General features: G+C 45.7%; 1 protein-coding gene across 2 annotated transcripts; it reads right to left on the reverse strand.

Annotated features, from left to right (window-relative positions):
* Positions 1-549: 549 nt before the first annotated feature.
* On the reverse strand, positions 550-28,835 carry SV2B (synaptic vesicle glycoprotein 2B). Of its 2 annotated transcripts, XM_086471530.1 has the most exons (12): positions 28,319-28,835; positions 16,663-16,843; positions 15,889-16,040; positions 13,914-14,047; positions 12,161-12,250; positions 9,861-9,971; positions 8,655-8,743; positions 7,750-7,914; positions 5,001-5,134; positions 4,116-4,316; positions 1,669-1,828; positions 550-733 (listed from the first exon to the last, which is right to left on the reverse strand). In XM_086471530.1, the coding sequence occupies exons 1-12, from the start codon at positions 28,833-28,835 to the stop codon at positions 550-552; spliced, it is 2,118 nt and encodes a 705-aa protein (XP_086327656.1). The 2 variants fall into 2 exon arrangements, with proteins under 2 accessions (XP_086327656.1, XP_086327657.1); XM_086471531.1 differs by lacking the exon at positions 4,116-4,316.
* Between the last annotated feature and the right edge of the window lie 43,043 nt (positions 28,836-71,878).

Raw genomic sequence — 71,878 nt, forward strand, 5'->3', positions numbered from 1 at the left:
CAAGACAGCTAGGGTCACTAGTCACACATGTAGCTCTTGTCCCTGTTGCTGGATCTCACCTACAGTAGGTTTGTACCCGCCTCCCCTCCGGATGCCTCTCGTGTCTGAGCACAGCGGATACGAATTGCCAAGGAGTGCTGGGCGAGGCAGGCGGTATCTCACAGCTTGGCAAAGGCGTAAGGGGGTCGGGATTTGTTCTCCCATCGGACACGCTCACACCCACGCAGGCACACACATGCACGAAGCCGCTGTTCGCGTCCTGTGTCATTACACTGGGATGGAGAGGGAAAGGGTGGACTCCCAGTGTAGGGAAGGTTGAACCCAAGCTCTGCAAGGGGTGTGTGGTAGCTGCATGCACCAGTCGTGGCTGTAAAAGGGTGAGAAACTAGGGGCTTCATTTGATCCCTTTGGGGTCTTCTTTCCCTCTGCCCTCTTTCTTTGAGGTATCGACAGAACAGTATCGAAATGGACATTTTGTTTTTCCCAAACATGGCTCTTTTTTGTTCTCCTTCCAGCGCTGCCCCCCGCCAACACTCTGGCCTACGTTGCTCACATCAGGACCTGTTCTCGAGTCTCTGGCAGGCGCAAAGCAAGCAGGCCACCTCCAACCAGAGCAGAGGAAGCCAGAAGGATGGGAACCACCTTCGTTATCCCTACAAAGGAGGCAAAGATTGAGTTCCCCAGGATGGCACCAAACTTGCAAAGCCCATTGAGGATGCCAAAGGCTGTTGCCCTGCAGGGAAGAAGAGCAGAAAGCAGTGGTTAGGAGGGAGGTTCTCAGCATAACTACAGAAGATTTAGATGCGTAATCTTGTGAATGCTCTTGTGTTGCCCAGGCTACACTTCTAGCAAGTAAAGCCAGGCAGAATAAATAAATAGGCAAATAGATGTTGGTGTTTTGCATGTCTGTGTGAATGAGGAGAATGTCTGTGTGCACTCATTTCTCCTTTTCATCTCAGCTTCTTCCTAGCCCTAGAGTGGCCCACCATGACAGCCTTTGCCCCTCCAAAGACAGCAGGACATAACCTGCTCTAGAACTTCTCAAAGCCCTTCCAAGCACTGGCTGGAGTGGGTTGTCACCAGAGAAACAACCTGGGCTCTCCTCCAAATTCTGCTTCACCCAGCAGCTAAAAGCAGACTGCCTTTAAAGCAGAGTCCTTCTCCTTCCCTTCTGGCTTACCTCAACAGCCTGAAAAAGGCAAAAAAGGTTTATAATGATGTCACAAGGAAAGATTTCACCTGCCGCACATTCTCCCAGTTTCCTGTGCTGCCAAATCATTCTGTGCATGTGGCTGTCTCCAGGTTGTGGTGGAGGGAAGGCTGTCACGGTGATCAGCTACGACAAGAGGCTGGGGGATACAGTCTGAAAGGCCAGCCCTCCAAGTACATCCACGGAAATGACAGACTCCGTATTTAATCTGCCTGTAATTTCCATACCCCCACGCAACTCCCTGCGTAAATACCACTGTGCATGCAGAATTATGTGTGCAAATGTCTGTGCTGATCCAATATAGCTGCAGCACTACCCAACCCTTAAGGACCGGTGAAAATCAAAAAAATACACCTCCCTCATCTACATGTTTCTAGGGTAAGCATTAAGTTTTTCCATCAGGGACTGAGAGGCCAAAGGTAGAGGGTGGAGACTAAAAGGAGAAATATTCTGAGCACCTTTTGTCAGTGGGGTAGAGCTCCACAGTGATCACGTCCAGGGCGTTCCAGGCGGCAATGCTGGCCCCACAGAAGAGGCACTGCCAGCCGATCATTGCTGACTCACTGTTGCCAAAAAAGAGGAAGAAGCAGCACACTGCTGAGATCAACATTGAGCCACCTACGGTGGGGGGAAACCAAGAGAAAAATGTTGGCACCAGTTTCCCCTGTCCACAGTTGAGCAAACACATTTGTTGATAAAGATGGCTTTCAAGTGACAATGTTTCACCCCAAAACAAATTAAATCTTCAAGAATCCAAAAATACCTTGATGTTGCCTATCTGTCATTCTCTGATGCTGGAAACCAGCCTGAAAATGTTCTCAATGACCATCTGATCTTGCTGATATTCCTGCTCTACGGAGTCTCCAAAGACAGGCTTTTCCAGGCAGGTTTCCAGGATCTCAGACTTCCAGATGGACCCAGGAAGAGCAGAGGCAAGTAAACATGAAAGTCAATGAGGAGGAAGAATCATTGTGAAGGTTTTCCAGCTTGAGTTTTGAGTGAAGCGCTGGTGCATTTCATATTGTATTGAAATCACTTGACACATTTATAGTCTCAATTAGGATAATTTACAGTCAATTGTATGAAGCACTTGAGGTCTCTTTTAATTATAAGAACATCATTAGATTTCATGGCACATTTGCACAGGAGCCATAATTTTATGAACACCACCAAGGGAGAAAGTGAGAATGTTCATGCTCAGTTAGGCATAGTTCAGATTCAGAAATATTAATGTCTACATCACTGCCTTCTACCCCGTTGGGAATTTTCACCTGAAAAATGCAAATTTTTGCAAAATCAAAGTGTCTTTCACCAGAAAGTTCTGCTGTTGCAGAAATATCTCCATTTACTACCAGGAAACCAAACAATTTGTTTGTTTGGGGTTTTTTGAATCAATCTGATGCCGTCCAAAATAATTTGGATGCTGAACTGGAACTAAAATGCTTCATTTTGGACATTATGTTGCATTTTGCCACCAAAGTGCCCTGCCTATGCAGAACTCCATATCCACTTCTCTTCCATGGTACCTGGCCAAACTACATCCCATCCCCCACTGTGCAGTGTGGATATTGCCTCTGCTGAAGAGGTACAGTGCAGCACTAGGGTCAGCGTGTGTGCACCAAGAGATTTGACATTTGGCACAGGAGAGCTTTTAGCAGAACGTGGTAAAACTGAACTGAAGTCCCAGCGAGGCACGTAACGCAAAGTGAAATTCAGTTTTCCTGTTAAGCTGACCAGAAATAATATGTTCAACAGAGTGATATGGATGGAATGCCAGGAGGCTGTTCCAATTGAAAATTCCATAGTGAAACGTTTCAGTGTGTCGTTACTAATTTTTGTCCTGTACTTTTCATCCTGCAGAAGAAATAAGCGTTTAGGATTCCAGCTGTCATCTCAATTCCAGATGAAAATGATGAAAGGCTGACATGTTGCAGGGTGGACAATCTGATTCTTATTCAGCTTTAGTTAATTTCTTTACCACAGACCCGTCAGTTTATTTAGGTCCTTTCCAAATTCACTACATGAATGCTTATTTTCCCACCAGCGTACATTCCTGACACACCTGTGGGGTCATCTTGCTTACCCTAACCCGCCTGACGGTGAGGCTAAGCTAACTAAACTTCTGTTCTCAGAAGAGAGACATACGTGAGCTCAAGGGAGTGAGTCACCCCTTACCCCTGAGGCACATCCCTGATTTTATTAAACTCATTTGGGTGTCCCTTGAGGCATGATTCCCACAGTACCTGGAGAGCAAGGCGTGAACCCTGAAGTAAGCAACACCAGAATTTCCCAAAGTAATCATAAAGCTGGTAAGGCAATAACTTATTCCCATAATGCTAAAGGGTGGCATCTGGCTTGGCTGTGACATGGTCAGTTATTCTACCATATGCTTTCTGAAGCTGTCTGTAAAATAATTTGAAAATCAGAAGACCAAAAGAGGGAACTCCTGGGCTGCCAAGCAGCCACATCAAATAACCTTTGTAAACATTCATTGCTACAAGCAAAGTGTTTATTTATTTATACAAAGTGCTACAGACATCAGCATCAACTCAACAGCACCAAGAGGTCCTGCTTCAGCTCCAACCCTGTTGTGCTGAGCACCGGACAAACAGACAGGCTTTGACATAAAAGTCAAAATAAAAAAAGAAGGGTGTCACACAGAAAAGCAGGGTGGGGAGGCGCGGAGCAGGTAACTTGCCCACAGCCACAGAGTAGACCACTTGCCTCGCCCTTGATTTTTTTACCCTTCTGCTCCATTTGATATGGGAACGACTCATCCCCACCCGAGCCAGCTGGGCTTACATTGGTGTGTGCAGGCGCAGTGGGACCTTCAGACTGACCTTGGCTCTTTGCAAAGCCGTGCAAAGCCCATGACCCGTGCCATGCACCCATCAGCCCCACTCACCGATCATCTTTATCCTCCCTATTTTGTCCATGAGTAACGCAGAGATGATGTTGCCTGGCAGCACCGACAGACTGCCCAGGAAGCTGACCAGGTAGATCAGGAAATCATTGTCCTCCTCGAAGTCCAGGTGACAGCCTTCCTTCTCGTTCATAAACGTGTTGTTTATGAGCCTGCAGTTGATGAATTTGTGTTTGTAGAGATCTGCAAGGGAAAGAGGAAAAGTCTTGATCCTGCTTGGCTTGTGTCCCTTCATAGAGCCTCAACAAGAGTCACGATCAAAACCAAATCAAAGATCTGAGAGGTGCTCCTCACCAGAGAGCCAGCGAGTTTTTATTTTAGTGGCAAACTCTAGAGACATGCTTGGCACATGGTGGGTGTAAGCTCATGCACTCCTTCTATTAATGGAGTCACCTGGACCAGCATCCCTGTGCCACAAGGACAGGCAATGCAGGCTCTGGCTTTCATGGCATTACGGTTTGTACTCAGTTAGAGTAGGAGTGAAAAGATTTTCAGGATAAATTAATGAATATTTTTTCTGCTTACGATCATCAACCACAGGCTGGTTAAAACTATATTTTAAGCCAAATTTGTTGAATTGAACTGTTAAACTGCCAGGCATTTTGCCATTACTTTAACCTGCCAAGGTCTGAGCACAGGCTTCTGCATTTCCCGTGCAGCAGCCAATGACACCAGAAGCCAGGGGGTTAAAAACACTAATGGAACAAGCTGAAGCCTCCTTCCAAATGCATCACCCTCTTTTTTTCTATATTCACTCTCATTAGACAGCACACACACAAACACACAGATCAGTATCATCCTTTCTCCCAGAATCTGGTAAAATAGTTCCTAATTACAGAGATGAGACCATAGCAGGAATCCCATTACCAGTGTTATAAAAGACAGTAGAAATGATGGTGCAGTTTTCGAAGAAGGTCTCGCTGGATGTCACATCTTCAAAGTAGCATTCCTCAAACAATGAATCCTCAAATCTCACTTCTTTGAATTTCATGCCAATAAATCTGTGGAGTAGGAAACAGAACTTCACTCAGTACTTTAAGGTATTTTCTACACTACATGGCATGTTGTGGCTGTTTCAAGACACAGAGCAATAATGGCAATTTCTAGGGTCATTTACAGAAAAGGTGTTGCTCGAATGCATAACTGTCCTTCCAACTCCATCCGTATGTATTTTGTATTTTAGTAGGAGAGATGGGTTAGAAGAGGGTTTTTTTAAAGAGAGACGGACCTTTTAGAATTTCTGGCAGTTTTTCTGTTCCTCACAATAGTCACATCTAAGAAAATGTGCTTCTGAGGCTGAGTGGACACAAATCCTCAGTACTGGTCCATCTGAAGAAGACATAATTTCACTCAGTGCATGGCATTTTCTTTGTGCACTGACCTTGCTGCCTTGCTTATTCTGGCCTTTCCTCCAGCATAAATAAAACCAGATATTATCAAGAGCCCATTGAGCCATTTGGTGAAAGGCTTCTGACAGTTGTTTAAACTTCACTGTGCTTTTTAAGCAAAAAAATGCAGTATGTTTTCTAGAGAGTGGGGAGATTATCTGAGTTCTGCTTGTAACCATCTCTGTTTGAGGACTATTGCTTATCATGTAATAAAAACAGATTACATTAAAAACAATCAACAGCGCCAGGTGATTGATTTCTTCTCTGATGGGAAGCTTGACATGTCTGACCTGCCTGCCTGAAGGATGACACAATATTGATTTACCTGTGAAATTTTGCAGGGACACTGAGAAGATGTATTAGTTAATGCACAGGCATGTTTGGAAGATGTAAGGAGCTATTAAGGGCAAGCATTATTGCTCTAGTTAAGGAGGCCACCACTGTCACCAAATAAAAAGCCTTCTAACATGTACCCAGAAACTTAATTGAATTGAGCACTTACAACACGGTGTAGCATGATGGCTGTTCACATCATTAAATGAGCACTGCAGGGCTTCTTCACTGAAGCTACTAACAGACATTATTAATGCGCAAAATACCACAGGAAGACTATTCAAGTCTTTTGCTCCACGCAGAAGGTCTCGCAGGTTACAGCAAAACTTGAGCAGGTCTGCATTTGCTCAGTAAAGGCCTGTGATGCATTTACTCCCAAAGGCTGTTAGAAGCCCTTTCCTGCAGTTTGCTTTCTTAACATCCATCTTTAAAAGAGTCGTATAGCAATGCACGGGTGTTCAATGGAGCTTTACTCACAGCCAAGGGCTGGAGGGAAAACACAGCTATAAATCATACTGAGATATGCTTTGGGCATTACTGAAATGTAGCTTGATCAGGTTTTGAGGTTTTGAATCAGAGAGAACCAAGGCAGGAGAATAGTGATGTACGTCACAGTTTTAGGTCTTCAGCCTGCAAGGTGCTGAGCATCCTCAGTTCTCAATGAAGTTAGTGAAAACTGATCATCTCCTCTGGGCATAAGGTAAGGGCCTCAAATCCCTAAATTTGATCACTATCCACTTCTCACAAGATTTTGTTTGGCTGCTCGAAAGGCAGGGGAATGGGAATTATGGGGCTAGGTTTACACCATCAAGCACAGCTCCTTGCTGTAAGGAAAGTCTCCAGAAAGACATGGGGACACATGCTGGTGCCCCCCACCAATGTCTATCAGATATACATGAAGGAAATGGAGACAAATAGTTTCTGAGGCGAGAGGAAAACCTGGCTGGGCAATGAAGTATGGTTTCACCTGTGAAGATTAAAACAATGAGTGTTTTGTGTAACACTGAGCATCCAGTGGGAATTCCCCACATAGTGCAAGGCAGCTGGAGCAACACCCTGTCTAGTCTATTTGGTGCAATGAGCTCTCCATAAAATTTATACAGGGGTATTTTCCTACCAATTTTACTGAGATTTAGAAAAGTATTAATGGCCTGCTACAAATCTCTAGGATTTATGTTGCTGTGGAACACAGAGTGATCAGGGTCCAGCGTGGATGTGGAAGAAAAACCACCAGGCCCAGCCCAAATAGGAGAAGAAAGGCAGGAAAGCAATGATGTTCTGCTAGAGTTAACTTCACTGGCTTCAAAGCACTAAAAGAGAAGACAACACACTCATTCTGTGGGCAGATGCCGTCCGGTGTGGGAGAAGCACAGCAGTACAACTGGCCATGACACAGCTCGCACTAATGGGCTGCAGGATGGAGACCGGGGCAAATCATATCGAGGACTTCAAGGGAAAGCAGCTTTTTGTTCTGGAAATGCAGCACCAGAGCAGTTTCACTACAAGTGATGGGCTCTGCTGCCCAAGACCAGTAGATGTCAGTGCGTGCTAAGGAAACAGAAGTCATCTCTGCATCCAGAGCTGTGCAGCACAGCCAGGTGGGCACCCGCTGCCCTGCTCCCAACGAGGGGCTGCTGGAAGCAGGACTCTTCACAGGCGTCCCCTTGGGTCTGGAGATGCGAGCAGCTGAGACAGAGTGGGTGAAAAACAGGATAAAAAGGATATTTGGTGTGTGGAAAACTACCTTTGGGATTTGAGAGATATAGTCTGAGTGTCCAAAAAAACAACAGAGATTTTCAAGTCGGTGGAAAAAGAAAAAAAAAAAAAAAAAAAAAAAGAGCTTTCTAGAAATGTATTTTGGTTCACATTCATCGAACCAAGTTCTGTTCACTTACTTATCATTTTTGTATTCTCCATTTCTATGGATTTGGTTTTCCAGGGTGAAATTAAAGGTGAAGTGTGACACTTCTTCCTCATCAAAGATCTTCACTCGGGATTCATATGCCTCTTCTTGGAGATACCGGATCATATCAGGGAACCAGACGATAAGGCCGTAGTAACTATAGCAGACAGGAGAAACATATTAGGGATGCAAGATCCTGGCACTGCAAATATCACAGTGCATTTCCAACGATCTACTTCACCATAACTTTGAAACGTGTTCCATTCCTAACGCAAATGCATTTCTGATACAAATTCTTGCTCAGCTCTGACACAGGACTGAGCAAAGTCTCTCCCTACTCTAAACACCCAGCTTCCCTCAGAAGCACATTGGTCCTTTTTTGTTCACGTAAAGCAGGACAATTCATTTAAGTTTTAGTGACATTGACTCCTTGGCTGAGAAATACAGCAATGTGCTATCCTTGCTGTCCAAGAGACCAGCAGAGCAGCAAGAAATTTGGAAACTCCCCCAGAAGGCAGATTTGTGCAAGTGAGAGTTAGAAAAAGTTTACCTGCAATTAACATTTAGGCTCACCTGAGTATTTTTTATCTAGACTAAGAAACAGCTGAGAATCAGGCAGTGTTGTGGACAAGGACAAATGAAAGATCTAGAGGTGAGAAAGTTGACATACTACTGCCCTATTGACCAGTTCTCAAGTCCTGGTTTGTTCAAAACATCTTGTACCCTATATAAGCAATCAGATTGATCAATAGTTTGTAGGAGAGCAAGGCTTAGCACAGAAAGATTCTTTAAAATAAGACAAGGATTAATTTTGGAATAGTTTATTGAAATGTGCAAATAATTATTCAAACTCTGAGGGCCCTCTGTTTTCCTGAAAAAGTCAAAGAAGTACTGTACCTTAAGGCCATTGTAAACCAAACCACAGCCAGCATCAGTGTGTTCATCCTGTACTGCGCTGTTAAACAATATAGCACGTTGTCCCAGACCTACAAATCCACAAGAAGGAATTAGCTGCAAGGGCACCCTAGCAGACAGTTGACACATTAATTTCTGAGTGCATCGTAAATCTAGTATCAGTAAAAAGGGCTCATTGGGGAAGGTCAGATGTGTGGCTTCTATTCAGTGTTTGTTCAAAATTATATTTATTGAGACAAATGGCTTACAAAAAGATCATTTATTCAGCTGTGTGCCAGGGTATTTGATCTGAACTCTGTAATGAGTTGGAGTGCATGACTGGGGCTGGGATGATACAGTGTCTCTCTCAGGTTCTATCAGTAAATGTGAATATGAGCCTGTTCTCAGACCCTCTGACAATTTTGTCTTTTCAAATATATGTGTGGTCTCAGGAGCGCTTTCAAACCAAGCTCCAAAGTTCACTGAAGAGCAAAACCACACAGCTGGCACTTTAGAAGGGGTAAGATGAACTCAGGTAGGGATGAAGCCAAGCAGAGCAGGGGGCAGACCCAGATCTGCTCTTCTTGACCTGTGGCAGAAAATATTGCCAGGAACATGAGGGGATGTATCTCCTTATGCTCTTAACTTGCCACATAAATACAGTAATAGTATAGCCCCTGCATTGCTATTAATTAAGAACGATTCTCTTTTACTTTAAGCTCACCCTCCTAGACTAGAAGATCTAGCAAAAGTTTCCACAAAGGTCTGCATGGGCATAGGTAAGGAGCATAGCGTGCATGAAAGGTTAAATTAGCCAAAGAGGCAATAAAACATTGTTAGAAACTCAGTCTCAGCAGGAACAAGGAGCAAACACTCTTCCGAATCCACTGTGGGTGGTAAATTCCCTTAGGCTTGGGGGAGAGGGAGCCAATATTTATGTGCTCAGGAGAGCCAAGTGCTTGGGGCTGTGGCTCATCCTGGAAGCTCTGCCCAGCTGGACTACTTGGTGCTCACAGGGGCTTTTTGGGGCCTGGCTGGCAGTGTGGCAGTTTGCAGATGCACACCTCTGCGTAGGAAGTGCAATCGGATTACAGGCCTTTGCAAACAGATGGTTTTGAGTGAGAGTCAGGGATTCAAGACACCTGAAGCAACGAGGCACTGGAGCCTGAAGTTCAAAAGCCCCTGTGGGATGTTTGTTCTTCTCTTTACCTGTTTGAAAGTAGTCGTGATTCTGACCAGCCACCGCTGGTACCAGGTCCCTGTTGAGCTCTGGATTTCAATGAATTCGTCTACTTGCTTTGGAGTTTTGATATAGGAAACCTGGGGGAAATTTTTTTTTAAAAAAAAAAAAAAAAAGAAGAGAAAAAAATGGGACTGAAGTTTCTAGAATTGATCTTGGGTGGATTTTAAATTTCACTGTCTTCTGGGCAATGTTTCCACCTGATACCACTTACTGTCTTTTCCTTGAATGTTATCACTAACAATTGAGCTAACTGATTTAATTACAGCAAGAGATTTTATTATAGAAATAAGCCTGCCCTCCTTCTTTCCTTCCATCTATCCCTCTAACCTTTCTCTCTCTCTCTCTCTCTCTCTCTCTCTCTCTCTCTCTCTCTCTCTCTTTCCATGAAATATTCTAAGTGCATCATATCCATTTCAATCTTTCTTTTATTGGGTAATGTGCCTGTCTACTACCTTATTTCTCTATCCCTTAGACTCTCATTAAAAATTAGGACTAGGCAATTATAGTAAAAATTATCTCCCAGATCAGCCACTTGTATCTGCATCGAGCTGTGCCCTCAAGATCTCTTTCTTCAAAGACAACTGGCAGGAATATTTCTCATTTAGCACCTTTTAAGTACCACTGGCAGAACTTCTATGATACATGAATGTGCAGACGGGAATCTTTGCATCTGAAAATGCATCCTGTCATCAAGTGAGCCCCCACCACACAATCAATTTGCTTCACCAAAATGATCTGAATTTTTGACACTGAACACCTGAACTGGACTGCTCAAGAAACCTTACAAATGGGTCCCAGAAAATATTTGCTCAGTAACTTTAAATAAAGGACATATTCAAGGAAACCAGATCTGTTTGTAAACACGACAAGGAGGTGAAAATTTACTGAATACATTTCTGAGTATGAATGAGCGCCTTGGCTCAGCTGTGGAGTCTCTGTGTTCCTCTTGCTGGCACCGTTTAAATGTCAGATCTGGGAACCGTCCCGGCACCAGCTGACTCACCACAAACTGGCAACTTCTGGCCTATCAGAAAAACACAAAATCTGACAGTTTGTGCTACACCAGCCGCACTGATCATCTGCCTATGCCAACGGCTGTCAGTAAATCTTGATTCAGCCGGCACGCCATACTTCAAGGTGCAATACTGAGATCAGCTCATGCTGTAGCAGTCATGACACCGTTGGATGGAGTAATGAGCACTAATGGGTGCTGTACAGCTGCTCCTTCATTTTCCTACTCAGCTCAGCCTCTCACAGTGGCCTACTTTGATATATATATGTATTTTATATATATTTTTAATATAGATATAGATATATATTTGAATTTCAGTCCTCTTTTCCTTCTGCCACATGGCAGGACTAGCCGCCCTAGCTTGACATTACAGCAAAGGCAGGTAGGGATTTGTTGGTAGCCTGAAAATAATACATGCTCATTAAGTTCCTACCTGAACCTGCACACAATTGCCATGCACAGATATTAAACATTAATTTTCTTGAAGGATCACTCCTGAAGGGCCCTGTTTCATGACAACCCCTCTGAACACAGAGTCTTAGTCTCCTTCTGTTTCAAAAAGACGTGTTTGACATGCAAATGTATCTCCTTTTCTCCATCCTTTAAAAGCATGTGTCCTCTCATCTTTAAAAGCATAAATCAAGAGCTGTAGCCTGGCTGGCTCACCAGAAGTTTACAACTGAATTACAGTGATTTGCAACTAACCCCAGCATACACATTTTGCCTGATTTTACTATTAACAAAATCTACTGGTGTGACCTTTTCACAGCAAACAGCAGACTAATGAGTAATAGCCACTCATCCCGCTTTCCCTTGCAGAGACTAAAGATTGGGTATGAGGCAGTCGGAGTTTGGGAAGCTCATTCAAGGTACGTGAAGTTTAATAAGAGTTTGATTAGAAGCCAGAATGGAGAAAGGAGTGATTCAGATCTCCCACATGACTAATATATCTTTTATTTGGTTTTAGTTTCTTAAAGCAGACCAATTAAGCGTGTGCGCAACTGGAAAAATCACTGGTCTATAGACATCAGGAATGAAAAGTACTCACTGCCATTCACAGGATCAACTAATTCTTGAAAAAATAGACTGGCATCTTACTTTAAATGCACAACAGGTATCCAAGAGTCCTTGTTCTGATTGCTGGGGGAGATTACATTGAAAGAGTCCCAGGGAGGAATAAACTGGTGCTGTGCTGCACCAAGGAAGGTATGTCCAGTTTTTCTTTTTACACACTGATGGCTTTGTTAAACTCACCGTAAACACCCTCTCTGGCTCGCCCTTGGCCCGCATGTTGGTGTCATGAACTTGCTTGAGGATCATCCAGGCTTCATCATGTTTACCTATCTGAAAACACCAAAGAAAACCAAAACACATGCTGGAGTTCCCAGATCTGTAACTTATCAATGCATAGAGAGAAACCAGTTCTAGAGGTCCTATTAGTGGAGAAGCACACATGCAGCACTGGCTGCATTAAACACAACAAGCTGAAAGCACAGTTTGTATTCACAGAGTGCAGCATCTCTGTGCTGAAGAAAGGAGCTACCCTAAAACTGTCTGAGGCAGGAGAGGAGTCGGGAAAAAACAGATGAAAGACAAGGAGATGGGTGAGGAGACCTGGGCTCTAAGCACTTGCAGCGTTAACTTGAACTAGATATTGACAAGTTTCACATCTGTGAAATGGGAATAAAGATTACTTGCTTGAGATTTCTGAGGTTTATGAATTTTGCTCAGGAAAATGTACTCTATCCATTGCTTTTTCACCAGAATTCAGTAGTTACATGCCCAAACGCTGTGAGGTGTTTTCAAAACGCCTTTGTTGGACTTCTAAAATTCCTAGCCCTCACCACCTTCTTTCTGTATCACATTTGGCTGTGAAACCCTAACCATCATTGATTGACCCCATAGTCTGGAATCTGTGGGGTTTAAGCAATCTGTGGAGCTAGTGTAGATATGTAGGAGTGATTTGGCCTCTGAGCTTGTGCTATACGTGTCCGACGGGACAAAGAAAGACAGACTGTGTTGGGTTTGTGTCTGGTGGGGTTTTGGTAGCAGGGAGGGGGCTACAGAGATGGCTCCTGTAAGAGGCTTCTAGAAGCTCCCCCGGCTCAAACTCAGACCTGCCTCTGGGCAAGGCCAGGCCAACAGGCCCCTCTGTCAATAACTCTGTTTAAGAGGAGAAAACCTGTGGGGCAAGCTCTTTGTTTGTGAGTGTTTGCTTGTGAGCGGAGGAGAGGTGGGTGAAGGGAGAGGAACAGCCCTGCGGACACCCCGGTCAGTGGGGAAGGAGAGGGGGAGCTGTGCCGGAGCAGGGGCTCCCCTGCGGCCCGCGGGGGGGTGGCGGCCGAGCCCCTGCAGCCCCTGGAGCCCAGCGGCGGCCCAGAGGTCGCCCTGCCCCCGCGGAGGGCCCCGGGCCGGAGGGGCAGGGCCCGGGCCCGCAGCAGCCGCGGCTCCGAGGCAGCCCGCGCTGGAGCCGCCCGTCGGTGGGAGGGCGGCAGCCCCGGGAGGGACCCCGCGGTGGGGCAGGGGAGGGCTGCGAGGGCCCCTCGCCCTGCGGGGGAAGGAGCAGCGGAGACCCCTTGTGATGGAGGGCGGTAACCCCCGTTCCCTGCCCCTGCGCTGCTGCGGGGAGGAGGGAGCAGGGCTGAGCCCGGGAAGAAGGGAGGGGGCGGGGGAAGGTGTTTTTAAGACCTGGTTGTATTTCTTATTATTCTGGATGGTGGTGGTTGTTCAAACTAAATTGATGTTGTTTTCCCCAAGTCGGGTCTGTCTCTTGCCCGTGACCATAACTGGTGAGTGAGCCCTCCCTGTCCTTTGCCTCAACCCTTGAGCCTTTTGGTTGTATTTTCTCCTCCCTATCCAGCCGAGGAGGGGGTAGGGGTGAGTGAGCGGCTTCATGGGGCTTTGTGGCCGGCCGGGTGGGCTCAAACCACGACACAGATGGTGACACATTAGGGACCAGCTATCCTCTGCTCATATCAGACTGCAACGTTCAGGCGAATCATCTTACCTCCAGCAAAAACCGCGGGCTTTCAGGCATGAATTTCAGTGCCACCAGGGAGGCGATACAGGGCAGAGAGCAGACAAGTACAAAGACTCTCCAGCTGTGGAAGTGGTACTTGGTTCCCATACTGAACCCCCAGCCTGGAAACAGCAAGAGCCAAAAAGTAAAAACACTGACCAGGCATTCTGAGTTTTTCTCTCCTAAAGCAGCTCTGAACATTCCAGCTCTGTATGACATGGGGACAGGTTGAAAGTTTGCTATTCTTAGTAAAGACCGCTCTTAGAGGCTGAACAGCATGCTCGGTAGATAATAGCGAGTTCATGTTCGTTACAGAAAATGGAACATTCTTACTCAGGCTCTGCCTTTTAAAAACCTTCTTTTATCTTTGAGTTTAGAAATCATGTAGTGATAAGAATAGCTCCACACAGCTGTAGGCAGGTAACGCTGGGTAAGGGCAGAGGAATCAGGGCCATAATTTATTGCTGCTTGGTGATGTTACGAAGGGTTTACAAAGGTTAAATCTTCTCTGATCTGAGAGGCACATTAGAGATGGTTCCTTCCATCTTGTACATCACACATGTATTCCACATTTTATGGAAGCAAGGTAGGAAAGCATGCTTGGTTTTTTCCAGACCTACAAAACCTGATCTGGGATTCAAACTCATAAGAAACAAGATCCTTCTCCTGCATTTAAGACTCCCACTCTCCTGCATTTTTCCTGATGTCTGACCAGGTCAGGTATTCCCCTCGCTAAAAAGTACAGCATTGTTCTTACATTGCTCCATTTACTTTCCCTAGGCTTAAATCTCAGAAGGAATGTTTAATTCAATTTTTTTTTCTATAAACATTTTTATTCATGTAATAATCATCAAGCAATGGTTTTTCTAGATGTCTCATCTGAGTCAGTCATGCTATTCTACTCATCTCATGAAGTTCCAAAATATAGGTGGAACATGGGAAATCAAAACCAGAAGTTCTAAAAACACAGCATCAAAAAGCTGTATAAATGTAATGGAAATACATAAGGGTTTTTGAAAGCAAATATAGTTGCAGATAACAGAATTATTTCAACCTGACCCTACTATACAGTAAGTTCTCCTATGTTTTCCAACAGTTTCTGTCATATCGATCAAAAGCATATACTGAGTGTACTTTCAATGTGGTAAAAATGGATTGATAGATAGGTAAATGTTAGTGGTTTTCTTCAAGGTCTTTGTGGTTTGTCCTACTTTCCTCAAATAGGATTTCGCAAACAGCTGGTGTCACTGAATACTGAGGGAATTAATCTTTTCCAGTAGATATTTGTTTGTGATGTTTTCCTAGGATATGCACGAGTTACGAGGAATACCATGTGACAGGCAGATTTTTGGTCCCCAGAGCACGAATATGTTTCAGAGTACGCTCATCTACTTTTCCCCTCCCACTTCCAGCTCTGGGCAGGGAACTCATTCCACTCCTGAACCCGTTTAGGTGAAGTCAGGTGTGACTCCAGCCTATCACATGTTGAAGAAATGTGTCAGCAGATACACAGCCCTGAGAGTGTTGGCACTTGGAGAAGGAAAAGAACATGTGCTATCCTCACTGCTGTCATTCATAGCACCCAGTAATTCCCTGATTAAAATTACTTTTTTTTGATAACTGAATCAATTTTTGCAATATAGTCCCAGTCCAGTTTTCCCTGAATGCACTGCATTTAGATTAAGAACTCAGGCTCTGGCAGTATAATATAACAAGGTGTGTATTTGAAGCTTTTGATGCAAAGCAGCCCTTGTCAGTCCTATTTACAGCCTTAGTATCAGTCAATCAATCACACAGTCAATTTATCAGACCTTTTTATGTGCACCTCAGGTATTTATTATTTTCAGTTGTTTATGTTGGGATGTGTAAGGACTGACTAATGCTACCTGTGTGGGATTTTGGGGTAGTGTAGTGATGCAGAAACATGGTGGTTGTCGAAAGTCAAAAAGTACAAACAAATTACCGTAATGTGGGATGATGCTCCAAGCCATTGCTGAAGCAAAAATGCCACCAATCATCCAGAACATGCAAAGCCAGCTCAGGTGTTCTCCCCTCTTCTCACGAGATAGGAATTCAGAGAAATAGGCAAACACGATGGGGAGGGATCCCCCGATACTGAGGAGAAAAAACAGCACATGGGAAGAATAAGTGTCTTCAACATTCTTGTAGTTAGGATTGCACGTGTAAAGAGGGAAAGTCACATTCACAGATGCGCTGCGCAAAAGTGAGACTTGTAGGAAAAATGCAAATCTCTTTCTGGCCGGACTGGTCTTAGGTATCAAAGATAAACAAGATTCTTCTCAGGCTCTGAAAGCTGAATTTCCTGTGCAGTTTATATAAAGCCAGTGTAATGCCCTGCTCTTGACCCAGACATCTTCTCTGTTGTTATTTTGTGATCACTCATTATAGGGAGGCAAAATACAGGCAGGCGATGGGAGACTGAGGGTCTCACTGGAGGCCCTGGCAGTCAGGATTGTAAACCGAGGTGGGCATTTATCAGTCTCACTCACCTTTCTGCACAATTTGGGCAGTACCAGAAGAATGTCAAGAACCAAACTTTCCTACCGCTAGTGCTTTCAGGGTCGAGTGTGGTAATGCAATCACACATGCTAAACAGCAGTGCCATCCCAGCTCGGTACCAGAGGTGCATCTCGTGAGCAGCCTTCCTTCTCCCACCCCGCACACCCCCTGTGATGGGACATCTCCAGGACATGGGATGGATTCACCAGTTACCCACCCGAGGCCTGAGATAAGGCGGCAGAAGAGGAAGAATCCATATCCCTGGACAAAGGAGGAGAGGAACGCGAAGGCAGCATTGATTGCAAGTGATATGATGAGGCATTTCTTTCTTCCCAGTTTATCAGCGAGGCCACCTAGCATGACAGCCCCCACCATCATTCCTAAGTAGACTATCAAGCCTAGAAGTAAGAGAGAGAGACAGTGAGTTTGGTAACCGGGTGGAAATAGTATGTCAGCTGATGTTGACCTGGCTTACCATGCAATAGACATACCCCCATCCTCCCCAAATGAACCGTCTCAGGTGTCAGAAATTCTTACCTGTTGGTGGAACCTAATTTTCCCATCTTGTGCCCATGAACTTGCATCATGCAATATAGACATACCCTCGTTTGACCAGACCCACATCTTTCTTTCCCAACCTCGCTGCTCACACATCCCCTGCACGTAAGCAATGGCCAGGCATAAGCAGCTTAGGATGCACGTGTCCCAGCTATGTGCCACCAACAATACAACAGAAGTCTGATGTCTTAACTCCACTAACCCCCCTGAGCGCAATGGGACTGAGGATGTGTAGGGAGGATGCTGTCTCTGGCTGCTGTTTATGCACAGATAGCTGTGAGAGCAGAGAGACTGCTAAAGCATGGCTAAATCTCTTTGCAGGTGCTTCCTTTGCACTCTTCCCTTTCACTCTCTGCTTTTCCTAGCTTTATCTGAAAGGATCAGTCTGCTACCGAGACTCACCTTGTGTAGCAAAGATGCTTCCTTCATTACTGAGTCAAGATCTGGCATCTAACCAAAGGACAACTTACAGAAAAGAGTGCAGTCTTAGTCTGAAAATTTCAAGAGAAGGAGAATGTACTGCTTGTCTTGACAGTTTGTTCTATAGAGTTGTCCCTCTGACATTGTTAAGAAAAATGGATTCTTCTTCTTAACTTTACTTCGTTAGATCTTCTGCTATGGGCTCCTCAAAAGACAGTTTCAGTGACTACATTTAGTGCCAGGCTGAATAGGAGAGAATGGTTTTCTTCTCCAAATAGCCTCCCTGTACCCATCTCACGATGTGCTTGCAACTCTGGCCTAGAAAACACAGCAGTTGTCCTTGGCTCGTCTACTGATACTGCTACCAGAAGGGCCCGCACTCTATTGCCTTTTGCTTTATGTGGGTACCAGTGTAAATAGCACTAATTAATAATGCCTGAAGGTCCAGGAATATTTGTGGTTTTATTTATTTTATCTACTTTCCAGATGTAGAGACTTCGGCGAGCAATAGCCCTAGGAGGAACCACAAGCTATTGTCCTTTTGCTGGCAAAACTCCTGTTGAAGCCTGCAGGAGTTATGATGTGAAAGGACAGCAGTATCAGATATTAAGCACTTAAAATCTAATAGAAATCACTGCTGGAGGGTTGGAAACATCGATCAGCTACAGTGGAATGATTTGCACTGCTATTAAGGAATAACATCTGGGAGTTGATCTGTCCAGCAGCACATGGACCAGGTCCTTGAAGGCTCTATTGGCCACTAGGCTTCAAGTTTTTGTTTTAGGCTTATCTGTGAACAAATCTCTGTTCATTCCTTTGAGCCAGGAAAGACATAAGGATGGAAGGGATCAGGCAGAAGCATATGTCCCCAAGAGTTCTCTGAAAAAGCCCAGATGAGGCAAGACCACAAGGAAACAGACTATCAGCAAGTGGATCAATGCTACTGAAGTTATTCTGAGTTTCACAGTGCAGAAGACAAAGCCTTTCATGCTTTGTCCACTTGCTGTGTGTGGCTGCGGCTGCCTCTGCCTTAGCACGACAGGACCAAAACCCTTGGTGACCAGGTGACTTTACTGCATGCTCTGATGGCTCTGCCAGCTGCTGACATGGAAGTGTTTGGGGCAAGCACACTGGCACTGCATTGGCAGCTCCTTGGCTACTAAGCTGCATATGTCTCAGAGCTGTCTGCTGCAGGCTAGTGGTCCACAGAGTAGGAGCAGTGTCACCATTTCAGAAGAAAGTGATAGCAACCTCTGTGTTTCCTGGGGAGCACAGAGGTGCAAGAGGCTGTTCCCAGAATACCTCCTATATCATCTCAGGCACCGCTGGCAGGATTATAGTCAATGACTATAGGCTGCACAGTCCTACAGTGGACATCCTGATGGGGCCTGATCATGGCTGGATATGATCCAGAGGAGCTGAACTATGTCAGCACGGAGGAATATCTGCTTGCGAGAAAGCACAACTTGCAGTGCAGGGAGTTCTTGAAGGAAAAAATGATGCTTGGAGATGTTTGGAGACTGGGGGCATGTCAGATTCAAGACCCAGCCAAGTGGGGGTTGAAGGAAACATCATAACTCAAGAAAAGAAGCAGTGTTTCCTGCATCTCTGGCCCCGAGTGAAGACAAAGATGCTGAGGAAGTAAATACACTGCCTTAATAGGAAACATTCCTATTCACTGACTGAATAAATGCAGCTAGAAGGAACATTTTTCAGGCATGGTTGAAGAGCATCTTTTTGGAGGGTCATTTGTTAGCTTGAACCAAGTGTTGACTTCTCTTGAGAGCCAACATCTTCCCCAGGACCTGTTCTGTCAAACACATCACTTGGAAAAAAAAATGATGATGATTTTTTTTGCAGTTCGTTAGTGTTTAAACAAGAGGATCAGTCCGACGGCTGAAGGCTGTTCTGTGCCATCCAGCAAAGCTAGCTGAAGACTAATGCAGAGCATTATTTGGCAGCTGATTCTGCCTTTCTTTCAATTGAAAATGCCTGCACTTGATTTGAAATGCATTACTAAATTAAAACCTATGCAGCAGAGTCCACTGCAGCTTTGGAAGGATACTTGTCTCACATTGATCAGAAGTGGAAAAGTTCAGAGTTCTGAAATCTCCCCTATTCCACAGCAGGGTGGTGGGGTCACCTCTCTGTGAACAGTTCTGCTTGCTCTTCTATCCACACAATGTCTAATGGGCAATCAGGATTTTGTGTGTCAACAGCAAGAAATCTGTTCTTGCCCCTTAACAGCCTTTGTACCAGAACCATAGCACAGGATTTTGCCAGCACAATTGTACCTCCACCATAAGCATGTGGGTCTGTGTGATCAACACACACACCCCCTTCCCTACCCTCCTGAGCTGAGCTGTCCTGGTGAAGTGGTCTGAAGGTGTGTAAAGGTTTCAGATACTGATCTGCAGCAGTCCGAGAAGATAAGTACACATCTGAGAATCTGGGATCTCTTTCTCTGTTAACTTTGGCATCCAGCTTGTTTGCTGAAGTGCAAATTACAAGGGAGAGATGAGGCAAAAAACTGTTTCAGTCCAAAATCCGAAGGAAGAATCTTAACATAGTGCTGTGAGGCTTATGCTTTTACTCTGGCTCCTGAGCAGCTCTGATCGCAGAGAGTAGACGAAGTGATGATGCACCCTGTATCTACTCACTGGTGCATCGCAGCCACCATCTGACAGTGAGCCCTGCCAGCACTGTGCAAGCAGCTCACAGCACAGCTCAGCCCACATTGCTGGACCCCAATGAGGAAGAAAAAAGTATCTGCTGAGGTTTTTTGTTTGTTTGTTTGTTGGGGGTTTTTTGTGGTTTTTTGTTTGGGGTTGTTTGGTTTTTTTTTTTTCTTTTCATAGAAAATCCCTGGATGGCAGATGTTCATCCAAATCCTCTTAGTAACAGAAAATGTCTCAGGTCAGGAGGAGGTGGAGGAGTTTGTTACTGCCTTCTAGCTGGTGATTTATGGCAGACAAGCACCTTGCAACAGAGCTGTTAATGTCACAAACTCTCTTAGAAGATGTGACTTTAATTGGTTATTGTATGTAATAAAGCAATGGATGCATTGTTCCCTAGAAATTTAAAACAATGAAAAGCTGTAGTAAAGGAAACCTCAAGGATGACCACAGACTGTCCACTTGGCCGGTTTCTGAGGGGAAGAATCCTGGTTGCAGAAATGTGTACGTCAGGGCTGAAGCCTCAGTAGGACATTTTATTATGATGGAGAGGTCTCTTTTGTGAAGACTGCATGTTCTGGTCAATATCATTAAAACTTTTGGGACAGCTGCTATAAAACACTCTTCCTGTCAGCTGATGGACCCGAGGTGCAGAACAACATCAGACTTTGAAGATTGTGTCCTGGATTAACAAGAAGGTGGCAGGGACCCAGGGAGAAGCGGAATAGTTACTCATACAGTCTCCATGCAGGACAGTCTTCTGGAGAACAGAGTGATGCTTATTACCTTTGAAAGAGATCCAGCTCATATCGAGGAAACTCAAATTTTAAGGAGAATTAGAGCAAGGAAAGTGATTACTAAATGGTATTTCTTTTGCTCTGTTACTTCTGTCCACCAAATATGCTACGGAATTACAACGGTCTGTGCCAGAAGCTTGACTTCAAATCTCAGCTTCAAACCACGCAGACCTAGACTGTGGTAGGAGGGCTCAGCTTCCAAATTAACACATGCGGTGGTTAGGTGAGATGTTAAGAGCAACTCTGAATAAGCCATTATTTGCAAACTATTCCACAAGTAATGGAGTATAATGAATGCCTGTGGGAAAGTTTGCAGTAACCTCCCATAAAATTGATGGAAAACCAAAGAGCAGAAATTCTAAGAATAAATTTCAGGTTATGACTCATCCAATGCTGAAGTTATGAGGAAAATATGTGACCACTGACTGGGCTTATTCCCACTAGAAGAGAGGTAACATATACAGCACATTCACATTAAGAAATTTATTAGCCTTTATTGAAGTTATGTGCTCCGTATTAGACAGGAATTGTGGACTTAAAGCTGAAGATCTAGGAATAAGGAAAGGTGCATACTGTATACAGCTATGTGTGTGCTAAATTCTATTTTTACTATTTCGATATAATTAAAAGTAGACTCCTAAGTGTTTCAGAAAGAAAAGAAAAAATTCAAGGTTTACCTAAATCTCTGTCACAAGCATGAATTTCTTTCATTGACAGTTAATAGGATTAAAGTTCTTAAAAATGAGGCATCTGAAAATACTCTCTTTCAAGTCAGGACAAGGACTTGTGGAATAAATGGAAAATTTGAGCAGGAAAAAACCCCAGCTCACTGGGAAGAATTAGTCCCAGAGTCTTTGGTGCGGTCAGGAAGGTGAGGAGGCTGCCTGGGTCTGGGTGCAGGGTTGTCTTGCTTCTGCTAACAGGTCTGCATGGAGCTTGCAACCACAGGAACATGGAAGCTCCTACCTGCCTTCAAAACCCAGGTCACTACCAGTACAGCCCTACAGTAAAAAAAAAAAGGCTTTCAAAGAGGGAAAGGATTTGGACAACAGAAAAGGATTAGGACATTATGTATCTTGGAATTCAAACCGTAATAAAAATGAAATCCAAGCACTCTTACTGGTGTAGCATCCGTTATACATGGGTTCAGTTTATGGACACAAACAAAGTTTTGTGAGTCAGTTCTGCACAATTTGGGAGATGGATGAAGCAAGGCACGGGATCCGGTTGTGCATAAGTAATTTAAAGAGAGGAATACACCAGCGGTAGTCCTAACTACCCTGTGCTCTAGTGAAGGCCGGTGTGTCCCAGAACAGGGGATGGTCTCAGCAGAGGATGAGCTGAGGGCTGAGTGGGCTTTTTCCCCTTTCTTCCTGAAATTTCTCGTCTGCTTTTCCTGGTAGATTTATTAGTGCTTTCCCCAAGAATCTACTTGACCTTGTAAATGGAAATCAAATGAAAGGGCAGTCTCATTGCACTTGCCTTGTTGATTAAGCACGAGCAGAGACACTTCATCTACAGCTAATGGCTCAGCCACTGAGAAATGCATCGCCCATGTGAAAGGCAGCTTTCTGTTTTCGGATATCTGGGGGTGGATATCAGGAGAATCTGAGATCGAGGGGATTCTGCACATTAAAGCCAAAGGTGGGTGCGTGAAACTGTGAGCGCTGTGACGCAGCACCGGCGAGGCAACGCACGCTGAATGCTTCAGCTGCCAGCAGGGCGTGGGTGGCTGTTTACACTCAGCCGGCTTCACAGCCCCCCCATGGGACTTGTCCATCACTACAATATTCATGGGACCATCTGGTTCCCCCCACCCAACCCCTCTGCTAAAGCAAAGTTTTCAACAGAGGAAGCCAAACAAATCCTTTGCTGTTAAATGAAATCCTGTTCATGCTGGATCTCATCAGATGAAATTCCCACTGTGTTTATAAATGGGGACGCAGCCATCCCCATATCAGACCTGCACAAGGGTGAGGTGTTCCCAACTCACAACACCACCTTTTTCCCCCCTAACATGTCCCTACCACTCAGGGTGATGATGCTTCTTGGGCTGTGGGACCATTTCTGCCCAAGAGCAAATTAGCAGCCAGAAATTCGTGCCCGATGCTCGGGACATGGACATGGGCAGGTCTTGTCAGGGTTTAGCTGGCTGCTGTGCTGGGGGTCCACAGCCGTGGAGGTACAAAACAGGCAGCCACAAGCCATGGCAGAGCCAAGGAGCCATGGCTGGGCTTGTCTGTGCTTATCCAGAACAAAAAAAAAAAAAAAAAAAAAAAGAAGTGGAGAAAAGCCACCAAGCTCTGCAGAGGGGATTAGGATTTACTGTCATATCAGGTGAATTCAGGTCAATGAGAAGCTGAGGCCAGATTTTATCTCAGCTGATAATAAAACATCCTCTTCACACAAGTAAAAGCAGGGGTAGTTACACATCCTATTTAACCTGACTCACACAGCCAAGCTTGAATTGCTGCATAACTGCATAATTACTAATAGGATCTTTTTTCTATTTTTTTTATCTAGCATTGTGAGGTTAAGAGTCTGTAAGATGATATTCTCCTTAAAATATTATTATTAAATCGTAAAAAGGAAAAGGGAGCTCTGTGCCTGAAAACCGAATTTTATTCTCAGCATTGATGTGGCCGTTCAGTGGTTATGGGCAAAGCTCTTAAAGATTTTCTTGTCTCAGTTTACTGAACTGTGAAATGCTGATAACACAACTGCAGCTCTGGGGATCTGGGAAGTCTGATGCTTTAACTGCCTGGAGTTTTTCATACACAGGATGTGAAAAAGTTTAAAATATGACTATGGCACCATCTTTTATACTTGCTCTGTACTTACTGCTCTACACTTACAAATATGATATTTAGTCCTCTGCAAGTTGATTAAAAGCACTTGAAGATATACATTTATATGATATCTATCCAAAAAATGATGCTGTGTGCCTTTCAGCAAAGAAGTAGATACAAAATTTATAACTCTTCATATGACTGTTCTTAGCAAATAAAAAAAATTCTGTTTCTGACAGGATGTATTGTATTGAAAAGGAATATTCTGTTTCGGCAAATTTAATAAATTAATTATTATTATGACTACTGCTGGTGAAAGCTCAGCAAAGCAGATTTATCAAATGAATATGTAAAAATAATGTTATTACAAGTTACTGAATTTATTCTTAACAGCTAGTGTTAAAAATTGATGAAATCAAACTGCTAAAATACATACAGTCGTTGTTGCTTTTTTTGTTGGTTTTTTTTTTCAGTATCGCTGCAATCATGTTCAAAACAGCATTTCGCATAACAGAAAACCTCCAAATATGTGTTTTGTCCCACTAGGGATATTTAGGGCTAAAATAGCTGTTAATTTGCACCTGATGGTGAGATGTTTATTTTCAGAACAAAACGTAAACGTTTTCTAAGATGTGTCATACTCATTTCACACATTTCATGAAACACTGTGGGCATCTGTTTATTTGTAATTTTTGCATAATTTGGCCATAATTTGCTTGATATTTTTCCATGCTTGCTTTCCGAGGGAGGAAGAATATGCAACATACAGAGTATTTAATGCAAAATATCCTTTTAGCAGAAGCTGAACTTCACTAAATTGGTCTTTAGAGGGCATCTACTTCAGCTCTCATATTTGTCTTTTCCTATTTCTGCTAGAGTTTGACTACTTACCTGACTTATTTCCCATTTTTTCCCTCCTGGCCTCTCTTGTTATGGCTGAGACCTTCTCATGTGTTTAAATATTAGCAGCTGCCTGGAAGCAACCTTAACTCCACGTGGGACAATCTGATTATGTTTCCTTAGCAAAAGTGTGTTGAGACGAACGGTTGCTTGGGAATAAACACGAGCTCATCTGTAGACATCTATTGGTACATGGGGATAACGGAAGGGGCAGTAACTCATGTATGGATAATAACCCTGCTTCCCTGAAACCGCATTGATAATCTGAGGGAAAGCTGTGCCTTCTCTCATCAACCTGCTGTTCATTCTGTGCAGACACACTCTTGCAAGATCGTCACTATGCATTAGGCAGAAAATGAGGTGAAGCGCTCTTTGATTGCCACCAAGCCAACCTGTAAATGTCATTGAACCCTGAGTATTAGCAAGATCGATTTGCAACAGCACAACCCATAGACCATTGAGGAAATGGAAACACCAAGGGAAATGAGCATGTGTTGGAGGCTCTGAGCTGTGTTAGGAGATAACTTTTTTCTAGTTGCAGGTAGATGAGTGCTGAAGCTAAACCAGGAAAGGTTTTGAGGAAGATTGCATTCTTATCATAGAATCATGGAATCATTAGGTTGGAATAGACCTTTGAGATCATCAAGTCCAACCATTGACCTAATACCACCATGCCCATTAAACCATGTCCCAAAGTGCCATATCTATGCGTTTTTTGAACACCTCCAGGGACAATGACGCCACCACTTCCCTGGGCAGCCTGTTCCAATGTTTGACCACTGTTTCAGTAAAGAAATTTTTCCTAATATCCAATCTAAACCCCTGCTGGTGCAACTTGAGGTCATTTCTTCTCATCCTACCACTTGTTACTTGGGAGAAGAGACCGACCCCCACCTCACTGCAACCTCCTTTCAGGTAGCTGTACAGAGCGATAAGGTCTCCCCTCAGCCTCCTCTTCTCCAGACTAAACAGCCCCAGATCCCTCAACCGCTCCTCATAAGACCTGTTCTCCAGACCCTTCACCAACTTTGTTGCCCTTCTCTGGACACGCTCCAGCACCTCAATGTCTTTCTTGTAATGAGGGACAGAAAACTGCACCCAGTAGCACTTCCCCAGCCTTTCCCCTCAGGACTTGATATCTGTCTGTCCTTATCAGGCCATGTGCCCACAGCTGCTCAGGAAAGGGATGAAACCCTCTGGCAGTGACATTAGGCCGTGCTGGAGGCAAGCCTGCACCCAAACCTTGTGTCCCTGCTCTGCCCTGCTGCCTGCCAAACCTCCAACACCCTCCGCTCCCTGCTGCTGCCCTTAGTTCAGCAGAAAGCTCTCCTTCTCCTCTCCAGACCCAGAGATCTGCACTCTTCCCCTCTTATGACCTCCAGCCAGCCTGTACCCACTCCAGCCTCCTCACACCTTCACTTGTTGATGTCCTTGGGTATTCTCTACTCATATTAGTGCACTGCTCTGCAATCTAAGGCTTTCTAAGCCACGCTTAATTAATTTTCACAAAAGATCATCTCACAAACCTCAAATCCAAGAGGAAATTGTAGCAAAGAAATATCCAGCAGACAAGAAAGTATGTTTAATAAATAAGACGGACTGAATCAGAGACCTGCCTCATGTACAACACCACTCAGTAACAACTGACTGCTACCATAAATACGCATTTTCCTCTCTGCCTCAAGCCAAGATAAATCAACTTTGACTGTTTTTAGGAAAATTCTTTTTTTTTCCTCATGTTTAAGCCACAAAAATAGTGTGAATACAAGCTTTGATAGCAGATCCCCCAAACGAACAAGCTAAGGACAGAATAAATTGTTCTGCAAAACCAGATTCTCAGAAGTTGTCTTTAAAAGTGGGCAGGAAAGACAGCTCTTCCCCTAATTAGCAGTTCTAGATTAGCTTGGTTAATGCGCGGGAGGCTGGAGCTGGGATTGGATACAGACCCAAATGTCTCCTTGCTTGCTCAGAGCTTATCAGAACTCCCTGAACTTTCAGCCTTGCAGATACCGAGCTGGAAAAACAGAGTGAGCTCTCTGGGGAGATTTCTTGTTCATTTTTACCTGTGGTTTGGCCAGAAATACTTCAAAGATAGATTTTCTTGTGACATTTGAAGTTTTCTGACTCGGGTTCCTGCCAGAGCTTGAGGTCTACAGAGATAGATATTTATGGGGTCAGAGTTTCAGAAGATCTCAGCTTTCATATAGCCACCAAAATAAATGACCTGCTTTTCAAAAAAGGTCTCATCACTGAAAAGGCACCCAGCCTGATGTCCCATAGGGAGCTGGTGAATTTGGAAGTCCCTTTGAAATCAAGATCCAGTTGTGGGTGTTTTTCTTTTAGATATCTGACCTGAGATATTTTGAGCTAGAATTTCTAAGTGGTTTGTGATGCAAAAAAAATTAGCGAGCTCTTTAAGGCATAAAACTAAGTACAAACCTAGCTAACCATTGAAATAAACATCCTGATCCTCAAGTTCAAATTAAAAAGAAGAAACAGAAAAGAAAAGTGTCTAGGACCTCAGCACACCAAGATGAGAGGTCTGTATAAGGAAAATTACCTATTGCCTTTGTCACATGAAAGAAATGCAAATAGAATGGAGACAAAGGCTGGGGTCTAATCCAAAATCTGCAGTTACCCTGCATCAAGCAGCGCTTCTGGGCCCAAATGTATGAACTGCAGGCCCTGGTGATTCCCCTACAACCCCAGTACATGCCCATCAAGACACACTCTCCCCCTCCTAAAGCAGCTCTTCCAAGAGCTACTTTATTTTCCTTCCAGATGTGCTGTACTATTGCACAGCTGGCTTTCACTACGGGTCATGTTGGACACTTTCCTGATTCTTGGAGATCTGGGAGGCTTTGCTGTCTTTGGCTTATAATGTGTAAGGAAAAATATTGTTCATCCAAACCTTTCCACCCAGTCTCACTCCCAATAACTAAGACTTTGTATTTTGACCACAGGGAGATGTTGGTGGTGATGCAAAAGGGATGTTGCCAGTAGCCTCAGCCTTTAAGCCCCATGCAGCACATTAATTGCATTCCACAGACCTTCGAAGAAACTTCCATTGGCTACTTCTAATCCAGTACATATTAGCAAACTGCTCTGACCCAGAAGGCAGCATGGAGAAGGAACCAACTGCACAGCTGATATGCCAGTTGGAATTTTGGGCTGAAGAAAAGGGGAACCTGGGCAAAGTGGAAAACTTTGGAGAGCAGGACCACATCAGGAGGCACAATGTAACAGCGAAGTGATCCAGAGAAAACAGACCTCAGTCTTTTATAACTCTCATACTTGGATGGTACTGCTTTGTGGACTTCTCATTACAATGTAGTTTCTAAAAGCATTGAAGTCTGCATTAGTAGATCCCCAGGTAGGAAAAGCCCCTTTTAACCTTTCACTTATTTGTCCTTGAACACTCCCATGAGTTTTGCCCTGTGGACCTGCTGACTGTGAGCTGCCTCGTTCAGATCCAGCCTGCAGTGACCAGTACGGGGGTCACATCAAATTCATGAGCTGGGCTTAAATGTGGTGCAATTCTACTGCTTTTGAGGAGCTGCCTTCTCAGCAGCATGCAAACCCCTCTTGAGTCAGATCCACCGAGCTGTGACTATGCATGACATACAACACAAGAGGAGAGTCATCAGAGGATCCTGAAATCAGCTGGTCACTAGGAAAAGATGTTCTAGCTACCGCCTACAGCATTAGAAGAGCTGTTTGCAAGTGGCACTTACCTAGCATCCCTTTGTTCGAACTGGATAAGCACATATCCTTCTCAGCACTGGGAAGAACAAATCCAACCACAAATACCTCCACCCCATCTGCCATCAGTGCCAACCCTAAAACAAAGAAGAGGGTCCACTGGAAGCGTCCATGGCCACACTCCTCGATGATGTTCTCATACTGGTGGGCAAGTTGCTCCTCGTCCTCCATCCTCTCTGCCATAAGGTCAGCACGGTCTCTGTACTCATCAGCCATGGCAGGAGCTCGCTTCTTCTGCTTTTCTTTAATGTCATCTGGGTGCGGGATCCCTTGGTACTCCCCCTCATAGACCTCATCATCTTCATCATGGCCTTCTGTAACATCACTCTGGGCATCTTCTTCATGAGCAGGCTCATCCCCACCACGGTAGTAGCCGTCATTGGGTGCATACCCTTCGTAGTTACCGTCCTGGTACCTGTAGTCACCTGAGACTTGGTTTGTCTCCCTGCCCCCTTGATAGAGGTTTGTGTTTCTATATCCATCATCCATTCTGAATGGAGAGTTCTAAATGCTGTAGATCACCGTGTGTAAATGCTCTAATATAGGTTTATTGATTCGTGCGATTTCTGGTGGTGGTTACTTGAACATGTCTTCTCTGTTCTTTGGAACTGACGGCATACACAGCTTCCCAGGCTCAGAAGGAGAATTACTATATAAAGTTTCTCTTTGACAGAGTCTCACACAGCTTTTGGTAACGCTTCACTTTTCAGCTGTCATTTGTGACTGGCTGGCTTCTTCTGTGCTTTGGGTGGGAAGAGCTGCTTTCTGGTGAACACAAGGGAACAGCAAATCGCACAGCCAGGGAGCTAGGAGGATTTGGCAGCTTCTTCCTGATGCATTGTGGTGGTGAAGGTCATGTCCTGAGAAAGGGGAAACAGTAGCAATGAGACAGCAGTAAGTTTGCAAGCGCACATGCATTGGGTGTAACACCTAACATTTTGAATACATGTCTTTCCATTGCGAAAAAAAGGCAACAGAGTGTTTGAGGGAATGGTTCTGTATCATCAAAACCCAAAGCTTCAGAACAACAACAAAAAAAAGAGCATTAAAATTTACCAAGTTAAGTGGGAACCTAAAGCAGAATGTAAAGTAATGTGTGGTCCCAATTTCTGTCGTTCCCAGAAGTCCTGACTCCCACATGTGGTCCCGATTTCTACAGAGAGCAGACCAGTACTGGGCTGGGTTGCTGGAAGAGAGCTCTCAGGTTGCTAGATATGTTTCTATCTATTTACCCAGAGCACACTCATCCCTGGTACCTGGTACAACTGGCTAACATAATGACACAAAATATGAACTTGGTTTTCTTTTTCATCAGGATCCCGAACTTAATTTTATTTAATGGCTTCATTTTTCCCTAGTGTCTCTCCGTCTGTATGACAGATGTACAACTAGCATGCAGTGTCTGCCAAGATAAAGTCACCAAAAGTCACACCAAGCTCTATTCTTCCCATATCTAACCATCAATGGAGCATGATTTTCACAGAGAGTAAAAAACAAAGCTGATACAGAATCACTGCTCTCTGCAGGGAAAACCAAGGGAAGCCAAATCACATCTAAACACATTCTTATTTTGGACACCTGATTTACATTATTTTTCAAGCCTTTTTCAGCCAGCTGGCTCTCCAGTGTTCTCCTGCGTTTGTTGCCACACACAGCTGTAGACAAGGAGTTTGAAAAGAGACTCATATGGGAAACTGAGTAGAGTCACGCTAGAGGAGCCAGCACAGCGTAGGCATTGCACAAAATGTGGACTTCACTTTAAGCTTTGAGCTATTTGCCTAAAGTGTGGATGAACCACGAAACGACTTGGGCAGGCACCTGTCTGTATGTATTGTGGGCGTTGTTACCTACACAGTCAGTTGACCTATGGAAGTCTACACAAATGTGCACACCGTAAATAACAGTGCTACCTCTGCCCTTCAGCATCTTGTTTGGCTGGCACTATGGGTTTAAACAGCATGCAGCTAAAATGACTTCAGAGGAGAAATTCAGTGGAAGCACTCTCACAAAATGCTCGGAAGGGCATCACTCCTTCTGCCAATGCTGTGTTTTTTTGGCAGACCAGATGTTCAGGATGAGGAAAGAGCAGAGGATTGACTCCTCTGCATGGAGTTGTGGCCCTGCCTTGCCTATGCCGTTCACGGGAGCTGCTCCAAGAAACTTCATAAAATCTTCCCCTGCATTTCTGTTTAGCTACCTATATATTTATGGCACATAATTATGACACAGCATCTGCAGGCCCTGCCAGAGCATCTTCCTTTTCTCTGCCCCCTCTGCCATTTGTCACTGCATTCAATGTGTTTCCTCTTCCCTTCCTTTACGCTGAATCACACAATACATTTTGCATGAAGTTAAAAAAGCAGCAGGGCATTCTTTCAGGGCTGAGAAAGAGCAATCAATAAAGTAAAAAAAAAAAAAAAAAATCTCAAAGGCATTTGGATCCGGTTAGAAAGATGAGGAGACTATAGTGCAGGTAGCAGAAAAGAGAAGTATTTGCATCCGCAGCAGAGACATTGATGTGCAGGGAAGTTAATACATCTGATAGCCATCAGAAGCACTTAAATAAGTTCTACAGCTGTTATTTCAACGCTGAACTGTCACCACTAATGGTTAAAAATCCCAGAGTACTTCTGAGTCTCAGAACCTCCCAGTCTTGAAGTAAATTTCTTGATTACACAAAGATTTGTGTCATAACTGAACATCATGTTCTCCAAGGCAGTAAAAATGTAGTTCCACAGAGACATATTTTCTTTTGAAGAGCAGTGGAAAGAGCCTTTTTTTGTGAAAAAAAAAAAAAAAAAAAAAAGAAAATGGAAAAAAAGAACAATATGTGCTGAGGAACATTAGGCCTTGCTTTGGAAGTTTTTAAATATCATGTGTTGTCAGGTGATGTTTCAAAGCAACCTCAAGCATCAGAGCAGGAAGCGCAGTGACCTCACCGTATTAGTCCCTTCCCGGTTGTTACAGAAGTGGGTTGAAAACTTATCTTAGGAAATGAGGTAATAATTACACTAATGATCAATAACAGAACTGATCACATTCCAGGTCTCCACAGACCCTACCCCTAACCTTACACCTACTTTTTCAAAAGGTAAAGACCAAACACTGGAAATCTTTTCGTTCTCTATTATAAAGCTGCCAAGGCTGGAAGCTGGGCTCTGTGCCTCCCACAAATAACAGGACCAAAGAAGATCACAGAAAAGACCTATTGAACATCTGTGCTCTTTCACTGATACACAAAGGTTGTTATTTACCGTATGGGGTCACATACATCTTGGGCAGCGTAGGAAATAATGGCATGAGCTGACGAGTCTCATAGACCAGTGACAGCCACCTGTGTTGGGAAGAATGTGTAATTCAGAAAAAAAGGATGTGGCAAATAATAGTCACCGGCTTCCCATTCAGTTTGTAGGATGGATAGTTTCTGGGGTCACCCTAGGAGAAGGGGCAGTGCCCAGAGGCAGGCTGTAATTTATGTCTTGAATGCTTTACTTTGATACTTCACACTGCTTGTTTCCTTTCGTTGCCACATATGCACAGGCTGATTCACTCTAGACCTGATTCTTTAACACCCTCTCACAGAATCACAGAACATTAGAGGTTGGAAGGGTCACTCAAGCTGAGCTGCACTCACTCATATTACCAGCCCCATTTAGCATTTAGATGTGAAATCATGACTTCTCATAAAGACTGCAGGCTTGGAGTGCTATAATTACCCTTCACAGGGATGCCTGAGAGCTTGAGACAGATAGACACGTCATGTCGAGCCTGTTACAACCTTGGGCCCTTTCAAATTGACAGCTACCTTTCTGAGACATGCAAGTGAGGTTTAAACATGTGACAAATGTAAGGCTTCATAAGGCAGAGTCTGCAGGGCAGGGAAGGGCAGAGGCAGAGGCAAAGGCAGGAAAGCCTCATTCTGGGTCTCCCCAAAGTAGCCTGTTAAACTGAGCTTTGGACACAAAAACCTGAAGTACCTGGGACCACAGTTCCTTTCCTCGCTTGTAATTCTCCGTAGCACGGAACTTATTTCTCAATATCTCACCTTGCTTTTTCCTCCCCTCTAAGCAATTTTTGCACTATAGCTTTTCCTCTGTATTCCACTTCTTATTTATGTTAAACTTATTTGCCCACAGTCTATCTTACCAGGTATCCTGATGCTAGCAAGCATCCTTCACTTAGTCCTGCATCTTGTACACTCTAATTTATTTAAAAGCAACTCTTTAATACACACTCTTCACCTTGTAGTTTTCTTGCACTCCGTAGCTCTTTAGTCCGCTCAGATGTTGCATACTTAGCCAGGAATTCAGTCATTTGAGCTCTGCAACTTAAAATAGTAACCTAAAGTCTTGGATATACTCATAATAGAAACAGTACCTGCTCTAGGAAGATGGACCTTTAAGAAGGGCAGCTTAACACCTGCATTTGTCCCTGTGAAAGAGCATATAAGGGAGGTGCCTGGCACACTCAGGTGGTAAGCTGTGGGCTGAAGGGCAGCAGAGCTTGGAGGGGATGCAGAGAAGGGTGAGTTTCTTGTACCTGGCACTGAACAAAGGGAGCCCAGGGCTTGTGAGAGAGCTGAGCTCCAGCAGAGAACAGACCTTATAGCAAATTAGTGAGCAGGGCAGTTATGAAGAGGTGATTCCTTATGAAAGATGTCGAACCTTGGGATTGAACCTTGAAATATATTGAACTTGATGGAATTTTTGGAAAAGTAAAGAAAGTAAGGTTGTTGCTTTGTGGGAGCTGGAGCTGAAGGGAGCTGAGGGTGCACCTGTGTGTGCAGCAGGGAGAGAGCCAAGGGTCTGACATCCAGATCCTTCTTTTTGCCTTTGCATGCTCAGAAAGGGAAAGTTCTCCAAGTCAGGAGTTGAAGGGAGAGGTTATATGAATGCTAAGGATAAGGAGCAGTACAGGGATACTACAAAAATGCTTTCAAGGGATCTTTAGCATTCACCAGAATAATCCCTGCAAAACAGATGGCAGAGCAGTTTAATATTCTGCCTGAAGGACAACTCCTCTAGCAAAACATCCTTACCCCCAGAGCTGCTTTCTGCTGGCAGCAATGGGAAGATTCCCAGATCCTACAGTGACCATAAGGACACTCTGCAGTCACAAAGATGACTGTAAAAGAATATCCTGAGGAATTTTTCCTTACTGAAAGGAGAAAAGAAATGGTGCAGACAAGTTTTAGTCAAGTTCCAGTCTCAGACTCTTAATGAGGATGCAATTAACGGATCCATTGGTACACACGAAGGACCAGATTTTTGAGATGCTTAACAACTCACAGCTCCCAGAGGAGCAGTATCTTGGATTTCAGGCAGCCAGCAATTACACAAATAGTGTTAGACAGACTGAGTACTGTAGCGAAGTCTGATTGCCACCTTGCTAGATGGCGGTGAAGCATTGCAGTGCTTGGGGCACAGCTCTGTGCTGCAGGCTGAGCATCCTTCAGTCTGTCCCTTGGCTTCTTGGCATTTTTCTGTCCCTCCAGACTGCCCATCGGAACAGCACAGCCTTCCTCTGGTGTGACCTGCAGATTGGTTGCTCAAATCCCTTGCAGCTGTGGCTGTACAAATAAATGGCAACTTGCGCCCCCAAAAGCCTAAATAAACTAGAAATTGTAGAAAAGAGGTCCCTGTGCTCTCTGCTTCACAGGTGAGGCTCAGGAAAAGTATATGCTTTGCACACAGTCCTTGTCAGATTTTCACCTAACTCTTGAAATCTAGCCTTTTTTTTTTTTAATCAAAACCCTGCTATTTTCTCTCAGGAGAATGTTGAATCTTTCCCTCTTTACAACCAGTATAAATAGTAATAATAATAAAACCCTAAAAAATTAGTCTGCAACCCCAAAATTCACCCAAATAATACTTTCAGATCAGGTCCATTAAAAATACTTCATCTTGTACTGTAAAAGGTTGCCCTTTTCATTGACAGGCACAAAAAAAAGCAGGTGCATGGAGAGTTGTTTCAAACTGAAACATTTAATTTAAGAAATGCCACCGTGTCAGCTGCTTGATCCGTTTTTTCTTAGAAACATTTGTTGAAGCTGAATAATTTTCCCCTAAAATATTCAGGTTTTAGAAAACTGGCATTTTCTTATCCACAAAAATTGCATCAGAAACTCTCCAGTTTTACTTTCATGGATATAATATAGATTATAAATAATATATCTCAGGTGCATCTTTAAGAAGAAAATATAAAGAAGTATAATATAGGAAAAGTAATCCTGCTCGTTATACGCATATGACTAAAAGTATCTGACCTCTGTGCTGTGAGGCAGGAAAGGGCTTTTCTTCCACAGGGCTCTGACTATTCTTTTTTTGCTAACATTAACATTGCTGCTGCAGCCCCACGATTCAACATCCAGAAGAGAGCTGAGCGGTATCATCATTTTCCTGGACAGATGGCAAGGCTGGGTTCTTGGCAAGGATCCTGCAGAGGGAAAAGCAGCAAGATCTGGAGAGAATATATATGTGAGTGAAGTCAGAAAAAGGAAATGAGGGGGCTTCTAAGGCAGAGAGGTAGAAACCAAGTGAAATCAGAAGTCAAGGAGCAAGGACAGGGATTAATGGTCCAAACTGTGCTCAGAATAAAGGGGGAAATGGCCAGGGAAGGATGAAAGCCCTGACATATTATTGAGCCACAAACTGGGGAAAAAAATGACACTGTCATATTTTAGGATTATAAACCCATCTCAGGCCACCTCTGTTGGAGCTCAGCCCTAATCCTTACTAATTCTTGTTTGACTTTTTGCAACTCTGTTTCACTGCCAAATAATAAACAGACAGGGAGAAAAGTCTCAGGGCACAGGACTCCAAAACACTTTCAGAAGAAGTGGGCTGTGAGGAACTCGGTCAAAAAAAAAAAAGAAAAAAAAATTAGCGACTGCTATTTGAAGGGGCGATTGTATCAATACAGGTCACATCTCTTGCAGGTCTTCAGCAGTCACTTTCCTTACTTCGCCTTTCCGTCAAATATCCTAATCAGATGGTGGTGATGAGAAATGAGTCCCTGGGGAATTTCCAGTAGGATGTTCTCAGATCTGAACACTGGCCAGCGAATCAGTATGATTTAATCAGCTGAAGACCTAGTCTCTTTCTTGGAAATACAGGTCAGCCCTTGGGATGCAAGTTTATAAATGATTGTAGACAGCTAAGGGAGCACTATATACACTAGGAAAAAAATTCCTTTTGATTCCTCCCATTCCCTCTCCAGTCTCAGAAGATTGGAAGTAAAATTTGTCCCTGCAATTAATGTCCAAAAGAAACCATGGCCATCAAACAGTCTTGAGGGAGGACTGTATCACAGTCCCAGGTTGGAAACCCCTTGCATCTGGAGAAATGTCAGCTCCAGAAGTAATTTCTTAGGTCTCTTTTCTCCTCTTGTTCAGAAAAAACAAGGTGAGTATGTAAGTTTTCTAATTTTCTTAATCAGTGACATGATAGCTGGAAGTAAAAAAGGAGCTATTTTGCCCCCGAAGACACCAAGATAATGTGTATGGCCATGTCAACATATGGTTTTCAGGCATAGAGTCATGTGTTAATCACTACAACAATCAACTGTGGCTGGAAGTACTTACAGGAGGCTAACTGTGTCTGGACAACAAGAGATTTAAAAATCAAAGGCTGCAGCAGGGCCTACCTTCAAAAGAGTTTTCTTTGAACTTTGGATAAAGAGGTGTCTTTTGTTGTGGCTTCAGAGGAGAGCGCTGTATTAAATGAAAAGTAGGGATAAAAACAAGTTTCTCCTGAGACACTTTTTGTTATTAAGGAATTATTTGATAGATATCTAACACAGGTTAAAAAACTCTCCATGGAGCTTATTAAGCAAGCTATCTGTGTCACAGATTCTGTATTTGTAGCTGTAAGTGAAAAGAAGAGCAAGGTATTTGAAAGTCATAGACTTGAAATCATCTGATTCAAAGAACTGGCTTTCAGCAGTACAGATGGCACCTAATGATTGCTCCCCTGCAGCATGGGTAGGACAAATAGGGTAAAAGTCCTCTGTTTGGTGTGAAAATCATTGATTTGCTCTAAGATGCTGCTGAGGTCTCTGGGACAAGACTGCTTTATTCATTTTTCCCATGCTGTAGATTGGAAGAAGATTGGTGCTGATGCAGCCCTGGTATATTGAGAAATGCAGGGAAAACAGAGCTGAAGCAATTTAGTATGTTACCAGCAGATCGGATTAATTATTTAACAGTGAAAGCATTTTAGTTCAAAATTCTCTGCTACAGAGTCTATTGAACTTAAGTCATCTTACAGTTTCTGGATAATCTCTATTGATCTGTGGTGGTTTCTACACATTTCTGTGTAGGTGCATACTATGTACATTTCGTTCCACCACAACAAAATACCTACTGTGTAATTTGGTCCTAGAGTCCTGCATTACTTTGCTACAGGAACACATTTTTCTGTAAAGAGAAGCTATAATGTTTGAAGATGAGGCATTTACAATAGCTCATGAATTTGGGGGCAGAGCTAGACGTGATATAAACACAAATAGCTCAGTTGTGTTTGACTGAACTATCCTGATTTATGTTAAGTAAGAATCTGGCTCTACTGCCATTACACTCTTTCATACCAACCCATCCCAAGCACACTGGGGGAGATTTCTAGTTTCAGCACATTGGGCACCAAAATGCCATTGCCTTATGTGGTGGTGGCTTTTACAGCAAAGTGTCTGTGGGCTGAATTTAACTTGTAATCCACTATGCTATGTTATGAACTAAGGGACAGAAAGTCCCCCAGACTGTTAAAGGGAGATTGTATCTTAAAGCCTGATATTCTGTTGATGCAGATGCTTTAAAGGTCATATCTAAGACAGTATGTGCTGCAGCAAGCTGGCACAGTGAATGTGTAGCCGACGTAACAAGGAACAAGCATCAGTCAAGCAGAATAAACAGCTTTTCTGAAGTTAAGGACACAGACGAGCAAGTTGGGTGCTTGTGAGGTATAGAGAGGAATGTTTAACAGTAGGAGTTGGAAAGCAATGCCCTAGCAGCACAAAGCTATATAAGGAGGGACAGACTACACATTAGGATTCCAGAGAAAGGCCATAAAAGGTGAATTTGACAAGCTGAATATGGATAATGAGTTGAGACAGATGGTATAAGAGTATGGTAGCCAATAAATAATGAACAGACTTGCTTCAAGGAGCAAAAGCAGGGAGAAATCACAGCCGAGAGCTTAGTCAGAAAGGAGGTGGTGAAGGGGAAAAGAACAAAACCATGGAGGATGAGGGAGAATCACAGCAGGAGGACTAGCGGGAGAGGAGTGTCTGGCTTCAAGCACCAGAATTTTGTGGAGATGATAATTTACCAAAAGAAAACTTAGAAATGCATATGCCTAAAATGCATATTCCTGAACTGGAATTTGGCCATCTTACTGAGATTAACAATCTTTCAGCTCAGAAAATACTCAAGGTCTCTAAACTTTTCCTAGATACCTATTCCCTCTTCTGCTCCTCTCCCATTATTGTAGTACCTAAGCAGCCCACAGCACCCACAGCTCTCATGAAAGGCTGGGAGAAGTTCTTAGGTTTGTTTTGCACATCATGACCCGAGGCAGATGGAGACTAAAACTTCATCTGAGCGTTGAAATGGAAGTGCTGTGTGCAGTGTCCCATACTCTTGGGGCACCTGTAGACCAGCAAGCTAAGGCTTCCTTCCAACCCTCACACCCAGCTAGCTTGGACATGAGGACCGAGATAAAGGTGAGCATTGCTGCCCCACAAACCTTTTCCTGATGTGGAACTGAGGCACCAACCTTGACCTGGATATCAAGGAATACTCGGAGATGTCCCAATATAGATGTAAATCAAGAACCTTTCCTAGAATCACCTGAGGAAACCATATCAGTGCCAAACATCCAGCTCATGTCTCTGTTATATCCTTGTCTTTTTAAATATCATAGAGAGCTAGAATCTTTGAGGCTTTACTGCTTATTAGTAAACCAACCTCTCTATCAGCATGGCACCTGGCAGTACAAACCAATAGGTAATTCAGTGCTGATTCAGAAACAATGGTGCCCTGGTGCCTTTTAATGAGTTTGAGCATTTCTACATGTGTTTGCCCTTGGACACCTTATTAGGTCTAACCTTATGGGGTTTGGAGGCCCTGACAAGCTCCCAGAGATGAGTGTAAGCAATAACCTTGGAAATAAACTGCCTGCAATTCAGCAAATTCTGCCTGTGTCAGACAGCAAGCACGCCTGATTAACTATGAACGGCTTAGCTTATTGGCAAAGATGTGCCTGTAGCTACAAAGGGGACTTTTATTTCATCACACTTACAATCTGTGTTATTAAATAACGAGCCACTTAATTAACTAATTCATTAATACATGACTGTGATGAATAGATTTGCTCCAGTGACAGAGTCATGAAAGCAGACACAACCCTGATTTCTAAATACTGCTTTCTTTTAGAAGGGATTTTATTTGTGCAAGTATAATTATTAGATACCTCATTCTTTCTCCTGCCTCTAGCTAATGAAGCAGCATCAAGGTCTGCTGTGTCTGTTCCCCCCAGCACTCCCAGCTCTTGTCCTTCCCTCCTTTCTGCCTTGCTGAAACCTGAAGCTCCCCCTCTCATTTGGCTCCATGCTCTCAGGGTGTTTTCAGTGGGTTGTGCCACAAAATCTCTCTTTGCCCAGAGTTACCACACTGCTGTGGCCAGGATGCAGTGTCTCATCAACTCCTGTCTCAAATGGGAAATGACCGCGGTGTTCCAGGTACTGAAAAGCATAGCCACTTATCGTCCATGATCACCTTCCCACTGCTAGGTGACCAATAAACCTCCCCGCAAACTGGGGACAGAAGGACAAATCATTTAATGCACCTCATGGCAGCCCTTGCAGGGTTCTTGTCTCCTGCTTTCCACCATGGTATCGGAACATGTTAAGAAAGGGCTGTAGCAGAGACATTTCCACAGGCTGAGCCCCCCCCTACAGGGAACTGTTCCTGCTACTGGGAGCAGCTCTTTCCCAGCCCAGGGTGCTCAGGCATCAGCCTCTAGAGTCAGTTGCTCACCAGCTCCGGTAAAGTGTACCAAGGCACCAGCCATGACAGAATTCAGGCTCATTCCAAGACATACCCTGTGCCACAGCCTGTTGCAGTCACAGCCAACCTTATGCTTCCGTTATGCTCTTGAATAGGTTTGATTTTCTCTGGGGCTGCTCAACGCTCACGTGCGAGGAGCACGGTTATTACGATGCTAAGATTGAGATCAAGTAAGAGGGGTGGGTCTCAAACTAAATTCAGCTTCTTTCTTTTTTTTGCAAAAGCCCTCCGATACAATTGCTTTGTGGCCACGAGAGCTTTTAAAATTGCAAATGCACTGTTCGTTATGCACTGCGCCTGTGGAGAGATACAAGTACAAGCAGCAGCAGATTCAAAGAGATGTTCACTCTGAGACTCCTTTCAAGGTTATGTAGCAGGGAAAATACTGGAGCAATTGCTTTTGCTCCACCCATTTTCATAATATTTTGATTAGTTTGAGCATTTTTTCGATATGAGACACTACTGAGGAGACCTGAACTTCGTAGCATCCATGATCATTCAACAGATTCCATTATCTAGTTATTAAATTCACTACACGCATCGTATATATCACTTCAGTACAAGCAGAAATACTCACAAAGTGATGTTTTCTTCTGTAAGAAGTTGATTTGCAAAGCCTGTCTTAGCCAGGAGGCTGCACCTTGAATATCTCAGATCCCAGATCTTTGAAAAACCTGCTTTTGAAACCAACATCTTGCAGAAAATCACAAAAATAGATTTTTTTTTTTTTTTCATTGACTAGATGCACAAACTAAAATTGCATAGAGCCTGGAATATGTTGGCACCGACTTAACAGTAACATAAGACCTCACATATAGCGACACTGCATTTATACTCATGTGTTATACCCATATGGCGACTTTTAACTCAAAAGAGCCCCTGGCAGGTTTTTTTGGGCTATGCAGCAGGAGTACAGCTAATTCGAGCACATGTAGTGGGCCCTCTAATGTTATGGAAAGGTGGGTTGCTTGGCAGTGGTTTTTCCCAAGCACCCCGTGTTCCTTGTTCCTGCAGGAGCCTTGAGGATAGCTGTTTGCAAGAGCAGCTCATTTACACAGAGCCTTAAGCTTAGGCAGTATCTTGACAGCCCAAAGTCATGTGTTTCTTAGCCGTACCATGGGTCATCTGTCTCTCAGTCTTCTGAAATGAAGTTTGTGCCTCTGTTCAATAGTAGAGGAAGAGGAGGAAAGGAGGAAACCACTGAAACAAGGAGGAGGTACTGTAGGAGCCAAAGAAAGAGAGAAAGAAACAGCAGAGCATGAGATATAGCAAAAGAGGTAGGACAAAGCAGGTGGTGGGAGGGTGAAGGTCAGAAAGGAAGGAGAGGACAAGGCATAACAGTAGCTGGAGTACCCAATCTGGGAAACTAATGTTTCCTTGAGCAAGTAAAAGGGAGAAAGTAAAGAAGAAAAAAATGCAATTAGGAATACCTCTTCATAGCAGTGAGAAGGCTGTGCCTTTGCCTCTCAAACAGCCTAATAAACCCCTGTGTTCAGCTTGGACATTAATGATGAAAAAGCTGCATCTCCCGAAATTAATAGCTACAATACATCATCAGGCTATTGCACCATAGTTCATGTGTACGCAGAGAGAAAATTCTCAAAATCACCTGTCGAGGCAGAAGAAGGATTTAGCTATTATTTATTGCTTAGTGTGACTCATGCTTGTGGGTAGGGGCGCGACAGTACAGATGGGAGTTAAAGTCAAATCGCTGTCAGTGTAATTTATGCCAGGAGAGTTGAATTCAGGCTACTTCCGCTTATGTTTTACCTGTAATTCTGTAAAATATGAAAAGGGTAAGAAAATGGTTTGAAAAATACATGCCTGTGCAGCCATTTGTCAGGACTCAGACAAGTTTGGTTAGAGGAAAGATGGCTTAATGTTTTGGGAAGCATCAAGAACTCTGTATGGTTTCCTGTAATGCCACCAATGGCTCGATTAACCTTAGAGAAGATATTTAGTTACTCTTAGGCTCAGTTCCTTGTCTGCAAAATAGCTGTAATAATTTACTTTCTCTACCTGTCAGAGATTGTGTAAGGAAAACACAGATGTAATTGAAAAGTGAATCTTGTAGCCACCGATGCAGAGCTCAAAAGTTCAATTTTCTGGACTTCAGATTGTCCTTGCCAAAACTACTGCAATCTTGAAATTATCCTCACAAGGACAGAATCGCCTGTGGATGACCTCCAATGTGCTATTTCTAATGGGAATCAACAATAATTCCAGCCTGTTTCATAGCTGTCCTTTGAATCCTCTTATTTCAGTTCTACCCAAAGAAGACGTGCTAAAGACACTAACAGTCATCCATGAAAGGCAACAGAGAGAGATCCTGAAACTCTGGTGTCCCCATGCAAAGGAGCTGCTCTGGCAGCTGGGCAGGGCAGGGATCTTATGTCCTGGGCACTGGTCCTCATTGTCTGTGGTCTAAGTGTGCTCCTCCTGCAGATACTGAAATAAGGGGAATCCCTCTACCCCTGCCCAAAGCCCAACCTCTTTGACCCAGCTCAAGCCTGCCAAGGGGCTGTACAGCAGAAATTCCAGCTGCAGTCTCCCTGAAAGCAACTTGAATGGAGAAATATGGCTTTTAGCAAAATTGAAGCATTGAGGAACTCAGTATCTTCCTCCCTGATGGGAATCAGAGGCCTAGTGTATTCCACCACTGCTGTCACCACGTGCCCTGGTACATGTCACCGACAGACAGGACTCCAGGCTGTCTGCTCCCACACAGTCAAGCTGGCCTCCACTTCTCCTTAGCCTGCTCGCAAAAACTTTTTTTGGCACTGAGACACCCTCTCCCCTTCATGCCTCTCTAAACCTCAGCTGGAGCATGGCTTCTCTTGTCAGCAGGCATATTGTGGTGGGCAGCTCCACTTGGCCCCTTCTGAGGGTTTCGTCTGTCACCACGTTATTATCCAGCTTCCTGTCCACGTCCTGATGCGCTGAGATCAAACCTCGCCAGGCTCCTCAGGGCTGTTTTGACTGCCTGTCCTTTTGACTGGCATTTTGATAGTCTCGAGCTTTAGGAGCGCTGGCCATGCTCTGTGTGCTGCGGAGCCAGGCACCATGGGCTTTGAAGAGCACGGAAAGTTACTCTTGAAAAGCATGATAGGGACCGCTTGCCAGGATATGGGCTTCAGGCAACACCTATTGCCAGCCCTCCCTGCAGCCGTGTCCCTCCACCTGGTTTCCGATGAACATAGTGGGATCAAAGAGCGCGGGCTTTCCTCTAGCTCCTGCTTTCCCTGGTACTCATAGGGGAACTCCTGAATTTGGCAGTGCGCAGCCCAGTGCAGCCTGAAATGTGTTGATCACACTTACTCCTACTGTCGACGCTATCCGGCCTCACCCAGCTTTAGAGATCATGCCCTGCACCACTGCGCAGAGCTCTATTTTGGTCCTCCCTGCAACCCCAAGTCAGTTGGCAACGCTTCTGCAAGACGCCTTCTCAGGACTGGGTGAAGTCACCTGCTGGCAGATGGCGCTGGCAGCCAAGCGGCTGCCAGGTCAGCACGCACCCGAGCCCCGTCTTGGGTGGAAAGGCAGGCATGACGAGGGAGCAGGCTGGGTAAGGGGTCTCCGTGCAGCATCTGCTCTGTTTCCTGTTTCTAATCAACAGGGAAGGAAAGGGGAAAAAAATCAGTCTTTTTCTCCTAAATGAGATGGACTTACTTGTGGTCTCATAACAGCAGACAAAAGGACATTCAGGAAATTTGAAAGGCAAGAGATTGAAATCCTGCGCAAGGAAATCCCTACCTACGCACTAACCTGTGGAGCTCCTGGGAATAAAAATCAAGACCTTGGCAGCATTGAAAGTGGGGACTGGATGTATTTAAGCGAAAGGAGAACATGAGTTTCATTTGAGTTTCTACCTTTTTTCCTCCTGGGAGAAATAAATTATTCTTCTTCAAGACATCAGGCAAACATCAAGACAACTTCACCCTGGTGTAGGCTATTCTGTAACTGTCCACTGAGGAGTTTCTTGGGTGTATTTGTTGACGTCCAGTGTCAGAGAGGATATCCGAAGGCAGAGGGTTCCCTGGATGGTTGATCCTGGGTAGCCGTAACAGGAAGGCTGTGAAATGGGTTTCCCTTGACCGGCTGCATTGGGACTGCTCACACAGAAATGACACCAGAAAACAGTGCTATCACAGCAAGTGGCTTCTGCTCCCAAGGGGGAAGAGAGAAGCATAATCTGTCACACCCTGAGTAAATCTAAGATAAAGTAAATTGAAGACTTTTGCTAGAAGCAGGAATTGTGGATGATATATGGGAGAAGGCAGGCAAGAAATGGAGTATGAGAGCAGGTGTCCTCCAGATGACGAGCCTGGAGGGATTAGCTGGCAAATTTCAAGGGGATAACGAATATTTCAAGGCAGATCATGCTAGTGCCTCTTCAGGGGAAAAAGGATAGAATATCCCAGGTGAAGAAAGTGGCAAGAAGGAGATGATGATCAAATGTTATTTATCAAAGTGTAACATCAGACTTACTTGACGGGGAGCCAGGGAATGGCCCACAGATGGTGGGTGGATATCGAGCCTTTCATCTAACCCGACTGGCTAGGGAAAAAGACTGTTTTCTGATGGCACTTTAGCGAGAAATGCAAAATCTTCTGGTGGCTGCAAAGTCTTTCTGGTTACCCAGAAATAAGCAGCCAGAGCACTGAAGCCCACAGTGCCAAACCTGCAGTAACAGATCCTGTGACTGGAAGCTAAGCAGAAGGAGCAAGAGCTGACCAGTTACCCTCTTTCTTGCATGAGCTCTGTGGAGGGAAGTGATGCTAGGAAGAGAAAAATGGACCCATGATTCACACAGCAATTGCGGACATTTTATATACAAAATTATTTCTCTGCAACACAACTTTTGTAAGGCTCTGTGTGACTGTTGTCTCTGCCTCTATTTTCCATTTTGGGAATGGGATTGAGTGATTTCTACCTCCCAAATGTGCTCCAAGATGCTTGGGAACAGAGGCAGACAAAGTTGTATCTCAGTTGGACAAGGGCAGACAAAAGCTTGTTGCTTGAAGAAACTGATATGCTTGTGCTGTAGAGGAGGTTGGTTTTCAGGGCTGTAATGTTGCTGCTTTGCCTGAGCACTAAATTCACTCGTTAGCTTTCTCCTGCAAGGCACAGCGATGAGGAATTCAGGTAATGAATATGGAACGAGGACAGCTCCGAGTCTCTGCAGTTCCTGCGCACATGAGAACTGCAAATGGATCTAGTGATGGGCACAGAGCTGTGAGCAAAAGGCATTGACGTGTCTGTTGTGTTTTAAGCTCAGTGCTGGAAGAGGGCCAAGGCCGCCTGCCTCTATTCAACAGTAAATGGGTTTGCTGCTGTGATTGGGATAAGATGGGTTTTAAAACTGGTCTGTGTAAGGATCTTTTCTTTCCAAATAAAATACATTTCTCACTTCCCTGTGGTGAAGCAAAGGTTCAGACGTGCCTTGAATAGAGGAGGCTTCCGTAGTTACTAATAAACCATGACCAGGGTTGGGTCCTGCCCAGACCTCCACGCTTTGCAGTGCTGATGCCCAGACTTTCCTCTGGGGCTGGCCCATGGCCCTTAGTGGAAGCACTCACGGGCCACATGCCACAGCTGCCCCGACACAAATATTCACAGCTCCCTGCTTTCTGTTGCCACGCACTGCTGTGCAAGTCTGTCCACCACCATGTAGGATCCAGATACAATATTTTTTCTGCAGGGCTAGAGACCAAAAGACAGGCCAATCCACGCTGCACCTCCAAATTAACCCAAGTCAGATACAACATCCTCCAGGTGAGGCATTTGGCCCATCATGGGTTTTTTTTGGTAAAGCCATACCTCTCGTTACAATTGGTGGCTAAAAGCAGTGTCCATCTTCTGCAAAGTGCAGGTGACAGTTTCACCTGCTTCCTAAGTGTCACCTTTCCAGTTGCTCTTGTCAAGACTCTCCTTCCAAGGCTAGTGGAAATCCAGGCTCTGCAGGAGGTCTCTGTTCAATACCAGCTGCACAGTGCCTGAATTTGTGGTACCAAAGTATGATGCAGGGTTGAGAAGATTGCAGACATTTCCCTTTTGCAAGCAATGTACCCTGAATATTTACTGCGGAATGAGCAGGATTTTCTCTGGGAAATAACTCCACCTGCTGTCTTAGAAATTAGTCTCCTCTGTTCTTGGAAACTGAGAAAATGTTTCTCTCTGAGGGTCCTCGGTCTCCTGCTATGTGTCTAACTCTTACAAAGTCTGAGGTCAGACATGGGTGGCCAGCACAACTGTGCTACTCCGAACAGTGGATTGAAAAACATGGTGAGGCTTCACGAACCCAAATTCATCCCTGATATTTGCCCACTATAACCCCAAGGGTGCCTCAGTGCTGTTCTTCCAGATCAACATCCACTGCTGCTCAGCTCATTTGGGGTGCCCTCCTCTCCCGGAGACCCAGTCCATGGCCACACAGCCCACAGTACAGGCAGGGAAATTTTGCCTGACCTTTCTGCATCTCCCATCTCGTATGCTTTGCAGGAGGGAAGTGCTGCCCGCAGGTCTCTGCAGCAAGGGGTTCCCCTGCAGCATGACATCATGCAGAGAGCTCCCTTGGCTCATGGACAGTGCTGATTTCTTCTGGTAGAGTAACCCTGGCTGCCAAGTGAAGGCAAAACTGCTGATCCTTCTGTACAGCACCCTCAGCACCTGCCCCCAGCCACAGATTAGATCCTTCTCAGAGTCGTTTTAACACTAACCTGACAAATCGCCTGCTGCGCTGCCACAGATGGTTGAGGCACTGCTGACTTCCTCTGCTGGAAGGTGGCGAAGCTTTCCTGCCCTTCCTGGCTCCTCTCTAGCTCAGTCATACCCTGTGATTTTTAATTTTTTTTAACACATTCAATATAATTTGTAGGAACTTACTAGCCACATCAGATCATGCCGCTGGTCTGTTCATCCCTGAGCTCTGGGATGCTGATGAGCAGTGTCTAATACTTTAAAGGATGCTAAAAATCATCGGTGCTTTACTTGCTGTGTGACACTGTGTGAAGAGAGAGATGGAGAATCCAAATCAGCCCCCTGAGCTGATCGACTCTGACAAGGGTAAGATCAGAGGATATTTAATTAGGTTCCTAATTACAGTGGTTATTAGCTGTCATAAAATCACCTGGGTTTGGATCCCAGAGCAATGTGAACTGCAGATTCCAGAGATACACATTGCATAGATAAACATGATTATTCCTTTGGCTTGATCCCAACTGGAAGAATAGCAAGCTGCACAATCAACGACCGAGGATTTAACTCTGACGTGTGATTTGTTCTTTCCACAATAAAAGCAATATAAAGAAAACACATAGGCACAGTTGGGTTCAAATACCAGTCAAGACCCACAGTATTTCAATCCTAAAGTAAATTAAAAATAAGAAAAACGGGGAGCATGATTGGAAAGCCCACATAGTACTTGAAGAAATACAACCTTACCTCTATTTTCTGCATCCTTTCTAAAAATACAGCTCTGCTGATAGGAACAGACATTGTCTTTTCCACATGATTCTGAGTAAGAGAACCCAGCAAACAGCGAATCTACTAGAAACTAGTGGAACCACCTTGAATATTAAAAAAAAACAGTCTGAAGTGTTTTCTGCTCCTTGCTTGACTGTTTATTTCATTCAGGCAGATAGAGAAGGAAGAAAGGGTAAAAAAATAGTCTAGTTTTCTATGAAAAAGAGAGATGCTAAAAACCCTTTTCTTCACATCAGTTAATATTTTCCTTCAAAATTTGGCAGGTTTTCCACAAGGATTCAGAATTCTGCAGTGGGTTCAGTCATTTTCAGTGAAGATGGACAAAAGAAACATTTGCTTCTCAAACATTTCTAATTTGTCCAGAACAGGCCTTTTCTCTTTTGACAACAAAATGTCTGGATAAACATTCTTTGACCAGAGGGAAGGAGCATGATCTTCGAAGAGAGATAGGGAGCCTCTCTTTTACATCAACCCATCGGCTTCGTTGGATAGTGTAAATGGACTGTCCATGCTGTCCAGATGGATCCAGCTGTGCTGAGAGCAGTGGAAGAGAAAATGGCCAAAGAAACGCTCCTAACGTGAATGCATGAAGACGGAGAGTATGAACTGGTCAGAAAGACATTTCAACTGGGAATATAAAGAAAGTCCAAAAAACCCCACCCTGTCTACTTCTCAAACAGGGCTGGCCCAGTTTGCCTGGGGAGTACACCAAGGGAGTGAGCTGGGGTGCTGCATTCCTGCTGATCCATGCCCAGTCACGCCGAACGAGAGATCAGCTTGGCCAGGTGCTGGGGCATTTGCAGCAGATGTGAAAGCCTGAAATTCAGCCTGATGCTGAAGTTTAGATAAAGCTTCCTGACAGCAATATTTCTGGGGTTGAAGGACAGGACCTCAAGGGGAAAGACAGAAACCTCATCCCTGGGGTTGCTGAGTACCAAAGACAAACTGCTGGGAAGTAACCTGTAAGTGTGAGCCCTGCGCTGACTGTACAGCTGAGCCAGAAGGTGTAAGAGATCTTGCTTTAACCCTTCTATGAATTAAAGATGGAAAAGACACCAGAGCATGGCAGGAGGGGATTAGTACTTTTATTGGCTACAAACTTGCACAGGGTATGAGGAGCAGGTTGTTTTCTCCATCAGCCCAATGGCGGGCAGACTGAGCACCAGCCAGTGGCTACCACATGTGCCTGATGACTGGCAGGCTCTGAAAATGCATCCAAATGCTACCCAGCATTAAGAGGATAAGGCCAAGGCTGCCAGGGGAGGTAAATCCAGGGAGCTTTATCTGTTTGTGTGTTTTTCTTGAGTCATTGTTGCCTTTGCAGTTGAAGAGCCCTTCGCTGCAGGCAGAGCGGAGTGCGGCAAGCCTCGGGGAGTGTTGAGACTCATGAAATATAGATAGGAGTTAGGCAGGCTCCTAGAGCTGGGTAAATACGTGCACGGTAATTGGCTCTGTCTTCAAGCAAGAAGCGTTTTGCATAAGGATGCAGAAAGGGCTTGTTCAGTAAACTTTGATATGCACACTTGACTCAGCAATCACTGTGGAAAAAGAAAGGAAAACCCTCCTCTTGTGCTCAGTAACTGAACAAGAAACTCCATTTTCACCCTTTCTGCCTTTTCACTCAACTTTTTTTCCACCACCTACCCAGAAGATGTTGCCTCCCATGTCCTTTAGAAAGAGCATCAGATGAAAGCAGACGCAGCACAGATGCAATATCCTGATCCAAACCACTTACAGTCTCTGTAACACCCCCAAAGAAAATATCTTTGTACCTGGAACCAGCAGGAAACAGTCACTGGTGCACAGATCTTAGCACGGAGACAAGCCAGTGACTAAATGGTTACTACTGAAATGAGCATTTATTAACGGCTCTGTTCAAGCTGCAAGGACAGGCTGCTCAGCGGGATGCTCCAAATGTGTGGAAACCTGAATGGTTAACACTCCCTGAGAAATTACTAAAGGCTTCATGGATCCTGTCTGTCCTTTGCATGTGAGCTGGATCCTTAGAGATCTCTGCCTTTATGTGCTTTAAACATGCATGGCTGGTCAGAGCAAGCCTCTGTTTCTGCAACCACAGTAAATGAATTATTTCTAGACACCTCTCAGGAGCCTCTCATGCTTAACCTGATCTCCCTTGCTTGCAGAAGGCAAGATTCCCCTTCCTAGTGGGAAGACGAAACCTGAATGACCACTCCTGGCAAGGGCCAGGCAGTCCGGACACAAGCAAACAGGGCCAGGTGGATGCAAAATGAAGCTGTGTAGGAAGACTCTGCACTGAAATCTCACACAGGCTGAATCTCATGATGGAATCTCCCAGTGGAAACAGCCACAGGCATCTCCTGCTCAAACACTCATTTTGAAACACATCTTGAAAATTATTTTCGCTAATAGTAGGGATGAAATCCAGCCCAAACCCTCCCAGCTCCAAGCTGCGTTGTGTGGACAAATTAGCAATACCGTTTTCCCGGCATCCTAGATTCAACGACTAATTAACTCAGCAGTCGCTACCAGAGTTAATCAGAGAAGCAGCTCCATTATCCCCTGTACTCCCGCGGGGTAGGGATCCACCAGCTGCCGTCGCCCAGCCCACTGTAAAGGCAAGGCGAGGAGCTGCTGGGTTTGCTGCCGTTGAAAGGCCGCTGAAGCACCCGCCGGCTCTCCAGCAGGGAGGAGGATGTCCGGGGGTGGATGGCCCCGACCCTGCACCATCGGTCCCGCAGCCGCCCCTCCGCGATAGCCTTTCCCATCCAGGGGAGATCCCTCCACAGTGAGTCCCTCCCATGCACTTTAAGCTGCAAGAAAGGAGGAATGAAAGCAAGGAAGGAGCTGAACAACAGCTAAACTTGCTGATTGGAAGAAGACAAAGGTTGTTGTAATTCGGGTGCCACAGCCTCTGTGGAGGTTAAAGAGCTCCTTTCGGTGAGAGCAGCAGGTTGTGCACAGCAGGGCTCAGCTTCTACCCTGAGCTCCCATCTCACAGCCCCTGGGCTCCTGCCTTCACGAAGCATCAAAAGGAAAATCCTCTCATCCTGGGCAAGGAGGATGCACAGGAGATCAAGATCCCTGGGAAATATTTGCTCTGAGCTGAGCTTTTACTTGGGGAGCTTTATTGCAACTTTTTGGGGTTGGCAGACCCTGCAGTATTTCCCACTTGAGGGAAAGCCTGCGTAGCACAGATGTAATAGACCGAGTTTTCTTCCTTACACATCACACAATTCTGAGCCACACGGTCTCAGATGTTGTAAGCCTGCCAAAGTCATAGTATTACTTCATAGCAGGTATGAGGATAAAAACCCAACAACAGTTAATTAAATAATTACTGTCTGGTCCTGCATTTTACAGTGCACTGTTTGGAAATGGAAATTCTGGATGGTTTTTAATCAAATGGTTTATATAAATCTAGTAGGAATAAAAATCTGCGTCAGAATTTGATTTTTAAATGTCAAAGGAAATATATTGCTTTGGAAATCTTCCAGATTGAATACTTCCAGCACAAAGACAACTTTTTTATAACAATTAGGAAAAAATAATTGAAACTGAACAGCTACACTAGATGCTCTGAAAGAACAAGAAAGATGCCAAAATTATATCAGATGACTTCACCATGAACACACATCCCTTTCTAATAACACCAGTCTGGATTTTTAATTTGATTTCAAATATGTTATGGATCAGAACCTCAGGGCTGTAGATTAATCCAGATTTGCTCAGTGGAGAATCCATCTATCAGCCTGTTGTGATTATGTTCTTCTAATCAAGCACAATTAACAATTGTCACGTAACACCATTAAAAAAACACTTAGGAACTGATCAATGGCTACTACAAGCTGAACTGATTAATGTAATTTTTGAAATCAAATTTCAATTAGCTCTAAAGAATAATGACTATGTGAACAGCAGATTCTGTGGCAGACATACCACTTAGTCAGAACAAGAAAGCCAAATAAGATCCCTTTTTCCTGATCATTGAAAAAAATCAGCTGCTAAATTCCTTGTTGGGTTTAACAAATACTGTCCGGTTCACTCAGGCTGCAAGGAAGCAAAGCTTTGCTTGTACGTTTACTCACAGGTGTTTCTACAGGACTCCTCTACTATAGAATGCTACCATCAAACTCTAGAAATATTTAGTAAAATTATGGCATATTTGACTGAATTTATAGATTAAAACAACCAGAAAACAAATTTCAATTATGATTATATATTAAAACAAATGCAGTCCAATGCAAGGACTAAATTCTCCTTTCAGGAAGGATGGAAACGCTGCCTATCCTTTCTCTGCCCAAACCTCTATGTGAGCCAGTGGGAGCAGCAGCTATTTAGCCAGCTTGTCCTGTTCCCCCAGGCTGGACGGCCTGTCTGCCTACTGGGTGGACTGGTACTTCAATGGCAGACTATCCAGCATCTGTGCAGATTACAGCAACACTAAAATCAAGTGGAAAACTATTCTCTGGTTATATTTATACTTAACTAGATCAAAATTTTCCCTTGGTCACAGGACAGAAGATTTGAACATCTAGTTTGGACACTTGGACAATGAAGGGCACTTTCTTTGCCAGCTCAAATGTGTCTTCTCTGATTTCTCAAAGAGACTAAATGTCTTGGGCCAAGCTCTGCTGCCCTGCTGCTGTGACACCCCCTGTTGTACACAGCACAGTGAGAGACCGAAATCGCTGCATCCTCACTGGGGCTGAACGCAGGAAAGAAGCGATTTTGTACAAACCCATGAAAGCACAAATGGGTGTCACTAGTGATTAACGAGTGATAACCGCTACCCAGGTTATCCGAAAGCTCAGGGGCATGATTGGAAATCTCTAGTACCTGCTGATGGGGACCATGAAGGTTTTCCCTTTTGGTGCTCTGTCAGGAAGGCACCAAGCCATAAAGTTTAGGAGGCTCCCAACTGTGCACAGCAAACAAGCTGGAAAATGCTCTCCATGTCCTCTCGGAAGATGAGAGTGCAACAGTGGGCTGGGCTGGAAAGCAGAAAAATGGTCGGTTTTTCTACTTCCACCTGAAAGCAACTCTTCTTGTCTACATTTTAGATTTGCCTGTGCCACTGGTCAGTAAAGGACCTTCTTCCTCCACCCTTGGCTTCCTTCTTCCACTGCTTAGTTACCTCGAGGTCTCGGGGCCTGATTTTCCACAGAGCTCTCCTGTTGTTTATCAGCAGCCTTCCAGAAATGTCAACCCTTTTCATCTCTCCCTCCGTCCACTTTTGGCCCCTAATCCCAACTCTCCTCCTGTCTCTGCCTAATCCTATAACCCACCACAAATCCCTTCTCCCTCCCTTTTCTCTGCCTGCATCTCCATCCATCCATCACTGTCTCCCCCAGGGTGCCGGAGGTGTGTGGGAGGTGAGCCTGGAGCAAGGCTGCTGTGTGAACACGCGAACCTCAGGCATCATCTCCCATTGCAACCAGCCTTTAAGCACCTGACACAGCCTCTGAACGCCACAGGGTCTCTCTGACGACTCAGCCTGACCCCCATCTGCAGTTCCCCCCTCCCTGATCTCTCCTGCACCTTGGCTCTGAAAAGGAGTAACCCCGCCCCGCGTCCTAAAGGTGCCTTTACGCTAAAACCCACAAAGCTATTTTTGGTCTGTTTATGGCCAGTTGTATTTAAACAGAGACTAATTGCACCAGCACAAACTTGTCCTCACGTAACTTCATTTTCATCCAGACAGAAGCTTTCAAGCAACGGCAACCAAACCCTTTCAATATTTAATCAGCTGCATGGCCTGAAATCAGCTGCCTGGTGCAGAGTGGGTGAGGGGCGGGGGGTGTGAGCGCTCCCATCCTCACCGAGCCTCTCTCCATCCTGAGCTCTCATCTCCTTTGCACACTTGCTGCAGTAGAAAGTCAAATGGGAGCCCCGTTTCAGCCTGCTGCTTCAGCCCCACCAGCTTTCAAACAGCATAGCTTTGAGGCACCTTATTTTTCACTCCTCTCTTCCAATTTCTCAGCTGCCTTCCAGGTGTAAATCTTACTTTCTTCCCTAGCGATGGCTGGGAAATTGCTGTGCTCAGCACCCTGTATTTGTAAGTCAGCAGGACTTGAGCTCTCTCCCACTTCTTTCTGGCTTTAAAGCCATCAGAGTGTAAATCTTGGCTACAGACAAGGCTTTCCAGAACTCGCAGTGTATGGGGGCAAATTTAGGCTTTTCCTAATCTTTCCTTCCTCCCTTAGTGCCTGTCCTGTGTCTGTTAGGGGGATTAGAGGGGTTGAAAGGATATGATCCTTCAGTGGGTTGGCTCTGCCCTATTCAATGCAGACTCTGCTTTTAGCCCCTGTGCTAAAGAAGTGTTGCTTTAAAATAAAGACATAAGAAGCAGCCGCTGAAGTGTCCTGTTTAGTCAGTGGTCATGGCTGGCTTTTCAAAACAATGTCAAAATACCGGATGCCTTCTGGTCAAAAATGGTCCATGAGAGTTTCCTACCAGAGCCCCTGAGTCCTGCATCCTCCTCAGCCCTTCGCAGCCTCCCCAGCAGCCCAGCAAGGCTCTGGTTTCTCCCACCCCTGCTGGTGGACACCCTGGGCTGGAGGTGCCCATGCTGCCTGGCACCCATGGGCACCACACCAGGCACGGCCACAGCAAAGGAGCATCTCTGATGATTTGCAGTGTTTGAGCTCCTAAGAACAAGATCCTATCTTGCTAGCATTGCAAAATAGATACTAATAACCCACCCTAAACACCCTTATCTAAAAGAAGAAAAAAACCACCAGAAGCATATTCAATTAGTGATAAACAATAAATACAAGATTAATTAAAATTACACTGCTCTGAATTCCCATCCTCTAGCTCTGAGAATGCAAAAGGCATTCCCCATGTTCCCAAGGGTGGCCTGACGTCAGACCATCGCCACAGTCCCCAGAGGGCTAATGAATGGCAGTGATGACGGCAGGATTTGTCATGTGTGTGCTGGTCTCACTGGAAATGGGCTCCACACTCCTTTCATGCTGGTCACAGCTATCCTTGGCTCACCAGGGAGGCTCAGCCTCCACCAAGCCCAGCATCTTTGGGTCTGTGTCGCAAGCGAAAAGGCTCCTCGGGTCCTCCTGAATGCCAGGAAATCTTGACTAATTGCCAACAGCAGCTACACATCAGGAGAAGAAACCACTGGGATTTCTCAATCTGGGTCTGTGTATAAATCATTTAGCGCCTCATCTACACATGCTCATAATTAATGAACACTAGATCCCTGCGATGAGACAGCCTTGCTAAAACGGCTGAATGTGCTGTGGGCATACAGAAGGACAATGTACCCCCCAAGAAGTGGCTGATCTCACTGGTGCCCACTCTGAGCTTTAGTGGAAGTAGGTGAGAGGAATTTGGGTCAGATTTCCGTCCTTAAAGTGGGCTGAAAGTATTTGAGAACCAGTTCCCAGTTGTTGCAAGGCTTTGTAAAAAGCCCACATCTTCTGTGGCCCCAAGCAGCCATGAGCCCAAATCACCCCCTCTTCTCCTCCCTCCCATCTATCAGGGTAGAGGAGCCCTGGGTCCCATGTACAGAGAGCAGGATGATAACTGTTCTGTGTTTATTACACTACAAGGTGCCATATCTCTCATAATACCCCATGTATCCCTCATTCTGGTGTAAGTCCAGAGGAATTTTACAGTCTTTTACTGGATTTACAGCCCTGAGACTAGACTCAGGATCCGCCCACCCAGGATAGCTTGTAAATCTCAGAGCTCTTATCCATCAGTACCTGTCTGCTACAATAGGTCCTCTATGCCAAGTACAGACAGAGAAGTATTTTTTCCTACTTTCATTCTTGTCCCCCAAACCTCACCAATACCTCGATCATCCCCATGGAGACATTCAATTCAGTCTGCCTCTAACTTTGTGTTCTGGCTGTGCTAATCTCACTGAGAATGTGCCTCAGGGCACAATAGTAGCTGCAAAACTAGATGTCAGCAGGCTTGTCTGAGGACCATCACGTCATGTAGGTCTGCTACATAAATGAGTTTCCTCAAAGAGGCCACCACCACCACTTCTATGGGGGTTTCCTCTGAGTGCCAAGGCAGAGGGGAGACACCAGGAACATTGCTCATGCCCAAGAAGGGCATGAGTATGAGCTCAGGAGGTCAGGAACCTGTAAGCTGCAATAATTAAAGCAGTTAAAGCTGGCAAATCTGCAGCAGCCTGAACACCTGCCATAAAGGGCAAGAGAAATGTCCCAGGGAGGAGGTAGGTTTTTCACTGCTGCCTGGAGAGATGCGGTGGGAGCAATCCCTGAGTCTTGGCTGTGACCACTCATGGCTTGACAGAGGACCTGCCTTCAGCTCACCACTGGAGCTGAGTCCTCAAGAGCAGGAGGGATGTAAAACACGCGTGTCACGTGCAGGAGCAGATTGGCTCCCGTAGCACTTTCCCCATGGTCAAAAATCTCCTACAGGGATTTTACTCACCCTCTCACATTTTACAAAACACCCCACAGGGATCATCTTCAGGCCAGGACTGTGAAACTGTCCATGTTGCAACCATGCTCAGGGCCCTTCTGGGTAGAAATACCAGGGCTGCCTTGTCTGGAGGACACCAGTCTTCTCACTCACTGTCAGCCTGGGAGGATGTGAGGCCAGGGAGGCAGCTGCTGCGCTGGCAGCACAGTGAGAACCTGAGCTTGAACATATCCATCCATCCATCACCCCTTTGGGAGAGGATGAATTCCAGCTTCCTGCAAACCCATCTTCCACAAGAGCTGCCATGAATCACAGCAAAACACGAAGTTTAACTGGAAACACTGAATCATCAACAACCAGCTGCCTCACAGTCCTGCAGCATCTCCTGTAGGAGCCTGCCCAGCATCAGGCCTGCTGCAGCCCTCCCGTGAAAGCGCTGGCTCTCTCTCCTAGGCAGGACAACAGTGACCACAAAGCAGGAGAAGGGATAAGGCATCTCTCACATGGCTGTGTCCATCCATGGGCCATCAAGAGCAATTTCCTCAGTACTGCTTTGGGGCTCACATACTGCTTTCCCTTCTTTCCCAGCATCTCCACTGTTGAATATAACATATTCTGCTCTCCTGGCTACTCTGCTCGACCTAAGAGGTGTCTGCTTTCAGCCATGGGTGGGCACTTCCCCTTACAGATCCTTCTCGTTATAGAAAATGCACACCAGGCATAAGTGACTGTCATACACGCTGAGCTAAGCCAGGTCATGACACCCCAAATCTCTGGCACACAGCCTACAGAACCCTCATGGCTGTGGGGTGTGGGAGCTATCCTGCTCATGCCCTCCCTTAAGAGTTGGGAGAAGAAAACACAGCTGAGTACATCCCAGCACATCCAGCTTTTCTTTTTTTCTGGGGCATCTTACAAAGCACCGTCAGTATCTGTATAAGGGTGCAGGTAGATTCAATCTGGTTGGACACAGGCAGTTCTGGTCTGGAAGCCATGTTGGCCATAGCAGTGCTTGTTATTTGGAGACAGCAATTTGGATTATGGGCCAGGACTGCCTGACATTTGAACGGTCTTGGATCCGTATCTGGCTTCTATTAGCTAGTTCTGATATTGCCTGGGTCTTGGACTTGAAGAGATGGTCAACAGCCCTACTCATTGTCTCCATGTCACTCACAACTTTGTAGATCTCTATCACATCCCTCTATATATAATCATATCCCCAGGTTTGTCACACCAAGGTGAACAGAAAACACCTCTGAAAACCTGTAGCCCCTCCACTTTAATGAGGCAGATTAAAACACCATAAAGTATCCTCATATTTCAGCCACCTCCAAGCAAGAGAAGCCTTAATTTCTTCTTCCTCCCTGGCATTAAGGCAGTCAAGAACATGCCCAGGTGGGCTATGCCACCTTACACGTGGCAGAGTCTATGCCTAAACATAAAGATTCCCTAGGACAGTACTAGAAAAAGAGAAGATCATCAACATCCTTACAGTGGCCTGAACTTCCTGGTTCCCTTGCCCCGGCTTAATTCTCTTTCACAAGAGGTTCTTCCCCCTCTTTTAACTCAACTTCTCTTTCAAATTCAACCCAGCCAAGGGAATCTTCAAGGCCACCTTGTTCTGTTCCTGTCTTCCTTCTCCCCCCAACACCAGTGTGCTTCTACTGACATAAACGTGATCACAAAGTCGTGACTGCACAGGAAGAACAAACAGGCTGAGCAGATGGGTTGTGCGGGAGGAAGCCCTCATTTAAAACGCAAATAGCTGGTGGTAATTTAGCAGATGTGGTAAGAAAAATCTGGAGAGACAAGCATGAGGTGACTGGATTCCAATTTTAATCAAATAATGTGGAAGTTTCCCTGGCAAGGAATGGTTTCTTCTTCCATCTCCTTGATCACCTTGTGTTAAAGAGATAATGACACTGATGCCAAGTGTCTTCACAGAAATGATCTATTCTTCATTTAGGATCTCATATGACTCCCTGCCCTTACCAAATGCATTTTTTTACAAGGAAATCCACCCTTTGTAGCCCAAATGTCCATGACAAAGGACTAAAATTAAAACTAGAAGTCATAACTTCCGTTAATTCTGTAGCACATTCAATTCTGTTTCCATGCAGAGACAAAGACTTAAGGATCTGTCTTTCACTTCCCAAACATCAAATCAGCATCTCTTGGGAAATATCTTTGGGATGCTTCAAAAATCTGTACATCTAGCATATTGTAGTATTCATTTGGCCCTAGAATTTCATCTTGGCAGATGTACCAAAATTACCACAGATGGGTATGAGGATTTTCTCTTTATATATATTACAGAGCCACTAATTAAACAAGGAAAAATAACTCTTCCAAGCAGCACTGCAGCAAAGACCAGGAAAGCACAGTCACTGCTGGCCAACATCTGAGACTGAATGCAGGAGAAAAGCCAAGTGCACACAAGCATAAAACAGACAGCAAAGATACTTTGACATCAACATTCCTGCAGGTTTTAGAAGATAATTCGACAAGAAAAACAAGTCATAGAAATTTCTGGTGCTCAGAAGTGTTTTTCCAGGAAACATGGTATGAAGAGTTTTCAACCTTTTGAAACAAACCATGTTGTCCTCTCTAAGATTTCCTCGCAGACATAATCATCAACCCCCCAAAGACAACAAATTTGGCAATTCCTGCACTCTCTTCTTCTTGCACAGTGCTGGGATTCAGAGTCACGCAAAGCCCCTTCCATTTTCCTGTGTTCGCTTCGCCCACTGTTCGCCAGACACAGATTTGGTACGAAAGATTGCAACCCTGAAACTCATGTGAAACAAAAATCGAAGCCAAAACTTGCTGCTTAGGAAAGAAGGATCTTTTTCTTTAGATTTAATGTTACTGGTGCTTGAAACTTCAAGGTTGCTCTAGAATAAACACAATAACCAGAGTACCCCGCTGTAAGTGTCACGGTATCTAACATCAAAGAGTAGGAACTATGTGAAGTTTTAGCAAGTGGAGGTTTCTGTATGAATACATCACAAGAGGAAAGTTTTTCTAAACAAATCATCTCTGCAATGTCCTCCAGGAGTAGTTTTTAACTCTGCCTGTAACAAATAAATCCAGAAAGAATTTGTTTTGGTATCCCCAAACCAAATTTTGCACCAGTTTTCGGGTGGAACACAAGTCTGTCAAGAAGGTCATAGCTTTGTACCTGTCAGCAAAATCGCCAAAGCTCCACCACTGTGTTTTTCCTTTGTTTTTTGTCAACAGAGGTATGTCACGTACAGACCCTTGCAGATTCAGTACAGACAGATTGAAAAGGCTGCTCTTAGGTTTATTACTCCCTGATCCTCTTTAAATAAGGGCCCTAAATTCACCCCTAGTGTAAGAGCTCGGCTATCACTCGACTTAAAAGCAGGACGCCCATTTTGAAAGTCCTGTGAGATAAACCGACTCACAAACCTCTCATTTAGAATAAGCCAATGTCCAGGACATCAGGTAGCTCACAGTCCTAACAGTGGGTAGTCCAGGTAGACTCTTCCTTCCAGACATCTTTATCAGCACCTCTCTCTATATATCAGCTATCTGCTGCACCTGGGGGACTGGTTTCAGGGAAAAACACAGTTAGACTTCATGATGGAGATAGTTTATCAGCTAGAAAAGGCAACTTAGGGGTAATAATTCATGAATAAACTTCCGAAACTCCTGCAGTAAAGAGCATAAGGCAGAAAAGGCAGCATTCAGGTAGCGGCTCACCTAGGACTACTCCATGGGTAGCATCATGGTGCTTGGCCATGAGCTGAACATGCCCCAGACCAAACTGGGAATCACATAGGAAAAAAGACACAGAGTGGGCAGTGAAGCTGCATGCGAGTGAAAGCTGCTCCGACTGCCTGGGCACACACATTGTCTGATCTGCTCGGCTCCCAGCCTCTCCCTAATAGTAACTAAATTGCTTTGACGAGCACTGACCCCTAGAAAAGCTTCAGTACAAACCAAACGGGCTCCATTGTTTTTTCCTGTCTGTTTTTCAGCTCCCCTCCCTTTGCTTTTTACCCTGTTAAGCCTTGTTACTCTTGCATCCAGACTGATTGTCCAGAAAGAGACCAAAGAGAAAAGCATCGCTTACCAGAACTAGGAAATATTTCCTCACAGCCGTTCACCAGCCATTTCCCCTCTTTCTAGCTCGTGGAGCTGCTCCCGAAAGGGTTGCCCCTTTCTGCTAGGATGTCACAAGCCGGAGATTAGAAGTAAATGCTCTGCAAGCCAAGCTGATCATCCCGCTGCGACCGCATCCAGGTACTGAAGCGCAAGGAATGGAAAAGTCCATCAGCCAGCAGAAAACACAGGCGCATGCACACACACACACACACACACACACACCCCCAGCCACAAAGCGGTAGGAGCGGAGGGAGGCTGGAGGCAGGAGGCAGAGCAGATGGGAGGGGGGTGGCTTGGGGGAACCAGGCAGCGGGAGATGCTAACGTGACAGATGTGTTGACTTTAAGTTAAACAGGAAATTGAGGATGTTCGACACAGGCAGGAAAGACAGAGTAGCTCACGTTAAAGGCAAAGACTTTCCCCGGTCTTTCCCTTCTGTGCTTTCCCTCTCCCACCCAGGCTTTCTCCGGCGATTCCTAGCTCTACCTCCACACACAGAAACAAGCCAGGGTTTGTGCTGACTCTGCCTGTGTGTGCAGGCAAGGCAGGAGCTGCAGGGCCAGCCAAAGTATTTCCCTTCCTAGCAGCGAGTTGGGATCCTGGTCATTTATTCCCTGTTCAGCTCCCCTGAAGTTATTTAAATAGCATCCTCTAGATGATGTGAGTAAAAGTGAGAATGCTGAACAGCAGGACGAGGCTTTCAATTTGTCCCAATTCTGGGCAGGGGAAAATACAATAGGGTTGAAATCCCGATTTAGGTTATGTAGGATAAGCAGCAGAGAGTAGACTAAATTGATTTAAATGCAGGAAAAATAAAGTGCCTCGATGCACTTAACTTCCCCGTGAATAAACCTGATTTTTCCACAGTTTAGACAAGGGTGGCCAGGGCGAGTTTGGGGGATGGCAGCTGTACTGTGGGGATCCACAGGGTTTAGCATCCAGGGGGATGTAACTCCAGGACGAGGTGACAAGACCTCAAGTTCAGCAGTAAAATGGGAAGAAAATTGGGGAAATCAAAACCCTGCACTGATTTCTTAGGTAAAGCCTGGAAATCAGAGTGAAGGAAGACAAACCACGCCAGTTTTGAGATATATCCCAGCTTCTAGAGACTAGGCGAGGAGAAAGAGTGGCCCCACCACAAACCCAGACACAGAAAATCAGTGGTGCCAGCTCTCTCTCCCGGATGAGGACTCTGTTCGTGCCTCAGAAGAAGATCCCCCGTTTTCTGCTGCCTTCAGCACTAGGGGGAAGAGCCCCTTCAGCATCCCTGCGCAGCTGGGTGTCAGCCTGGCATGGCACAGCCGAGCCTTTCTCATTCACGCCCCCACAAAAGCTTTGTCCCAAACCCCACACGTAGAGGTGACAAGAATGTCTCCTCTACAGCATGTACAAGTCCCCAGGGTGAGATTAGTGACAGGACTCCTTTTTTCTAGCAGCTGTGCACTAGGTAAAGGACAGAAATTTGTCGCATTGGGCACTCACCCCATGACTATGAGTGAATTATTCAGGTTTTGGTGCAAGCCAGCCTGCCTCCCTCCTCACATCCCCTTTCCCCCCACACCCTCACTGTCCCTGAGCTGTGTTATTGGCCCCCCTTCAACATTTTAATGGAGTATTGACGGTGATCCATTCCCACTCCAAACGATGGACGTGACTTGCATCCCCAGAGTCACATTCGCAGAGCCAGCCCAAGCAGGTGGGTTTGGAGCAACTTCTCGGGTGTATCGGCTGCAGTTCAAAAAGCAGCCCTTTTCCTGGTTAGAGGAACCACTTGAAAAAGTCTAGCGAGGATATCACACTTTGGAAAACTGCTGCTTTGGGTCTCTCATCCCTCCTCCTACCTGCTGCCGCACTCCCTCGTCTCCACAATTATTTATAAAGCTCCATGTTCTTTCCTAGTCAGGATGCCATAATGTTCCCTTTCGCCTTGCACGTCACTCGTGTGTCACTCTGCGTCTGGGTCCTCGGTGACCTCTCGGAGCACTTGGCGAGGCTGGCAGCAGCCAAATGAGTCATCAGCAACCTGCCCGCACCTCCCTCCCTCCGGCCATTGCCCCCCCTGGCTCCCACCGAGCCCGGCTGCAGCAGGGGAGGCCTGGGGGAGTTTAAAGCAGCCTAATCCGCAGTCTGGATAATTCATGGAAAGAGGATTACCCATTCTGTGCAGAGCCCTTACCTAAATATAGACCAGCCTTCCCCTTGCATTGCGGCTCGTGTGGCATGGAGACGTTCTCCTTGCGCTGCTTCTCCGTCCCGTCTTAGGGGGTTAACTCTGCTCTGGCTCAAATCTGGGACAACCCGCTTTTAACCCGTGGAGTTATGGTGCAATAAAGCCAGGGTTAGTAAAGCAGAGGTGTAGCTCTGTGAAAGCCAGCAGGATTGTGGCAGACTCATGCCCAGAAGCACATTTTCTCCCTAATAAATGCCAAAGTCCTTTGGTGGGGTCAGGGCGTGTACTGTCTTACTGTATGTTTGGAAACAAGTGTCACGGTCCTGAACTACAGAGCCTGACAGCAACGTGTCAGGAGGGTAGAAGGGTAATTGCTAAACTCAGATAATCCCAGGGCAGGTTGCAGCAGCCTGCCCGGGGGAGCTGGGGATGGCAACCTGACTCTGCCACCTGCCTTCAGGGCTCTCCCGGCAGGTCCCCAGGCGCTGGGTTATCCCTGCTGCCAAAAGGGACGGGTGTTTGCCAGAGAGCTGATGAAAAGCAAAAGCAATAGGTAACGTGTTACCTCCCCTGCTTGCTCTCGTGGAAACAGGGATAAAGTTGGGAGCTGCAGAAGGTATTCCTGATGGATTCGGCAGCTTCCCAGCAGACCGTGAGTCTCTCTTCACCCTCCTCTCATTTTCCAACTCCAGTCGTCTTCCTCCCCTCTCCCCAGATGGTGCAGTAAGGTCTGACACAGCCACCTCGGGCTCCCCTTCCCTACAGCATGGGGTTTTTTCGGCTGTTAAAGCCCTTATGGGACTTTTAGTCACCGTAACACTAAAGTGTTCATTAGCACAGGAGTAATTCCATAATCTTTTCAGAAGAGAACAATTTCAGAGGTTCAGCTCATGATCTGGAAAATCAATTTGCCAACTTGACAATGCAGAAAGAGGATTTTCAAGGCCGGCTTTGGCTTCCCCAGCAGGACTGTTAGCAACCCTGGGACTTTGTGGCCAGGCCAGGAAAAGGCCACCCACAACAGCTCCGAGCAGGGGAGGGAGGACGGGGGGTTGGCACTCAATGCAAGCGAGGAAGGGAGCCGGGCTCACGCTGCATCAAGTGCAAGCTGTGCCTCAAAAAGCAGACCTGCCTCGCCAAGTTTTGTCTAGCAGTGTGCTGTGCAAGCAGGACAGCGTCACCAGGGATCATGGGGGATTTTCCTGCCTTTTTCATCTCTTTCACTTCATTTCACCAAAAGCATCGCTCCCAGCTCAGAGGTTACTACGAGCAAGAAAGGGATGCATCTTCAGCATCCTGCCTTTTCCCTGCAGGTACAGGCCGGATCAATTCCTGTTCTGAAACTAAACTCACGCACCCACTGTACCAAACACCAGGTCATGCTCTCTTACTCTCCTCATGGGATTTTTCACACTCACTTTGACTGCGCTTTCAGAAGCTGGTAGCCACACCCTACCTGCAGACTAGCAGACAGATTTGCAGAGATCATCTGCTTCTGCAAGGCTGATTTTTGGGGAGCACCCAGCTGTGCACTTGCAGGTTGGGGAGCTGCATCAGAACCTGGCACAAGGAGGCACGAAAGCTGGGCTTCCACCTCCAGCTAAGCCCCCTCAGTCAATAGTTGTCAGGTACCTGTGACTTTCATTCAAAGATGTTCCAGAACATAAATGGGTGCAAATAGCAAAGCTTCTTCATGAGACAGAGCTCTCATAACTGGGCAAGCTGAACAGGAAGGCTGTCTCCTGTCAGCTGCTTTCGGGGTCTGGCTTTGGTGCTCTGGGAGGGTTCCACCACCACTCACATCATGCATTTGCAAAATCATGTCAGGAAAACCAAAGGTGTCATTACAGATCTGATCTCCTGCTGATTTCATCTCATACCGGTGGACATGTCTTTCCTAGCAGGGCCCCGAAGAGAGGAGATATCAGGAGGTAACTAGGACCTCATGGAGCTCCTGAGACCCAGGGCTCCTGTGCAGGTGACCGCTGCTTGTGGCAGCTCTCTTGCAGGGGAGGGAGATGTTCCCCTCCTCTTTCTGCTGGAGGGTGAAAGAGGGCTTTTCCATTGGGAAGAAGAATCAGAAGCAGCCCTGGATGCTGCCTTTGCTCCCACTCCTTCCTCCAGGTTGTCCTGTACGACAGGGCAGTCTGACCATGGGCATCCCACTACATGAAGTGTTAGGACCACTTGTCATTTAGGGCAGAGGCATCAAGGTGTATTTCCAAGTGAGAAGCAGGCTCAGTGCTTTCACGCTGCGATGATCAGTGCAGCATTATTGTATATTCCGTAGCTGGCTAAGTAAGCCAGAGAATTAACCCTTTTCCTCTCTTTTCCCCCAAATGGTAACAGTAGGGATCCAGAGGAGTCATGAAACAGCAATTTTCATGCCATGTCAGACACACGACTTACTTACTCTCATCCTACTTGAAATTTCTGCCATGACTCCCCATGGCAGGAGACGCCCTTTAAGCTCTAGCATGCCCTTACAAGTGCCTGACCTAAACACAGCGAGGGTTCCCCTCAGCACACAGGGAGCACTGCACTGCTCCTCACCTACACATTACAATCATCACGTTGGTACAATTTTTCTTTTTCCCTTGAGATGAGGTCATCCCTGACAAGTAATGTCCTTGTGGAGCCAGTTCCTACCCATTATTTTTAATAGGATCTTGGTGTTATGGCTCATATTACTGCGGTTTGACACATGTAATGAAAATTTCCCTTGAACAACACTTGTTCTCTAAAAGAAAAATAGTCTCTGCAGAGATGTGTGTCTGAGTGTGTTACAGGATGTGCTATAGGCATGCACACACGCATGGGAACTTCTCGGTGGAGAACCCACGTCCCGTGACAGCCACCCTTCAGAATGCCAGCCCCACCAGCTCCCAAAATCATCGCTTTCTCTCTGCAGCTTCATTGAATCCTTCCCAACGGAGGTAACTAACTGCAGTTTTTAGCTTTAGCTGCATTTCAGCTCTCCTGGAGACTGCAGAGGACCATGAAGGCAGGACAATTAAAATGGGTGCTGGCAGTGCAGTAACCGGCGGGGTAACGGGGGCTGGTGCTTGTGCAGGTACCAGCACACCCACACACAGCCCTGGGGTGCCACCACCCCCGCAGTCACACACAGCTCCCACGCGGACACGGCAGCCCCTCATGCAACCACCTTCTCCTTCTCCCCCCCGAGCCCACTGCGACCTGGACACACACCGGAATGACGCCTTTAACAACTGCTTCAGCCCGAGTTCAAACTCTGAAGCCCGGGAGCTCCTCCGCTCCCCGCAGAGAGCAAGGGCAGCCAGGCAGCGTAGCGGGGCTAGTTCAAATTGCTGCTTCCCTCACGACTGCTCTGACCCCTCCAATCTCATTAAGCTAATGGAGTCCCTGGCAGTTCCCACCGATTCATCCCAACTCAGACACCGACTCGGCGCCCTTGAGCATCCTCGTTTTCAGCGGCATCTTTCGCTTTAGGTTTTTGCAGACAGCGTTTCCCTGGCCCTAGCGCTGCCTCCCCAGCACCAAGACCCCACGGGCTGCCAGCTCTCCGGCAGCTGCCTCTCACCCCGTTCCAGTGAAGCAGGGGGAGCGACTCGCTCTTACCTTGGCCACCCCGAGTCGTCGTCGGCGGTGCTGCTGCCTGCGCGGCGCAGCGCGGTGTGCGGCGCAGCGAGGCTCTGCGCTGGCATCTCCTCTAGCAGTGATGCAGTCTCGCCGGGCGCCGCATGCCAATGATGCAGCTCAGGGGATCCCAACCGAGGGAGCCCAGGCCTGGGAGGGAGCCCAGGGCCGCCTGTCCCACCTGCATCCCTGCCTCCCCCTGCTGCAAAGCGAGCGGGGAGAGCGGAGGCAGCCAAAGAAAAGGAGAGGGAGCGAGAAGCTGCACGGCAGGCAAAGAGAGAGAGGCGAAGCTTGTGTAATTTCATCACGGTCATAAAATCCAACCCAGTGCCTAAACGTTGCAACTCCCTAGCAGAGTTCTTCATTACATGGGGGATTTGGGTTTTTTTCAGTTGGTGTTATACAGGAATGTTTCTAGCTGTGAGTAGAAGGTAATCCCAGCGTGACTAGGTATTATGCTGGCGTTCTGCATCTCTCTCTAAGTTAGAGCATTGCTACATTCGAGACCCCTCTCCCTGGGATGGCCAGAGGGTGAGGCTGGGCAAGGTGCTATGTTTCAGGAATAATCCTACTGCTGGATAAGGCTGTTCTGTGTAGAATCCCCTTGTGTTTATAATTCAGGAGTCTGCTGCCAGAAAAGCAGCAGCAGGAAAAGTCCTACTGTTCATGCAATTTTGTGCTTACAAGAGACCATGTGGAACAAACTCTGCTGTGGAAATCCATTCACAATCATTTTGTATTATCAAAAGAGATAACCAGGTAACACGAGGAGGTGTCTTTTACTGGGGAACAAAGCACACAGCTCCTAATTCCTAGGAAAGCATTGCCAGCGCACATGGCGGGGGATGTCCACACCCTGCAACAGCCCTCCATGCAGAGATGCCCAAATTAGTTCAGATAACAGGAGCAATAAAGATTTTTGCTGGCAGATTTCCGTTGCTGCTTCTGGTAACCTAACATTGAGGAGGAGTATGGCTTCTCAGAAAGGAAACAGGGATGGATTTACACAACAGCACAAATCCCTTGTACTTGCCAAAGGGATAGAGAAAAGAAGTGGAACAGCAAGTCCAGCCACTCATCCTGGCTCTGTCAGCAGGTGACATCTAGAAAGCTACTTTCCCACTCCGTGCCTCAGTTTCCCCACCTGGAAGACAGTACTGGCACTACTGGCCTCTCCAGGCTATATAGGCGCTAGGAGATATCACTCCTTTGGCTGCTTCCAGGGCCCCTCCAGGCACACAACCCACCTTTCTTCTCTGCCCTCAGTTCACCTGATTTGAATTTCCAGCTCAGGTGTGTCTGTAGTTGTTGACAGCATTAAAAATTTGGCCTGAAAATTCTCTCTTCATTTGTTTGCTTGCTAGTACAGTTCCTGTGACTGTACTGGTGGCACCACTTCCATGTGGAAAATGCAATAGGTGATTAATTTAGGGTTTTTCGCATCCAGTCATTTAGAAAATGGAACTCAAATCTGAAATTCAGCTTTATTCTCCCTAGTGCAATACATTAGTTTAATTGCATTTCGTGTTTGGTGCAGTGCACTGATTGCTTTGATGTGGGAGCACTTCAGAAGTCAAATTATTATCAGCACTCCTGTACGCTACAGGCCAAGTATCAAGGCCTTGGCAAAACTAAAAAGCAATCCAGTCTATTACACTGCCACTGAGTGCCACTGTGCTTGTCTGACACCATTCCTCTGAGTTCTCCAGCTCATTAATTCTTCAAATTCTTCAGATCACAGTAACTCTATTTGCATGTGTCAGATCCACTGCCCCTTGCACGGGTCACGCTCGGAAAGCACAGCACCATTCATAGCTGCATTTCCCCAGAGAGGGCTTTAGGGCAGTCCCGGGGATGCTCTCGAAACCCCATGACAGCTGCTTTGGAAAAAGGCTGCTCTGCCCCATGTCACCTTCCACTTGCAGGTGGGATCTCAAGGGAGCAAAGATGCAGCAGCCTGGCCAAATGAGTGCCCCCATGTCACTGCTGGGCTTTTCTCAATTCCCAGTAAAGTCCCTGCATCCACTTTGCTTACTGGTTCCTATGCAGGATAGATTTAGCTCGGGCAACTTTGTATTAAATCTCATTGCAGGATCGTCAGGGAGGGAGGCAGTAACTGGGAAACATTCTTTACCATTGCACTGTGATTATCAGTGTTTCTAATTACCTCTGCACCCTGGGCACAACTGTGAATCTCTCTGTTAATCACTGCTGGCCGTATCCAGGTTTGCAGATGGAGAAGGACCATTTCCCATAGCGCCATATGGTGCCGGCGGGGAACCTGAGCCTCATGGGCTGCCCGGCACCGCAGGCAGCACGACGGGGAGGTCTGACATCTCTCTATTTAGAAGAGCACATCGATGAAGGCTGCAACAATCCCACTGATTCAGAGCTGCAAGAAGCAAACTGAAAACAAAGCTGAGCTGCAATGAACAAGGAGCCGGCATGAGAACGGACAAAATGATATAAGCTCTTCTATCATGGGGAAATAGGTGTCTGTGTAAAGGCTGATCATGCAGGTATACACATCAACATGGTTACACAGCAAAGGGGGATTGGTCTAGCCCTGTAGCTCACCGAGCAGCCCCAGACCTTCTGGGAAGTGGGGTAGGGTGGGAGATGTGGCCCAGCTGTGCGAATGGAGCAGAGTCCCACAGCCACAATCGAGCCATGCTCCTCTTTTACCCCTCCTACAGCATCAGGGGGTTCTCTTCTGATCCCTTGCACGCACAAGACACCAGAAACGCTTGCACTGTGGCGCAGAGCTGGGCAAACTGGGATACCCTTCTTCAGCAGGGCTCAGGTGCTGTTGGGAAGGCGTACAAGGGAAACTGAAGCCATGCAAGAATTTAAGTGGTGATGGAGCAGCCTCTTCAACGGCTTGCGGTCTGTTGAGTAAAAGGAAGATAATTAGAGGTAAAGTATGACTCTAAAAACACACAAACAACGCATATTTGATGGCTCTGCCAGAGCCATCGCTTACATCCCAGGGCATTTGCTGAGAGAGGCACTCAACATCAGAGGGTGGTGAGAGACCAGCAGATGTTCAGGGCAGGGCTTTTTGGCTTGGTTTTCAGGGTGCCCTCCATGCACGGGCACTCACACACGTGTGTGGGTGCACACACTCACATGCACACTCACACGTCCCCCTCTCCTGCCCTGAGCCTTCTCACACGGTCTGCACGAGGAGCCCCAGCAGGGTGGAGACAAGGGCCCCCAAAGGAGTCCCGAGCTGTGACCGCGCACACTCCTGCACCCTGGCCCCGGAGATGTCCTTGTCCCAACAGGAGCCAGGAGAAGCCAGTTTTAACGTCAAGCAGGGGTTAAATAAGTCTGAGGGATGTCACAGCAAACCCCTGAGGTGACAGGGCTTGAGGCTGGGGGCTGCAGGGTGGTGGCAGCAGGAGCTGGACATGGCCACCTCTCTGAGGTGTGTAGTGGCAGCAGGCTGGTGGCTGCTGGTCTCCGCTGGTGACAGCCATTCATCCAGAAACAGCCCTTACCTCCCCCTCCCTCCACCACTGCTGCTAATGAACCTTTGCTTACAAAAGCCAGAATCTGGCCGTAATAGAAGGGAGCGTCCCAGGCAATGTTTGATTGCGTCTGCTGTTGTACCTGAGAAGTGGCGTTAGAATAAGGATGATTAACACAAAGTCAAAAGCTGTACAAGCGTTAAGTCTAATTATTGGTATGGCTGCCTGCTTGCTGGCAAATGTAGGTAAAATGCATATAGAAGAAATCTGGGCATCAATAAAATAGCTGTCAGTCCTCTGCGCTGCAGGTCTTGCTGCAAAGGCACAACCTTGCCAAGACCACGAACAAATCGGGAGGACACAGCAACCAGCAAAGGGAGAGAGCCGAGCTGCGTCGCATTGCCTCCCGCTGGAAAGGGACAGAGCTGCTGCCTGGTTTGGGGAAATGGCCAACTTGAACGTGGTCAGAAAGGGTTTTACACCAAATACATTGCAGCGTGAAATCGTGCTGAAGTCAGGCTTTGGATCTGTGAAAGCCTTCCGCGCCCATAGTTCGGATGGGGTTTGTGGATGTGTACACACACACACCCCCCTACTGGATGGGACATGTTGTTCAGCGCTGGTCAGGAGCAGAAAAAGACCCTTACTGGATGTTGTAACACCTGCAGCATGAGACTTGCCACCCACATTACTAACATGCTGCATAGAAATACTAAAAGGAGAGATGAATTGCTGAAACTAGGAGAAACAAGGGGGAATAAAATCTCAGTGCATTTTGTATTTCCCACTGAAATTCCAAGCTTGTTGAATAAGGCTCTGTTTTCACAAAGCATAATAATACTTTTTTCCTTAAATTAACCTGTCACTTTCTGCTTGACACGAGCTCCTGATTATCACAGCCACCCAAATGACTGCACAGTTGGCAGCTCGCAGAGGACTGGGGAATCCCAGCACAACCGGTGCTCCCCAACACCAGCCCCATCGCCTCCTCAGAGAGGCGACCCACGAGAGTACAGACTGCAAAACACGATCTGTGTTTGTGCCCTCTGACCCAAAGGGGCTCCCGAGCTGCCTAAAACCTGCGCGACACCACTGACACTGAGATTTCAGGGCAAAAGTGCAGCCACTGAGGCAATATCAATTTACCTGGGCTGGAAACCTGAGCTGGAGAGACTGTATCACACTAGAAAAATAGAAAATGAGCATAATCATAAGCAAGTAGCTGAAAATTATTTGTGGCATAGAAGCTTCAGATTTCCAAAGAGCCACTGCTCTTAAAAGGTGCCATTGAGCCATGCTGTGACAGGCCAGGGAGACGCAATGTCAGGCGACGTCCGTCAGCAGCATCACCACCTGTAAATGGTTGAATGTAAAGGGATGAGGGTGCTTAAATTTCTCTAATCCAGCAGAAACCATTCCGTAAGACAGGCCTGAGCAGAAAAACCCAGGTACGTTGGCAGGTCTTGGTGCAAAGGCCAAGCTAATGAGTGCAGTAGGACCCGTGTGGGACGCACTCAAGTGTGGGGCTGCCACTGTCTCACCACCTAACAGCTGCATCCTCCAGGATCACCTTAAACATTATCTTTTTTCCTTTTTTTTTTTTCTCTTTTTCTAGTGATTCTCTTAGTCCGCATTTAAAATCCCAAGCACAAGTGCAGTGAACCATCAAAGAGCAGTTCACGCATCTCTCTCTTCCCCTGTTTTCACCTTTCAAAAGGGAGGAATATATTGTCAGGTTAACTCTGACTCTGCAGAGCTCTAATGCGTTAGGCAGAGTTTATTTATGTGGGAAGGATGAATGGTTCCCTACATGTTAATAGCGCCATCAGCAACAAAATACTCGTCATTAATATTTAACGTCCTTTGTTATGTACACGCCTGACTGTTATTCAGAGGGCTGAGTCAGGAGATCAGAACCTGCTGGGAATTGAATAAGCATTATTTGCGGGATTTCTCTGAGTGGAAACTGGAAAGTAGAAAAGACATTGTTTTTATGTACGGCAACACAGTTGTCAAGAAACTGCATTTATGTATAGTGTGTAACACATGCAAGAAATTACTGCAATGACACTTTGCGGCTTTTTTTCACCACAATTTCTTTAATGTTATTGCCTGCTTACTCTCATCCTGTATGCCTACATAGGTATTAATTTTATGAGAAATTAAGGAGGAAATCTAACCAACTAAACCCAGCATACATCCCCTGCAAATTCATGATCATTCATGTAACAGTAGGACACAGAAGTCTCAGAGAAAGAGCAGGCCCTAAGGAGTAGGCATTGTGTAATTCATAGCACAACCACTTCTATCTCACATCTTTTATCCAGATTTCCTATGAGTTAGACAACTAAGTGCAGTAGGAATGTGAATCCTACATCATTAGCATTTCTTCTTGTCTTTTTATGTGTATATATGCAGATAAACATTTGTTCTGTATGTTACATTAAATAATCTTCAATCTGCTCTTCCTCTGTACCACTCATGATACAGAGGATAGTTACAGACGGTTCCACCCTGCTCCCCTGTACAGGGTAGATACCAGCATTGTCAGTAGCTTTCCAGATATCAGAGCTATGGCTGGTTTTCAATTTAAATTGCCCATAAATGCTACACTTGCAAAGCCTTTCCATATTTCCATGATTACTCTGTAACTATAGCAAATCTTCTAAGCCTGGTGTACAGCACTCGTTTCATCTGAGTAATTTTCAGGAACAATCTGTTAAATATGGGCATCTAAGGGTATAAGAACATGTGCTGTATTACATTACAGAGAAATTAAATAGGAATCTGCAAATCCAGATGCAAAGAGACAGAGGAAGGTGGGGTTCAGGTTTCATTTTTTTCTTACTTGTCTGGAAAAGCCTTTTTCTTGAAGCTGTGCTTTCTGGGGAATTTTCCTTGAGGGAAGCAGAGGGGCCTCCCCCTCCTTCAATGAAAGGTAGAAAAAAAAAAAAAGGAGCTTTGGGATTTTCAGACAAAGACCACCTTAGCTGTTTACTCTTGCCTTTGCCTCACATCCTACACGAGGCTGCTCTAAGCCGTATCAGAAGGGACTTTAATGAGTTTAATATGCGCTGGGCTTCATCTGCATCCTGGGCATCCCGACGGACAGGAGCCTCGCTGGGCAGAAAGCACCACAGCCAGGCTGCTTTCCAGTAATGCAGCTGGAGGGGGAAAGGGATGGGGAGACATT

This window comes from Leptosomus discolor, chromosome 11 (genome assembly GCF_034619465.1).
Source record: "Leptosomus discolor isolate bLepDis1 chromosome 11, bLepDis1.hap2, whole genome shotgun sequence".
NCBI classification, from domain to species: Eukaryota; Metazoa; Chordata; class Aves; order Leptosomiformes; family Leptosomidae; genus Leptosomus; species Leptosomus discolor.

Bases quoted from the DNA above. Each gene is read 5' to 3' on its own strand.
- SV2B (XM_086471530.1), bottom strand. From the start codon at position 28,835: ATGGATGATGGATATAGAAACACAAACCTCTATCAAGGGGGCAGGGAG. The intron at 9,972-12,160 runs GTGAGTTTAACA...AATTTCCCCCAG, and splicing joins AGCCAGAGAGGGTGTTTACG to GTTTCCTATATCAAAACTCC. The intron at 1,829-4,115 runs GTGAGTGGGGCT...CCCCCACCGTAG, and splicing joins AGGGAGGATAAAGATGATCG to GTGGCTCAATGTTGATCTCA.